Source organism: Hemicordylus capensis, chromosome 2, assembly GCF_027244095.1.
Source record: "Hemicordylus capensis ecotype Gifberg chromosome 2, rHemCap1.1.pri, whole genome shotgun sequence".
NCBI classification, from domain to species: domain Eukaryota; kingdom Metazoa; phylum Chordata; class Lepidosauria; order Squamata; family Cordylidae; genus Hemicordylus; species Hemicordylus capensis.
In genome coordinates, this window is record NC_069658.1 from 427,038,718 (window position 1) to 427,096,971 (window position 58,254).

The window sequence follows — 58,254 nt, forward strand, 5'->3', positions numbered from 1 at the left end:
CTTTGCAGCTGTCTTCACAGCAGAAGATACTGACCATATAACCGCTCTGGAACTGAGCTTCTCAGGCTTGGAGGCTGAAGAATTGGACCAATTTGAGGTGACAAGAGAGGATGTTCCAAACTGTCCTAAAAAACTAAAAATTAACAAATTGCCAGGGCTAGATGGCATCTACCCAGGAGTTCTGAGGTAATTCAAATGTGAAATTGTTGATCAACTAACAAAAATATGTAACTGTGATCAGGCTCTGTAAAAGAGTGGAAAGTAGTTAATGTAACACTGATTTTCAAAAAGGGATCCATGCCAGTTAGCTTAACTCCTGTGCCAGGTAAATTGATGAAAAGCATAAGGACAAAATTGTTAAAGATATAGAAGAACAGGCCTTGCTGAAGGAGAACCAGCATGACTTCTGTAAGGGCAAGTCTTGCCTTGTGAACTTTTCGAAGTTCTTTGGGAGTGTCACAGGCATGTGGATAAAGGTGATCTGGTTGACATAGTATACTTGGATTTCCAAAAAGCTTTTGACAAAGTTCCCCACCAAAGGCTCTTGAGTAAATTTAGCAGTCATGGGATAAGGGGACAGGCTTATGTGTTGATTGGTAACTGGTTGAAGGACAGGAAACAAAGGGTAGGAATAATGTAGGGAAGTAAGAAGTAGGGTCCCCCAGAGATCTGTACTGGGACCAGTGCTCTTTAACTTGTTCATAAATGATCTAGAAGTTGGGGTAAGCAGAAAAGTGGCCAAATTTGCAGATAACACAACTATTTAGAGTAGTGAAATCCACAACAGATTGTGAGGAGCTCCAAAAGGATCTCTCCAAATTGGGTGACAAAAGACAAATGCGGTTCAGTGTAAGCAAGTGAAAAGTGATGCATATTGGGGCAAACAACCCCAACTTCTCTCTCTCACACACACAGAGGTCTGAGCTGTCAGTGACTGACCAGGAGAGAGATCTTGGGGTTGTAGTGGACAGCTTGTTGAAAGTGTCGACTCAGTATGCAACCAAGATGTTCAAGTTCCTGGAGCACCTTCTTTATGAGGCAAGGCTACAGTATCTGGGACTCTTTAGTTTGGAAAAGAGGCGACTAAGGCGAGACCTGGTCGAGGTCTGTAAAATTATGCATGGAGTAGAGAGAGTTGACTGAGTTAAATTTTTCGCCCTCTCTCAAAACACTAGAAAGGGGTCATCCCATGAAACTGAAGGTTGGGAAATTTAGGACTGACAAGAGGAAGTACTTTTCCACACAGCACATAATTAATCTATGGAATTCTCTGCCACAGTATGTAGTGATGGCCACCAGCTTGGATGGCTTTAAAAGGCACTTGGACAAATTCATGGAGGACAGGTCTATCAATGGCTACTAGTCTGGTGTCCATAGGCCACTTCCAGCCTCAGAGGCAAGATGCCTCTAAATACTAGTTGCAGGGAACAACAGCAGAAGAGAGGGCATGCCCTCACCTCTTGCCTGTGGGCTTCTCAGATGCATTTGGTGGGCCACTGTGTGAAACAGGATGCTGGACTAGATAGGCCTTGGGCCGGATCCAGCAGGGCTGTTCTTATGTTCTAACCAACTTGCATCAATGACATGTCATTTAAAAAGCTTGTGGCTTAGAGGCAATATTTTCATGGTTTAATTTTTGAAAGTCACAGCTGCTTTATGTGATGGAAATGAGTAACAGTCATTCTTTGGAACCTCAGTGACAAGCACCTCCTCAATAGCTCTGTATATTCCATTCCATTTAGTTTTTCCCACGAAAGTAAGCAGTTTTCATGGACTTCAGTGGCACAGAATACAGAACGCCATTCACGCTGACAGATGGCTTCCTAGTTCCCCCACTCTCCCAATATTTTCACTTATTTAATCAATGCTGACATTTACTATTTCAAATACATAAACAACACTTATGAAAAAGTTTCTTTATTGTTACAGTGTTGCAATAAAAAGAAGCAAGGATCATAAAATTTTACTATATGTTAAATTGACATGTAATGTAAACCCTTCTGCAGTCTAACAAAGAAGATTGTGTTCCATTGCACTCTCCTCCCATTTGCCAATGCAAAAGTAAAGAATACTCTTGGATGTTTTAATTTTAATCTTGTGAGTAATTTATGTCCGTTCCGTTTTTCACTTGGGCTCTGTATTCACTTGGTGGCACCTGCAGAACCTAACACCTGCTAATCCTGCTTTTATCCCCCTCTCCTTTGGAAAGAAAAGCTAGTTTGGGCTGCTTCTCAAAATGAAGCGGGTTGGTTACAGCAAAAATATGACCAAGTCACCAGAAATGCCCCACTGTAATTGCTCACAACTGCCTGGTTCTGAATAGGAATGGTAAATCCACAACACTACAGGTTCAAGGACTTCAGAAATCCATCTGCATATCTGTGTGTGAGAGAGAGAGAGAGAGAGCATACACATTTAAACTCTATTCATGCATCATTTGAAGGTATCATATATGTTGTGTGACAGGTTTATGTGGCTGCTAATATAGGAGAGGATGGGTGGGGTGGGGAGTAAAGCCTAAATTCTACAGTTTGAAAACCCAAATAATCTGGCACTAAGTAAGATTTCTGGATAATGGGCAATAAGTGGGCTAGAAGCAGCAGCCCATTCTGAATGGAAGTGTGTGTGTGTGTGCTCTTGCCGATTCTGTGATAGCTGCAGGCCACGATATTTCAATTCGAGCCAAACAGTATATAGTGCAGAATTTCAAGGAGCTTGACTGAAAGAGTAGAACTATGTAGTATAAAAAACGGGGCTGCTACCAAAACAACCCTGTGTCGAATTCTCCTGATCCATTAACATGCAGTGCAGCTTTCCACGTGTCCTGACATCACTACACTATGTTGCTTCCTCTCCTACCCCTCGCCCCCAATAGCAGCAGAGAAACGGCGAGTGAGGCAGAGAAATGCAGTGTAATGACAGTGAGACATTGGGGAATCTCTTCTACATGTTACAAAGGGGCAGGGGGAGAGGGGGAGACTCAGGGCTGCTGTTTTGGCAGAAGGTATACATTTTTCATATGCAGCTCCTTAATAAAAACAAGCTTGCTTCCAGTTGATACATATTAGAATTATCTCCCTTCATATGGATCTCAGAAAAGCACTTTTGAATACATAGCTGGATAAAATGGCTGGCTTGGCGTGCAAAGTTTAATTATTTGGTTAGAGAGACTGACAAGCATAACCCTTGTCTAAAGTACCAAGGTTAATGAGTAAGATTTATTCACAAATTTATGTGCAACCAATATTGCACACTGGGGATCTGTTTGGTCATCTCAGATATATTGCAAGGTTGTATTTTTGTTACGTAATAAAGACTAATTTTGATTTATTAGAATAGCCAGATCAAAACAAGGAACAACAGAGTTGAGGTAAGTCTGTTCTGTAAAACGGAAGTGTTTTGCAACAAAACCTTAAAACAAACACAAACTCACTCAAGGTATTTGTGGTAGCCCTGTTGGACTGATTCCACACAGGGGAATCCAGAGCAAAAACAGAAAGCAAAAGTTAAATGCTCTACTTCCATCTCAGCTCTTACCACTAGCTGCAAGACGTTCCTTTTTGTGGGATTTTTCAAATTCCTCCAGAAACTGTTCAAAGACTTTCACGTATGAAGCCAGACTGGTTTTCTTATAACCTATAATACAGGAGAAAACAACAAAAGCATTGCCCATTCAGTGTGTAAAGCAGACAGTCTACATTATTATAAACAAAAGGTAAAAGTGTGCATCTTACGTATCTCCAAGGGAGTCCCTGGAGATACATACAGGATGTCTTCACAAGACATCCTTTTGAAAATGCTGTTTCTGAAGGCTGAGGTATACTTTGGGGACTGAGCAACTTACATAGCTATAGGTGGTTGTATCCTTTGTCCTTATTGGATAATAAGTGTTTCTTCTGTTTACAAAAACTTGGTCACTCATCTTTCCAGAAAGAATCTGCCTCACTGAGCTACTAAAATAAGTTGCAAGATTATGGAACATTTTATTTCTATATTGCCTATTACAATGTGTTCAAGGCTGTTTACAAAGTGAATGGTAATGAATAAAATGAATACCTTCTTCTGTTGACCAGAGACATTCTTAGGATGGTACTAGCTGTTTCCCCCACAAGATGCATTCTTAGAACAGGTGGGCAGTTCCCACTGTTCCTCACTGCAGTTCCACCCCCTTTCCACAGGAAAGTGAGTATCTCATTAAAAAGGTATTCACTTCCCCTGCAATGCAATATCTGGATAGACACAGCAGGGAAGATACCCCCTTTTCCTCCAGAAAACAGATCCTGAATAAATCCGTTAGTGGAGCAGTCTGACTTTTTGCATAGTGGGACGTAATCCTTCCTGGCAAGTGCTGGCAATGGTGAATGTAATTGTTCCTGGCAAGTGTCAGGAATGGGTGCAACCTGTGTGGTGAAGAGACATACTGGAGATCTTCACTTTCTCGGCTGGTGTAGGAGGTCACCCAAGCTTGGGATTACATCCCCCCCACATGCTCCAAAAGGCAGGAAGTAGTCATACTTGAAGATCCTTAACCCAGTGCATGTGGGCGGATCTCCTCAGTTCTACTTCCTGCCTTTGCTCCAGAAGGCTCGCATTACAGCTCGCTGGCTTTGGCCTTGTTAACTAGGCCTCTTCTTTTCTTCTGCTTATTTTCCTATTGTTTTTGACTATTTCCAATCTATTCTTCACCTGGTATTCTACTACTATTAGTTCTCTCTAGTTACTAAAGAAAAAAGAAAAAAAATTATTTTAATTTTTTTAAAAAAAATTCATATCTGTTCTTCTACTGTCCTTTCTGTTATTCGTTACCTCTCCTCACCTCTTGCCGACCTTTTGGCCGATGTCCGCTAAAAAGACCTTCGGACTCCTGGCTATTAGGGAGAGATCCGCCCATCAGCGCCTGTTCCCACCAAAAACTCGGGACTGCGCAAATCCTGTAAGGAAAATGGCGGATGTATCAGATGACCTTGCTGGCGCCTGTAGGCCACAGCGGTCCTCTCTGTCGCCAGATACCGGTGAGGAGACTGGGCGCAATTCATGCCACCAGCAATCCACCGAAGCAGGACGCAGGTGGCGGCACCAGAATCGGAGGCTAAGAGCCTTCACGCCCTTGGTAAAGGGAAGGAATATCTTAATGTGTACAGAACAACTTAATATCCATTCTGGACCATCATGTAAACGGAATTTCCAATGTTCGGGCAGATTGGCTAAAACGGCAGGAGATCCAGCCGGCAGAATGGGGCCTGCATCCTCAAGTATTTAGGTGGCTGACAGAGCGGCTGGGGTGTCCCCAGATAGACTTGTTTGCATATCCTCAGAATGCCAAGATTCAGAGGTTTTACTCACGTTTCCCGATGTTGGGGGCAGAAGAGACGGATACGCTATCGGTGCCATGGCCTCCGTGTCTGCTGAATGCATTTCCTCCAGTGCCGCTGCTCTCCCATTGCCTCAGGAAGCTGCGGGGTTCCCGGGCATCCCTGATATTGATTGCGTCTTTTTGACCCAGAGGGCCTTGGTTTTCCGAGATCGTCGACTTGACCGTAGGTCATCCACTCAGTTTGCCAGACCATCCAGTTCTGCTGTGTCAAGGTCCGATTTACCATCCTTGCATCTAGAAAGTGTTCAGCCAACAAGATTTACCAATCGACTTGGCGTAGTTTTCTGCGCTGGACAGCAAAGCTCTCCCTGCAGCTGGACAAGTGCAGGTCGAGGGGATTACTAGGTTTTCTTCAGGATGGCATTGCGCTTGGTCTGAAACCCAACACGTTTAAACACCAGGCGGCGTGCTTGATCCAGATGTTGTTTCCTCATCAGCGTTTGTTCAGGCGTGGCACCCTCTTCTACGCAAGTTCTTGAGGGGGGCAGCTTTGTTGTCTCCTCTGGTCTGCCATCGTTTTCCGTCATGGGATTTGCATATTGTGTTGTGGGGTCTGCAGTTTCCGCCATTTGAACCACTTTGATCTGTATCATTGCAGATGCTGTCCTGGAAGGTGGCCTTTTTAGTAGCTGTAACATCAGCCAGGAGGGTTTCTGAATCGCAGGCTCTGTCAGTTAAGAGTAATTTGTGTAATTTCTCTAAGGACTCTGTGAGACTTATCCCGGATCCTTCGTTTATCCCTAAGGTAAAGTCTCAGTTTAATTGTGAGGCGGTCATTTAATTACCTTCTTTTTGTCCGGATGCTCGTCACCCTGCAGAGAAGGAGTGCAACCGGACGCAGGCTTTTCGTAAGTCAGATGCTCTTTTTGTGGCCTTTAAGGCTTCTAAGATGGGATGCAAGGTCTCTTCAGCCATTATTGCTCAATGGGTTCATTCATGCATTACGATGTTGTATGAAGCCCAGAAACTTTCGGTGCCTGGTCAGATTACAGTGCACTCAACTACATCAGCAGCCACTTCCACTGTGTTATCTTCACCGGTGTCCCATGAAGAGATTTGTAAGGCGGCTACTTGGTCGTCGCCTTTTACATTTTCAAGGCATTACAAGTTGGATGAACATGGAGCTGCCAGAGCAGCATTTGGTCGGAGGGTCCTGCAACAGGTTCTTCCGGGTCAGTAGCTCCAGCTTGGGTATTTTCCCTCCCGTGGTTGGTGCTGTGGTATGTCCCAAGCTTGGGTGACCTCCTACACCAGCCGAGAAAGGTACATTGGTACTCACCATGAAGGTGTCTTCTGGCTGGTGTAGAAGAGGTCACCCAAGGCCCGCCCGGGTTGTGTTAGGCTGGAGCTGATGATCTGGTTGTAGGGGGACAGTTTTTCTGTCTTTCTCTGCATTATTGTTTGTATATTGTTGTATATTCTCTGTTGTGTTCTGTGGTTTTCATTCCGTAGCTTGAGCTGTTTTAAGCACTGAGGAGATCCGCCCACATGCACTGGGTTAAGGATCTTCAAGTATGACTACTTCCTGCCTTTTGGAGCATGTGGGGGGGATGTAATCCCAAGCTTGGGTGACCTCTTCTACACCAGCCAGAAGACACCTTCACGGTGAGTACCAATGTACCTGTATATGGAAGTACTTAAGAGTACTTCCTGTATTGTTCTTTTAAATGCTGACTGCACACACTGAAAGATTAGCACAGGATCTTACAGGGGTGAGGAAGAGTCAATCTGAAAGTTACAAAATGGGCTGCTGTGATGAGGCAGGAAAGCACTTTAGTGCAATCAGGTGTGTGTGGGAAGATAATAAAGTCAGTTGATGTCAGAGAATTCGACCTCAAAAACCTAATAATAGTCTAAAAATAGTGTTTGGTTATGTTCATTCATTCATTCAATGTATATACTGCACTTCCTAAAGTGGCTCAGGGCAGTTTACATTAAAACAACAATGAAAAAAAACACCCTATTTAAACCAGATTAAAATTAAAACTAGATATCATTAAAAGCCAGGCTAAAAAGATGGGTCTCTAAGGCTCTTCTGGAGGCCTCCAAGGAAGATAATAATCTTATATCTATGGGTGACTCCACAACCCAGGGGTGACAACTGAGAAAGCTCGATCCTAGATTGCCAACTGGTGGCACCCTAAGACGGACCCCTTCTGATGATCTTAATGAGTGGTGGGGATCTTGTAGAGAAAGGCATTCTCTCAGGTAACCCAGACCTAAGCCATTCAGGGCTTTAAAAGGTAATAACCAGCACTTTGTACCTTGCCTGGAAACATAACGGCAACCAGTGCAACTGTTTAAGAACAGTCATAATGGGGTCTCTCCGGGATACCCCAGAGACCAATCTGGCTGCTGCATTGTGAACCTATGACTGAAAAATAAAGTAAGAGAAGGAGCAGAAGAAAAAGCACAGAAAATTTAAGAAGGCCGTGTTTCAATTAAATAGTGGCATTGGGAACTTTTCTCCAGGTTTGCAGTTGTTTCTTTAAGTCATAGAGACTGCATTGCCTCCCCTCTATTCAAGTCCCTAGGCTCAGGGGCATAACTACCATTAGGCAAGGGGAGGCAGTTGTCTTGGGGCCCCACTGCCTCGAGGGGCCCCCAGAGGCACATCACATGACTCTCCACCCATCCGTGTTGCACCCCCTGTGAATTATGTTGCATTTCTTGGAGATCGGCACGAGCAGAGAGTAAAAGAAACTCAATTCAATGTGAACTACCCTGAAAATAAGACAGTGTCTTATATTAATTTTAGCCCAAAAAATGCACTAGGGCAATTAGCGGTACATCAGAAATTACTGCTAGGTCTTACTTTCGGGGAAACAGGGTAGATATTCACCGTATTCATAATGGGGATGTGAGTGTGAGTGCACTATATATTGTGAAGTGTGTTTGTGTGTGTATATCAGCGGGGGCCCATTTTAAAATCTTGTCTCTGGGCCCACTCCAACCTTGCTACGTCCCTGCCTAGGTTCAACAACCACCTAGAGAGAGAGTGTGTGTGTGTGTGTTAGGGATGCGCACAGAACCGGTTCAGAGGCCCTTTATGGGCCTCTGAACTGGTTCGGGAAGGCGGCGGGGGTGCTGCTTTAAGAGCAGGGGAGGGTGCACTTATCCCTCCCGCCACTTTCCCCCTGCCGGCATCCTTTGTTAAGAAACCTGATCGGGGTGGCAGCATACCTCCCTGCTGCCTGGAAGACCCGATGCGCCTGCATGCGCTGGCGACGTGCGGGCATGTGTGCTGGGGACTTCCGGCCATATCCAGCCAATGGGGGCAACAGGTGGCAGGGAGGTACGCTTCTGCCCCGATCAGGTTTCTTAACAAAGGACGCCAGTGGCGGGGGGGGGGGGAGTGCACCGTCCCCCACTCTTAAAGCGGCACCCCTGCCACCTTCGAACCGCCCCCCCGTGGTGCCGTGCACATCCCGTGTGTGTGCGTGTGTGTGTGAAGTCAGAGCTTTTTCTTCATTAAAAACAAAACAAAACCAAAGTTCTAGCCCTTATGGCTGAAATGAAATGCTTCAGGGCATGTGATCTGCTGAATTCTCAGAAGCCAGAGGTACAGGATCCAGCAACTGGGACAGGGACTTTAGTGTCTTGCTTTGCTTCTTCTCATAACATGCAAAACTAGCATAGATCATAACAGTAGAATTATGCAAAAGCAAAAGATGCAATTATGCAATTATTAATTATTATTATTATTATTAATTATTAATTTTGCAATTATGCAAAAGCAAAAGATCCAGATGAATTATGCAGATGCGCATCCTTTATCTAGGTGGCAGAATTCCCCCCCCCAGTGTGCTGTACACACAATTCTGACAAAGATCAGACTTTTGCCATCAACAATCAACCAATTGAACCTTTAAGTGGATTATCTTACTGAATAAACTGAGCAAAGATTTCTCATGATCTTTTTGCTCTAACACTCACCTCTACTCCTACGAGGGCATTCTGGCTCCCCTTCACTTTCCTTTCCATCCCCCTCATCATTGCTAATAGAGTCCAGTTCTTGACAGAGGCGGCTAAAAAACAAGACAAACATTGGGAATTCTATGAAACCTGGGGAAGAGATCATGAATTGTCATTGATTCATGTCATTCAGCATACTCCATCTTTTGAAAGCATGGGTAAAAATTCACATTTGCAGTGGTAGCAGCAGCCTAAAGTAAGTGATTATCAGTTTTTGCAACAGATAAGCAGTTGCCCAGAGGGAGCATAGAAGGCATGCTTTTCCATATCAGATAGTAAATATGGCATTAGAGCTTTTGTGCAGGGCGACTGTAAACGGGCTCTCCATCAGTGTTGTCAATTGCACTAGGGAAGTTGCCCAGCTGCAGTGCAGCTGACAACACTGATGGAGAGCCAGAATTGCAGAGGTAAAGATGAAGGAGCTGTATTGCAGAGACAGATACTTTACACTTTTGTTCTAGGAAACCTTTAGGAGCAGTATCTATGCTAGACTATCTCAAGCCACACTATCCTTTGCTTTGGAAGTTCAATTTGTTGTTCAAGCCTTCTTTCCAGAAAGTGAGAACAGAAACCACAAGTTTCCTTTACCTAGCTTAACTTGATTCCAAGAGCCCAGGGAACAGCAATTCTCCCTCAGAAGAGGAGTCTATTTGAAGGATGGGTTGCTCCGATCTCCTGCTCTGAGACACGGCCAATTGCAAGCTTTTCACATGAACGTGGGAGGAGCTATCCCTCCAGTTTTCACCCCGTCTCGCACCAAGGCAGATGTGATTCTTCAGCTCCATGCCTAACATTTTCTCAGGCTTTGGCCATTTGTCTCCTGCCCTGCCTTTCCTGTTGTGGACTAGAGAGAGTTAAGTGGCAAGAGAGACAGAAGTGTGGTACTTACCAAGCCGGCAAATAGACCTGTTCACAATACCAAATTGCCCAGGTTTCTGTCACAGTATCAGATGGTGAGGGCAGAAATGTGGACACTGACAGCAGCATGGTCAGTGGGTCTAACATATGCATTTTCACCTACAGCCATCATTCCACAGACAGTTTTCAGAATCTGGGAATTGAAAGCAGAGACCATCCTGATCGCTCCACACTGGCACCAGCACCTATGGTTTTTTAACCTAGTGGAGCTCTCTCTGGAAGTGCCTCTGGCTCTGGGATCGGACCCTCAGCTTCTCCACCAGGGTCTGATATTTCATCTGGAACCAGGGTGGCTCAACCTCTTCACCTGGAAGCTGAATGGGGGTTTCTAGAGGCCTGCGGGTACTCACAAGGGGTTTTGAACACCATGTTGGAATCTCAACGACTATCTACCTGTTCCCCGTGGTGCAGATCGTGATAGCAGTGAAATGAATAAATCAAGCAAGCAAGCCTTGCCCATGTCTGCCTCAGTTAACCACACTGTTTCCTTCAAAAAGGTTTGGACGCTGGGCTCTGCCCCATTTTACTTAAAAGGCAGGTCGCTGCCCTGGGTTCACTTCTGGACACTCAGGGTGCCACATCTTTGACTGGCCACCTGCATATGTGGAGATTTTTAAAAGGGCGCCTCTCTACTTAAACCACCCGTTCACAGGTTCCCTACCTGGGACCTGAACACAGTATTGACAGCTCTTACCCCGGTTCTATTAGAGCCTCTTCGATCAGTCTCCCTAAATTTTTTGTCTCTTGAAGTTCTCTTCCTAGTCACCATAACTTCTGTTAGAAGGATATCAGAATTTGGAAGTTCAGAAGGAAGTGTGTTTAATTTTCCCCGACTGTGTTCTGCTTCGAACTGATCCTTCCTTTATTCCAAAGATTAATTCACTATTCCAAAGGTTGCAGGAGTTAATGTTGCTGTTGTTCTGCCCTCAACCAACTTTCCCTAAAGAAAACGAGTGGCACATCCTTGATGTATGCAGAGCGATTAAGATGTATTCGAGACGTACCAAAGGTTTCAGAGTCCCTTTGGGCTTCATTTTGAGACTGTTCACTTGAGCAGACTGTTCAGCCTAGCTAGATGGATATGTTGGTGCATTGCATTGGTTTACACTGCCAAGGGCCTCGTGCCATCAAGGGGCACTAAGGAGCGCTGCCTCTTCTGCGGCCTTCTCTCCCCTAGCGCCTCTTAGTAGACCTTTGCACTGCCGCTACCCGGAAGTCCTTGTCTACATTTGTTAAGCATTATAAGCACCAGACTGAGCATCGGCTGATGCTGGATTTGGCAGGAGGGTTCTGCAGCAAGTGGTTTCACCATAGGCACCAGACTCTCTGTTTTCCACCCATGAGACATTTTTAGAAGCGCGGTATAGAAATCAAATAAATACATCTAGGTCAGGCGCGGCTCGTGAACGCTCCTCCGGGGGAGGCGGGGCGGCGGCTTCTTTAAGTGTAAACGGAGCCAGTGCTCCGTGCCGCCCAGCAGCCCCTGCGGCAGGGAATCGCCTCCGCCACTCACCTGGCTCCCACAGAGGCAAGCCCCCCGCAAGCAGCCAGATGAGTGGCGAAGGCGATTCCCCGCCACGGGGGCTGCTGGGTGGCACGGAGCACTGGCTCCGTTTACCTTAAAGAAGCCACCCGCCCCTCCCGGAGGAGAGTTCACGAGCTGCGTCTGATCTAGGTTATAGGGACTCTAGTACCTCCCATCCTTTGGATACCCTCCTCTTCTGAGGGAGAATGAGTCCTTGGCACTCGCCTGAAAGATCATTCCCCTCAGAAGCACGGAGTGTGTCCTCCTCACCCTAGCTAGTCTGGTTCTTGCTTCTCTTCTGTCATTTAGTTTGGACAGTTTCCATTCCTGGGGTGGTTTGTTCTCCCTGGGATGTTGTGCTAGTGCTAAGTATGATTCCTCAGGGTTTTTCCCCAATCTTGCAACTGTTCTGTTGGTGTTTACTCTGTGTTTTCACATTTTGTGTTTTAATGGCACTGGTGCATTGATTAGCTGGCTCCAAACTGGGGCCGAGGGGATAGCTCCTCCCACACGGCCATGTGAAAAGCTTGCAATTGGCTCTGTCTTGCAGCAAACCATCCTTTGGATACACTTCATACTTCTGAGGAGAATAATCTTTCAGCTGAATGCCAATGACTCATTTTTCAATTTTATGGACAGTTGTAGCTATCACCCTGAGCCTCAATACAGTGACCTGAGGGTTTAACCATGCCATGGAACTGAAGAACTTGCTGCTTGCTTCAAAGGATTGTAATAAAGAGGTACCCATGGGCTGCACCTCCCATGGATTACAATGACATTGTTCCAAAGCCAGTTGTCCATACCTTATAGTGGGAACAGCCAACGGATTAAATTCATCCAGTTTCTTTAAGTCAATTGGAACTGAAATACGACCTAAGAGAGGCAAAAAGGAAGCATCATTCTGTTGACTTCCCATGTCAGAGAACATTAGTACTCAAGAACAAGCTAAGGAACATAACGTTTAGGAGATATGGCAGTCTGCATGTGCTATTTATAGAAAAAGGAACACATCATTTGTAGAAAAGTTACAGTAAGTGTCATTCCAGTTCCTGCCATCTCAGGACTGTTGTGCATCCTAAAGGGTGTGTGTGTGTGTGTGTGTGTGTGTGCGCGCGTGTATCTCCAGCACACTATGCTTTGCTAGAGTCTCTCATTTCTTACCTAATTTCTCCCCATTTTTGATCCATTTTTTGTATTTAAAAAACCCCAAAAGTGACACATTTCTACCTACCCCACCACCATTTTTTAAAAAACAAATCCAGTCATTATTGGCTGATAAATTATTTGGCTTTTATCCAAGCAAGCAAGCAAAATAAATTTGAACCTTTCCGAGACTCAGAGGCCTTTTGAGGACATTGAAGGAAATGAGGGATATTTACAATTTTATCAACAAAAGCTGCAATTTATCTATTAGGAAAAAAGGCCATTGTTAATACTTCCTTTTTCATTCCTTGTTACAGTAACACACCAGGGCCAAAATGGCTTCCAAAAAAAATCAAGGGTAGCCCTTAGTCTCTGCCCCAAGAATGTAAGATTTTCTCCACAAAAACTTGCCATCAGCAATCAACCAACTAAATCTTTAGTGAATTTAATCAGCAAGTTAATAAAGATTGCAGTCCAAATGAAGGTACAAACCGCTTCCCCTACAATAACTTAAACATATGAAATATTTATGAGTTCTAAAGTATTGCTTACTACAAAACAAGCCTCATCGCTAGCTCACTTGATACTATGTCCACAATATGAGCCAAAAGTTAACTGAAATTCAATACATATTCCAAAAAGTCACAAATCCTATTTCTTCCCAAAGTGCTAATTCTGGGTATCAGGCACACACCTAAGCATTCCAACATTATGACAATTCTAGCCTTCTACCACACTTTTCTCTGCGTCTATACACATGACTAAAGACACCTCTAGGGAGAACCAAGATGTCAAGAGTTTAGACTCCTTTTGAGGGCCAAAAAGATAACTCTGTGTGTTTTTGAGAACATCACCTTAATGTAGTTTTTGTATCCCACCTTTCCTCCAAGAGAGAATGCCTCCAAGAATGGCATTATCTCATGCTGTTCTCACAACAACCCTGTGGGGTAGGTTAAGCTAAGGATAGGTTAAGCTAAGAGACAGCAACTGGGTCATGGTCACCCAGTGAGCTTCATGACTGAGGGGGTTATTTCAACTCCCTGACACAAGTCTTACTTGCTATCCACTGCATCACACTGGATCTCCCTCTTCACTGAAGGAAGGTAAGGTGAAGTATCATATAACTGACCTGTTTTGGGGTGGACACTGAAGGGGCTCTTCAATAAGTGGTTGATGCCTTTGCTAACATTAATATCTAGGCGGGGAAAGCAGTACTGCAACATGATCTCCCATTCGGTGTGTGCCATTTTCTTGATTGAGTTCTTGGAAGAGAAAAAGAGAGATTGGAAACCCTATGGGCTTTAAGACCTTTTGTATGCACATATATAGAACAGCTTTACTCTACTATTACAAAGTCAGTGCCAACTCTTTTACAGAAGAATCAGCAGAAGGGATCTGCATGCTTTTACTAAAGGGATCAACTACTGTAAAGATGACCAACCGGCTGTCTGTGGGCCAAATCTGGCTTCCAAGATGGCTTTGTCTGGTCCTCGAGAGCCTGGGCGTTCTGGGACGCATTCCTGTTCAAGTGTTCACTTACTATGGATCCTGCACTCAGGTCCAGCATCTACAGAAGCACACCTGTAAGGCTTGCTCCCCATGCCGATGTGTCCCCCACCCCCACCCACTGGCATCCCTCGTCACAGGCAGGATCTCTCTCAGAGTACAGCATTTGTCTCTTTAGACAAACACTGTCCGCAGGGGGAACAGAGTTTTGGGACCCATCAGGGCAGGAAGTGAAGTTACAGGTTCACTTCCACGGATGCTGTAGCTAGGTGTACAGCATCCATGGTAAGTAAACATGTCAACAGGGCTCACAGTAGGCCTTTATTAGGGAAGCCACTTCCTTCTGCAACAGCAATCTGGTCTGTACATTTGGGTGGCTGGCCCCCACACCACAGATCTAGGCTCTTAAGTGTGAAGATAATGGCCACAGCAAGGCTGGCTGCAGGGAGTGGTGAGGTCGCCCCTCCATCCCCTCCCTGCAAATGGCAAACACCTCAAAGCACTGCCATTGTTACTTTGTGCAGATCAACTAAGCAGAGTGAGAAAGGTCTTGCTTTGCATGTGCTATCTCCCCAGGTTAAGAGGTGCCTTGCCTGAGATCTTGGAGCTGGCTCTGTTCTCCTGTATGTCACAAAGGTCCTCCCTCGAAACTGGCCATTCCAGCACCAGTAAACCAGTTCTTTAGAACCCAGCTGTCAATTTCAACTTTTGGCCAGGAAGTGAAAGTTGTTAGGTTCTTCTTGCATTGTCCCCATCACCTAGTGCTGGCACCCGTGAAAAATAATCTTATGACTCCCATGGGTTCCCTTTGCTCATCTACTTACATTGTACCTTTCCAACTTTTTTTTCAAAAGCTGCCAGCGCTGGACTGAATCTTGCTTCTTTTTACAGAATTCATGCTGAAGTTCCTCTTGAACTGGTAGTCAAGCTGTTAAGGAGCTTCAAGGCCAAGATATTTTGGTGCCTGAGGCAAAACACAGACATGACATACTCTCCCCCCACTCCTATGAGGGCAAAGCTCTCATTAATTTCAAGTAAGCTTCACAGAAGTTCCAAGTGGATCAATTCCTGTATATCAGATCTGTTTACCACCCAAGCTACTTTGCCCCAAAAGTGCTCAAACTCTGCTGCTTGAGGCAGCTCCTAATGTTGCCTCATGGTAGGGATGCCTCTCAGGAATTTAATACAGTGAAGCAGGCCACTGGCAAATTGGTCTAACCAAAAAACAAAGGCCTTGTTGTTCTGGAGGATACAAATATACCTTGATTTAATTAGGTCATTTTCAGTGGGGCTTACCTGCAGATAAGTAGGCTCAAGGTGGGAGCTGCATTTCCCCCCAGAAAACTCCTTGCAATACGAAATTGTTTATATCAATTTACAGCCCAGGTTGTTTCCTGGTCACAACTGAGGCCTGGTCTACTTAGGGTATGGGGCTGTAGCTCACTGGCAGAGTATCTGCTTAGCATGCATAAGGTCCCAGGTTCCCGCCCTGGCATCTCCCGGTAGGTCTGGAAAAAAACTCCTGCCCAAAACCTTAGAGAGCCACTGCCAGCCAGTGTAGACAATACTGACCTAGCTGGACCAGCAGTCTGACAGTATACTCAGTATCCAGATTCCAGGAGAGGCATCCTCTTATGCAAAACCCTCTCCACAAAGAGAAGACTAGCACAGCAACGAGGACTGGCCTAGGAGCTTTCCCCCCAATGTACTGTACTAGGATTTTGTTTTTAAAATCTCTATGTGGAGGAGCATTTTTTAAAAAAAGGGTCTGTCACCAGCAGCCTGAAGTGGCACAGTCTACTTGTACCAACCACCTCAGAATGGCCTGGGATCAGGCTCTCTCAAGGACCACCTTCTTTCACAGGAATTTGCCCATATGCTGTACTCAACACAGCTGAATCCTTGCTATTAGTCTTCCCACCATCTCCAAGTACAGCAGGTGGGAACATGGGACAGGCTTGTTTAGTTGTGACACCTACATTACAAAAGGTCTTCCCCAGAGAAGCCTATCTGGTCCTCTTGCTCCTTGTCTTCAGTGAGCAGCAAAACCATGATTATGGTGGTTTTTATCTTGTTGCTGTTCGCTACCTTGAGGATCTCCTGATGAAAAGGTGGAATATTAAATGCGGTTATTAGTAAAATAAGTATGTAGACCAGGCCTCAGACACTGAGGAGCCCTGAGCCTTGACCGGAAGTGTGTATCCCATGACTCTTCGACTGTCCAGAGCTGCCAAAAGGATATTCTCTGGGACCAGAGCCAGCACCTTTTCATAGCTCTCTTTGCTTCCAAGAATATCCTGACCAACCAGGGCATACTCTTCAAAGTAATCTGTCACCACCTCTACTGATTTTCTAGAACAGAAGAGGAAAAACATTAAGGATCCACATAAGACTTCTGAACATTTAATATTTTGTGGGGTTGGGCAGGTGCTGTTTGCCAGGAAGCGGTGAGAAAAGCTGCACCCACTGACATTTCCTCAGTGGCATTTTTATTGGCTTCTGCTTGGGACTGGGGAAGTCTGTGCCTATTTCGGACAGCTGCAATGTAGCACGGCATGATTTTGCAGCAACACTACATCCAACCGTATGCTTTCCTGTGTGTATGCAGTATTGCCATCTGTGGAGCTCCTGTTCTGGGTAGGCTTGTGCATCAGAATGCTGGGAGGATGCATGAGGGTATCTGGAAACTCTCATTCCTCCCAGTGCTTTCCCCATGGGAGGAACTACAGTTCCCAGACACCTTCACGAGGCTGCCTGGTGTTCCCTTTGGCATCCTCCCAGTCAAGATCAGGCATTCTCGATAGGGATGCGCATGAACCATTCGACGTAGAACCAGCTTGCATCAAACTGGGCCAGTTCAGCGGTCCGATCATGAACCGGCCCAAGGCTGGTTCGGTCTGTGATCGAACTGGACTAAGCCCAGTTCGATGTGAACCAGTGCTATGTTGGGGAGAAACGAGAATGATTGCTAAGTCTTTTACTCTGTTCCCCACAGCTTGCTGCCCCCATTGCTAGCTGAATTGCCGGCCAGATTGCTCTTAAAACATAGGCTGCCCATGCATCTGCCCGTGGTGGCCTGGGTTTTAAGAGTGATCTGGCCGGCTGGGGATGGGAGCGGCAAGCCAGGTAAGAGGCTTTAACAACCTCTCTCACCGCTCCCGCTCCTCCACCCCTTTACTCATAAAGAGGAATCCTCACCAGATTCCCCTTTACAAGTATTGCTGCCCAAACTGCCAAACCAGTTTGACTTAATGGATCGGACCAGCTGGTTAGTTCGAATGAACCAATTCGGCGCAACGCAGTTCAGTTCAAATTGATTTGAATTTGAACAAACCACATTTTTTGGTTCCGTGCACACTCCTAATTTTTTGTTCTGGTGAAAAGGCAACCCCCACCCCATGCCAGAAACATAAGCTTTCAGGGGAGGGCTGCAAGGGTGCTGGAAACAGAAGGCACACATTCATTGGAACATCTGATGCTCCGGCTAGTTCTGGGGCTCCCTGCTACCTGAGGTTTGGCAGACATTTACCAGGAAGCAGAAACTTTTGAGTAGTGGCACTGTCCTTGTGGAATGCACAGAGGCCTAACTGTACTTTTTAAACTCCCAAATAAAGGTCCCAAGCAGGGTGGGGTTTTCCCTCCCGCAACAAGCTTTTGGGATTTGCTAAGGGTTTTGTGCTTAAGAGGATGTTCTTATTTACTTGGATCTGGCTCCACCTACTTTTTCTCAGTTGACCACCCCCCCACACCACTGTAACATTTTGTTGTTGTTTGTTTATATTCTGTTGTAAGTTGCCTCAGGTTGCACTTGAAGGAAAAGCAGGATATGAGCTTTAAAAAAACCATCACACAGCACAAGCATTAAATGAGCAAGTGTCTGCTCTGCACAGTTAGGCTGTGTATCAACATGTATTCATTTCAGCAGTCACCTAGGGGGAGCACAAATACAGCCCTTGCCTTGCAATCAGAAGTAGAAATCTAAAGAGGACCTTTTCTTTTTGGTTATCCCATTTCAGTATGGTAAGAATGGGAAAGGCTTTTAACTAGCACATGCCTTATTACCCAGCGGCTTTCCCCAGAGCTGCATGGACCACAGTCCTCCTTTTTCTCAGTGTCAGGAGCAGCCAAAGGGTTCTTCTGAGGTTAACAATGTTTTCTGTGAGAAGCAGAGGCTGTTCAAAACTCAACAGGGAACAGGATGCCTCTGACGAAGACTTATCTTTTAGCCTCACTGGGAGATGCATCAATTGTTCTAACTCATGTTCTCTTCACCAGACAAACACAATCCGGTATGTTTTAGGTCACACCTCCTTATGCCATGTTAGTTCTAGTCTCAATTCAAAGAGCAGTTCAGAACGAAATTTTGCTAAACAGCAATTGCTTTGCAGGGTAGAATTCAGAACGTACAGCCTCACTTGTGTCGATACATGCCACGAAATTCTCTGGCTCCAACATTAACTGACCTGATGAAAGGATGAATGTGAATGTTTTCAGGGAGGGTCACCTTCTTGATGGTTTCTTCACCACCCTATAAAATATCAAGAATATTTTGCTTAGTGAACCTAGCTTTTAGTGAAAGCTAGGGTTATCCTGGCTTTCTCCATGTAAAGCGGCAAGTCTCCTGACACTACAGCAGTAATTCCAAAGGGCAGGAAACTACGCTGGGTATTCACTCATAGTTATAATAGACTTTGCTACAAAAGACAGGATAATTTATATGACACAGGAGAGAAAAAGAGGCAAACAAACATTTATGGACAACCTTTTATGTTTCGCAGAAGATATTTTTCAAAATGTAATTGCGTTAGTTTGTGAGCAAATTGTGTGTAAGCATATATCCACCCTATGGATTTGTGCAAATACACAGACAGCAATTTCAAAGCCTTGCAGCTCTTCTCGGCAAAGTTTTCAACCAACTTCTTAGAAGTTCGGATAGTTGTCTCACTATCACAGTGAGTTCAGCTCCTGCTTCAATCCACTGTTTCCCTAGTAATCTACCTAAAGATCACCTTCAGTCACAGAACTCTGTGCTCTGCCCATCCTCTTTCCTGATGGATGCTCCAATATGACGAGCCAGTTATGTGGCCTGTGGGCCCCCCATCCTCCAGCGTCAAACTCCAGCTCCTTTCTTCCCAAAGATACCTTCACTAAGGTGAGATATTCCACTGCGGCAGAGCGCAGAGTTGAGGACCACTTCCTGACAGACTCGTCACACACCCAGCAATGCACACCTCTGCGTCCTGAGTACACCCAGAGGCGGTGCTTGATTCCAAAGTCCTCTGGAGGTGCAAGAGGGAGAGTAGAAAGCACAAAGTTAGCATGCAGTTTTTACTGCGATCAGTAAACAAAACTCAGCATTTATATGACACTTTATGAGGGTTCACAGCACTTCACATGCATTGTCTCAGCAACATAGGCCAGCACTGTCACCCTCGTATTGTAGACGAGAGCAGAAACTGATAGCAGAAACTGATAGAACAGTGGCTTGCAGTAGCCATGAAGTTATTAGTGACTTTGTGGCTAAAGTGCGGTTTGAAAAGCAACTTCTTAGCTCACAGCTCACTCTTAGTTACTATACCACAGTAGCTCCCTCATAACAAAAATATACGTACACATAAATCTTACCCCTGGCAACTGAGCAAAGAGGCACATTTCAAAGTGGTGATTCTCTAATATTTAGCAGGGGGAGAGCAATCGGCCCTATCCAACCTCAGTAAAACATCCCTCTAGCGGTTGTTGCTGGTGTCCACCTTATGTTTCTTTTTAGATTGTGAGCCCTTTGAGGACAGAGAACCATTTTATTTATTTATTCTCATTTGTGGGGGGGGGGGAAGAGGCTTTGAGCACTTTCATTGAAAAGCATTATATAAATATTTGTAAGCATTAGTATCACTAACAAATACAGCCACATAAAATAAACATTCCACCCATACATTGTTAATTGGTACAAAATATACTGGAGGATAGGGAGGTGAGAGTGCCACTGCTTACAAACAAACAGAAAATACTCTCCTGCTGCAGAAAGGGGTTAATGTCATATGGCCCAACAGTAGTATCACTCCAGAGAGAGCTACTACTACTACAATACTACAACCAATATTTATATTCCACTTTTCAACCAAAGTTGTCAAAGCGGTTTACATAGAAAAAATAAAGAGATTGCTAAGATAGCTGCAAAGAGGAAAAAAATAATGGGGAGCCTAGAATTGGGAAGCTTATAAAAAACAGGCTAGCGATGGGACTCGATTCAGGCCATGGTAAGGCCTGTTTGGGAGAGGTGGCAGAGCATAGCAGACCACAGCCAGGAAACCCAGCATTAAGGAGACCCCACAGCCCCTGCCTCTCCTGCCCACACCCCTTTGGAGGAACCTGGAAACACAGGGCTTGCTCAGGAGGCCAGCTCAGGCACTTTCTAGGTACCAGGACTGATTGGAGCTTGAGGAAGAAGCAGGGCTCCTGGCTCCTCTATCCGCAGCCAGACTTTCACTGGTGCAACAGCTCTACATTGGGAGCTCCTCTTAGAGCTAGCTTCCTGTGATCTTTGCTCCAGCTCCTGTTGGCCAAATCCCTTCCCTTGTTTTCACCGTTCCTGGATTCATCCACCTTTCCTGGCCTTGTACTCCAGCCTCGACTCTGTTCCTGGGTTCTGACCTGGCCTTGACATTAATATAGACCCACCTGCCTTGGCTTCCTAAGCCTAGGCACAGTCAGCAGGATACACACGAATATATGAAGCTGCTTTATACCAAGTCAGACCCTACATCCATCTGGCACAGTGCTATCCATGCTAACAGGCAACAATTCAGGGGGTCCCAGGCAGGGGTCTCTCTCATAACTTGCAACCTGGAATGCCAGGGATATGAATGTTCTGCATGCAAAGCACATGTTCTATAATCAAGCTATGGCTCCTCCCACAAAATTTTCAGAGAAGCCAGGACCACCCATTGTAGTGACATGGCAGGGAAAGATCAAGAACATTGTATTACGAGCAGAGGTGCATCTATGTAATTCTTGAGCCGGGACCTAAAGGCCTTTGGAGCCCCCGCTGCAAGTTAAGCATCATTCCCTATTCTTATCCCACATATTTCTTTCCCCACGCTGTCTTTAAAGCACCCGGCACAGGTCATAATTACACTCGGCTGCCCAGCACAGTGCAGGCCAGCGCTGACCACACCACCCAGGACAAACTAAAGAGGATCTGGGGCCCCCCAGGGGGTGTGGAGGCCCTGGACTTTGGCCCCGAGGTCCAAGGGTAGGAGCACCACTGATTACCAGGAGGGAAAGTTGCAGTGTCTGTGTTAGGAACTCAGCCATGAAATTTAGTGTAATGCATGTGCCAGCCTCTGTGTGCAAGGCACAGGGCAGGCTCCCACCCTGCTTGAGAAAACCTTGGATCATTATGTGAATTCACTGTCTCTCTCTCATCTTTGTTGAGCTCTTTGTTCTGGTGAGTAATATAATTATCACAGCTGCATTGCCTTATCAGCGTTACCATGGAACTGCTGTGTGAGAAATGTGATCATTATACCGTCTCTCTCCGTACACCTGCATTTGCCAGCAAGCAGAACTGACCTGTAATCAACTCTAAAAGGCAGCCCCTTTTGGAGTGCTAATTGGATCTCTCTGTGGACCAGTGCACAGGTGCCATGGCCCGCCGTCAGAGCCACATCCCCTGCCGTGACGGGATCCCTGGTCGTTTGTGTTTCGAGGGATGTCTTTTACTCCTTTATCCTTCTCTGATTAAAATGACATCTATTCACCTTCCACCTGTGTGCGTCTTTCTTTCTCCCTCCCAGGAAAGAACTGTGCCCCTGGTACAACACCTGTCTCCTAGCATGGACCAAAGGAAGCTTGGACTGGGCTTTATGGACAGAAAGCCTCAACTGACAAGCAAAGCCATACAGAAAACCGGAAAGGAAGCAAAACAAACCCTTCCTTGTGGCAGAGCTGGATTAGGTGTTCTCTAATAAAACCATTCCAGCCTCATTATCTGGTGACTATGCAAAGTGAGCCAGAGGCTGGCATTTACACCTCCTTGTGGTTGCTGCTGATGTCTGCATTATGTTTCTTTTTAGACTGTAAGCCCTTTTGGGACATGGAACCACCTTATTTCTTTTTCTGTGTACGCTACTTTGAGAACTATTTGGTTGAAAAGCAGTATAATAATAATAATAATAATAATAATAATAATAATATTATTATTATTATTATTATAAAGCAGCAAGTCTTCAGAAACAATTAAGCAACATCAACACAGCAATGAGTGATCTCTAAGTCTTTCATACCGGCCAAGACCCAACTTGAATCACCACCACAATATGGGCCCACTTTTAACTTTTTACCATATATGTCCATATATTGCCTTCTCTCTCTCGACTGTATGTTTCCTGGGGTATGGATCTGTTGCTGTTGCTGCTTACGCTTCCTTTGTAAAGCACCACAAACACTGATGGTGCTGGATAAATTAGCACAACTTACTCTACTTCTGCGAGATGCTCAGACTCCAATGAGTCTTCATGGAAAGATCAGACAAAACGAACAGCTTGAAAACAGTGATGGCATGCCATAAGTAACTCACCTACAAGTGCCCGGTCTATTATGTGAATGGCAATGGTCATGAGCGTCCAGCACTTGGAGCAGATCTCTGCAGAGCTGAAGAGAAAGCAGTATAGCCCCACTTCATGTACACATTATTTCTATCCCATTTCTCCCACCATTCAAGGCAGATTACAAAATATAAAAACCACAATAAAACAGCACAATCTTAAAAACAATAAAAAGCAACCCATACAGAGCAGTAAACTCAGCAGAGAAGAAACACATTATACAGAGCAAGTTAAAAATAATAAACAACTTCTTCTTCCACTCCATTTTCAGCCACTATATGCTTGTGACATAAGATGGGGAGTATATTTAATGAAAAACTAACAGGTGCTGAACCACCTCATTCCTATGGCCTCAAGGCTATCAGGGAAAAGACCCTGCCAACCACAGTTCTTGACTCTCCAGAAGATGCCAACAACAGTGTATGGAGGCCACTTGAAACTGCATCCACACCACAGATACATGCTCTTGTGGCTTGTTTTGTGCCACTATCAAATATTTTTGAAAGCAGATTCTGGTGCCCTGGAGACAAGTGGTACTGTATAGCCTGGACCTAGTTGTATGGCACACAGATGTGACTAGAAGCAGACTCCAGCATGTTACTGTACTTCTTTGCTGTGTGAAGCAGACAAAGGTGAGCACCAGAGGCAAACTGCAGAGTCATCTTCTCTGGCAGGATAAGCAAAATCGGAGGCCAGTGGAGCTCAAGGCCATCCAGTTAAATTACATTGCTGAAGATGCTTTTGCCATGTAGTTCTTCATGCAATACTAATTTATGCACTCCAGGCTGCAATTCCAGGCACGCTCAGAAGGAAGGTCCACTGAAGACAACATGGTTTACTCCCAAGTAAACTTGAATAGAATTGAGCTGCATGTGGCCACTAAGCTGCCTTAAACAAGGGATTAGATAAGGGAGGAAGGATAGGTCCATCCAATCACTATTATTTATTCTGTATTTATTACTCTTCTATACTGCCCGGCCCAAATGGCTCTAGGTAGTAAAATCAGTAACAAACAAAAACAATTAAAACAATCAATTGCAAGAGGTAAGACAATTTAAAAACTACTATAGGTCCAACTTTAAAAACAAGTTTTTAATGGCCTCTTTTGAAGGATATTAAAGATGTTAGGCCTCAAATTTCTATAGGGCGCACATCCCAGTTCAGCTGTGGAGAAGACCTGACAGAGTTGCTGCCAGACAGACTGGCAGTAGCTGGAGAAGGGCCTCTTCTGATGACCTTAATACTCAGTGGGGATCGTGCCAAAGGCAGCACTCTCTTAGCATCATAATTATTGTGATAATACGATGCTATGGAATTTTTTAAAAATTGTGAGCTGCCTTGAATTCTGTATGTGACCCCGAGATTATAAAAATAAATTAGTGTTAGCTAGGAATGGAAGTTCCACATTCAGAGCTGACATATCTCCAATTACTAGATGCTAGAGAGAGAAAAAATAGGGGATGGCTTTCATCATCTTGTTCATTCGCAGTTTCCCCTGCAGTACCATATTCTGCACTGTCAGAGACAGAGCCGACGAGGGGACAAACCTTTGGTACAGCTCAGCAGGGAAATCCCTACCTTCTTCCAAGCTGCAGGAAATTTCTCTACTGCAAAGAGATTTTTTTATCAGGCAGTATATAAATGTAATAAATAAATTAAATTGGCTCCATGAGCAGCAAAGAGTCCTCCAGACTGCCATGTGAAGTATTAAGATTCAAAACTACCTACACTGGGCTGTAAAGGTAAAGTGTGCCGTCAAGTCGATTTCGACTCCTGGTGCCCACAGAGCCCTGTGGTTTTCTTTTGGTAGAATACAGGAGGGGTTTACCATTGCCTCCTCCCGCGCAGTATGAGATGAGGCCTTTCAGCATCTTCCTGTATTGCTGCTGCCTGATATAGTACCAGCGGGGATTCGAACCGGCAACCTTCTGCTTGTTAGTCAAGCATTTCCCCGCTGCGCCCCTTAAGGTGGTACACAGGGCTGTAAGGTACCACAATAAATAAATTAAAATACAAAGCAAATTTCTAATTGTGGCAAACAACTTTTTAAAAAAGCCTAATTGTGGGTAGTGTCTTCTGAGGCTCAGTGGGACTGAGAGTGATCAGTGGGCACAGGCAACCCCCTTCCCAGACAAGTAGCTCACCCTTCCCCCCCCCCGCCATTGCTGGATCGCTGTGGAAACCTGAAGAAAAGGTTCTTTTCACATACTAGATGCTCTTGCTTGTTATACTGTAATCAACCTACATATAATAGGTCCCCATGGGGTAATTTTTTTAAATGTTTGGGATGGGAGTATTAATATGAAATACACTGTGCAGCATCCAGACCACTTAGTCACAACTAAGCACCATTGAAATATGTGAGGTAGGTTAGTCATGACTAACTTGTCCCATAATTTCTATGGGACTACCTTGGTCTGGATCGTGCCCACCTTTATTTCTCATGTGGGATAAAGCTCGCTCCTCATGCACTTTGCTCCTTCTGTGTCACCCTAATATTTCTGCTCTGGTGCCACCGCCATTAGTGGGTGGAGAACCAATGTTCCGCACATCTCTCTGTTCTTGCCCATAGCTATAGTATCCTCTCCACTACTGAACTGACTACCTAACTCAAATTCACTGTCCCAGAAGGGTAATAAAAATACCTGCAGCATCGTCTGACATCATCGTAATCCGTCATGTCAATGTCAAACACCAGTTCTTTCTCCTGTGCCTGGAAGGCACCCAAGTGTACAGTGTTGTGCTGAATGGGCTGCAGAGGAGAGAAGCTGAATAAATACAACTCAAAATAACAACTGCTTGCAATAATTTAGACTATAACATAATTACTACATAAAGTATAATTTCTACTAAAATAATGCTTGACTATTATATGACCATATTTAAATTGTTAATGGACAAGGTATTTGTTTAGCTAGACACATGGTCAACATTTCACGAGCAACCCAAAGTCTTTCCTTGATGAATTTGTCATTTTAAGCTGGAAAAGTCCATGCAGACCAGCATATTGAACGTTCTCTTCTTAACTACTAATTCTGTTCTTAGACTCTATTGAGCTGTAAAATGGGAATAATAAGTCAGTGTAATTAATAAGTTTCAAGAATGTATAAGATAATTTACTTTCAAGTGCTCTGCACATTTCTGAATTAGTGCTATTAGAATTACTGACTGGAGTACTTCTAGATATCAAATTTGTCTATCATAGCATTTTTGCAAGTTGCCAGCACACTTATGTACTGGCTACAAACAGGCAGAGTAGTTGACCTGACTATCTGTCATTAATCGAAGCATACTAGCATGACCACCAATGGAAGAAGGCAGCAACTGTCACACAAAAGCAGTGATGCAATTCCCAGGCCCTTGTGACAACAGGAAGCTTTCCTATACGGTATTACTTATTCAAGTTATAGATTTGTGGCTGGGGAAATAGACACCTTGAAAGGACTGTATAAGCTCCTGAGAAGAGGGACCTGTCTGTCGTTTTGTTGTTCTTCATGAAACTCTCTAAAGTATCAAATACATCATCATCATCATCATAGTAATCATCATAGTATACATTAAAAGGTAGATTTTAAAAAACAAGCTGGAAACCAAGAGTTATCTGTGCCTGCTGATGGAGACTGAAGAGGGAATGGGGTGAAGGGAGTTAGGTTACATTTGTAAAAAGTATGTTTTAACCAGAAAGGTCATGAGGAAATGGAACAAGATATAGTGAAACTCCAGTTTTATAGTACATTTGCATGAAAAGATTCATTTAGAATGGTTGTAAAACAGCACTGAGTCACTCAAAGAGGATGGTTTCAAAAATACTTTCCAACTCAGTGGTTCTATTGCTCTGTAGCATTCCATACCCTGTGAGAATAGACGGCCCCAATATCAATTTTGTAAGGACACATTTTCTGGATCTCTTTCTCCAGTTCCTGGGGTGTGTTGAAAGACTGGTACCGCACATAGATGTCATCACGCAGAGTGAATGAGAACTCTCGCCGCTGGAAGTAATTCTTTGACACTGCAAAAGAAAAAAAGAAGATAGGTCTTCAGCCAACCCAGACTAGCTCAGTACTGTCTACACAGACTGGCAGTGGCATCTCCAAGATTACAGGCAGGGGTCTCCCTCAGCCCCATATGGAGATGCTAGAGAGGGAACTTGGAACCTTCTGCATGCAAGAATGAAGATGCTCTTCCCAGAACGACCTCATCCTGTAAGGGCAATATCTTACTTTGTTCACATAGTCTCCTATTCAAATGCAAATCAGGGTGGGCCATGCTTAGCAAAGGGGGGAATTCATTAATAATGATAACGATGATGATGATGATGATGATAATAATAATAATAATAATAATAATAATAATTATATACCAACCTTCCAAAAATGGCTCAGGGCAGTTTACATCAAAATAAAACACTTAAAATCAATTAACAGTTAAAAACAAAACTATAAAAACAGCATAAAACTAATTAACTATTAAAACATTTAAACAGTTAAAAACCCTGGGGAACCAGGCTAAACATTTACAGCAATTAAAAACAATTTACAAGAAATTAAGAACCCTGGAAGGCCAGGCCAAACAAATAGGTTTTAAGGGCTCTCCTGAAGGCCAGCAATGAATTCTGGTTACGGATTTCTGCTGGAAGTGCGTTCTACAGCCCCGGGGCAGCTACAGAGACGGCCCGCCTCTGAGTTGCCACCAGATGAACCGGCGGTAACTGGAGATGGACCTCCTCAGATGACCTGAATTCATGCTTGCTATCTAAAGACCAGCTCCCCTCTATCATATCCCTAATTAGAGGAGATACTTGGAGACTGAGCTCTGAATCAAGAATTCCGGGGTTTGAATCTTGCTCCTGCCGTGCACTTGCTAGTTGACCATAGACAAGCTACTCTCAGTCTCAACCTTAATGAAAGGCGGTATAGAAATGTATAAATAAATAAATAAGAGGATAATAATGCTGACCTACCTCACAAGGTTGCTAAAAGGATTACAGGATAAAATATGTGAACATAATAGTAGAATTTGAAGCATGTTTATTCAGAAATAAATCCCACTGCATTCAGTAGGACCTCCTCCATAGTAGGGAGTATACTTGCTTAAGATTACATACTAGAAGTGCCATAAAAATGTTAAGAGTTAAAGGTTTTCCTTTGTTAACCTGATCAATAGTTAAGAGCATAGGAAGTGCCCGGAGAAGACAAAAATCTAAGATTCCGTTTCTAACACTGACTGGCCAACCAGATCCTTTGTGAAGTTTGCGACAAGGAATGAAGATGACAACCCCTCCCTAGTTTTTATCCCCGGCACCCGGTTCTCAAGTATATGCTCCTCTGAACATACCAGATCACTTTAGCTAACATGGTTAATAGAGGCTGATAGATCCATGGAGGAAAACCCATTTCATTTTTTAAAAAGCCATTGCAGAAGGAACTCTGCAAGTTAGACAGACTTCTTTATGCAATGTTGTTAACTGTCACACTCTGCCTACAGCACAATCATATGCATGTTTACTAGAAGTAAGTCTCACTATGTTCAATATGGATTACTCCCAGGTACGTGTGCATATAGGGGTATAGCTAAGAGATAGGGGACCATGTTCACCCCTCTCCCCAGAGGCTCTTCAGAGTGAGGGAGATAATGAAGAAAATTATACTTTGAACCCATCATCTCAATTATAGCTACACCCCTGTGTGCACAGGAGTGCAGCCTTTGTGCCTAAAAGGTAAAGCACTAGAGCTCCTGACAGTCACACCCTCTGCCTTAAACGCCCTCCCACCACCAGGAGTCAGGTGGCCGGTTGCACTTTCTCCACTTCTACCTATCGAATTCTGCATATGCTCAGAGGCAATATCGCCTTTTAAATGGCCTTTTTAATAGCATGGTACCACATTCCAAGGCTGAGGGGTGGTAATGAAAACCGGTTCAAGGGTTTAGCTCCTGCACTAGTCCGTTCCATCTGTCAACGACCCCCTCCTCCGCACACTCTAACACTGCCCCCCACCCCGCACCTGCCCTTCTGCTTCCCCTATGGCTTTGTCTTTCCCATGCACTGGGTTCCTCACCGTCACCATAGCGCAACCACCGCCCATAAGGACCGAAGGGGAAGATGCGACGATAATAAAGAGGCAGCAGGTCGGGCAGAGAGCCCGGATCAAAGTCTGCCATAGCCAAAGCAAGAGGAAAGCGCGGGAGAAAACAGGCTCCGACTTCCAGCAGCTCTCTACAAACCAATCATACCAGACCAAGCTCAGGAATTGTGGGAGTTGTAGTCCAGGCAAAAGCTCCGTAGGCTTCAAAGTGTCCTGTCCTCTGAGGACCTCTAGTGGTTTATTTGTTAATTTCTGAAATGAGACCTCTCGAAGCTCAAGCTTGCCTGTAAACTATGCCTTGTGGACTGGGAGGGCATGTTCCAAGATGAGCTGTGAGATTGCTCAGTGTGGGAATAACTAAGGTATTCTGTACATGGTTAGAAACATTCTTCTCTGTTATGTTCTTCTTCCATAACCCTGGTAGGCCATCCCCCAAAGAAAACCTGCTCCTCCATTTGGTATTAGTATTCCTATGCCCTTTACTGGTATATGCTTCTTCCCTCCGGCCACAATAAAAGTCCACAACTCTGTGGCATATGGCTTCCTCCAGGTCCAGAACAGTGTGAGGGAATTTGAGATTATATCTTTGTCTTGTGAGGATCCACATAGTTCTCCTTGTTAAGTGTGTTAAATAAAAAAGGCTTTTGTCACAAGCTGCTACCATGGCTACATCTGCTCCAAGATCATAGTGGAAAGGGACTGCTAAGGTGATCCACAAGGAAGCGTGCCCATGATGAGGCCCACATCCATAAGAGGACATCAGATGTCAGAAATAGCTGCAGCTGTGTCAGTCGTTAATGAAACTGTTCCAGAGTGATTGGTAAATACCCCTAAATTTCCATTCAGGCTCGCGTGGGGAAATTAGCTCAGAGAGAACAGTTCCACATCAGATTAAATTTGTGCAAAGTTGTGGACCCAGGAAATGATTGGACTGAGACAAGATTTAAGTTTCAAAATCAAAAGCAAGTTTTTTTTATTGGAGGGAGGGGTATAGCAGAAATAAATGTGTGTTTAAAGCAATATTACTATTAAAAATATGTTTAACTGCAAGGAAGCATTTTAGCTTAAAGTCCTAATTGTATATATTCCCAGGCGGGCAAGAGGAAGAGGCTTTTTAGAGAAAGAGGCAGCTGAATTTAAGAAAAGGAATAGGGATAGAGATGGGCCAAGCGAGGGGCAAAGGTTAATATCACTTGATCTGGACGAAGAAACCTCAGGGTTCCTGAAACAACTGAAGGACCTCATTCCTCAGGGACAGCTTGTTCAGAGGCAGGGGCGAGAAGTCCAGAGGGATTAGTTGATAGAGATGAATCCAAGAGGGTGCTTCCTCCATGGAACCAGCTTCCTATGTTAGCAAGGAAGACTGGGCAGATCAGGCTAGGTAAGACAGCTGATCTGGAGAGTGGTAAGAACGGAACACAGCCTGGCACGGTGGCCTGTGAACAGTAAATCACCCAAGCAGCTGGTTACTCCAAGGTAGATGGTTCGCAAAGAGCTCACTGGATCATGAAACTGAGATTTGATATACCCCAAAACATGTCCTGGGGGGACATTCCAATTGACCTTTTTTGTTGAATAGGTGTGTTGGGTGGAACCAGCAAGGATTTTGTTGTTGCTGATCATTCTTCCTGGGTGTAACAATGAGCCACCCACATGTAATCTGGAAAACACCCAAATGTGGAAGCAAAATGCATTATTTGAGAAGGTATACTGAATTTTGTTTCCGTGGTCTATGACCATGAATTTCCCAGAAATTGAAAGCTCTATAATCTTTTTTATTTACAATCAAGAATATATTTTTTTCCAGTGTATGGGGAGGGCATCCGTGACGTAATGGGTTGTTCAGCTCTGCATGCTCCAAGACAGGGCCAATGAGAATTCTGCAGGCAGCCTACTCTCTCTGATCCGCCCCTTCTTGCCCAGTTCTGGTCCTGTCTTTGCTCCAGGACAGTTCGTTGTTGCTGGACCTCGCTGTTTTTCTCCTGTGTGCAAGGGGGGGAAAGGAGTTGCTGCTTGTTCATTGTGGATCCCTTGTTGTTTCTGCCCTTCGTTGTGCCTGTCTTCGTTGTGCCTGTAGTAGTATTTATGTCTCCCTCGTGAGTAAACTGCCCGTCCCGGTTCTTCCGCCCCCCTGAGCTCCTCTATCGCACCTATTTCTGCTGAGCGGGCTGAGAGTATGGAAATCGCTCATACCGGCGATATGCTTAGAGGCTCCCTGTCAGAGGGACCTCTATCCGATGCCCCTATTCAAGCCCCAATAACTCCTTCGGGAGTTGGGGAGGGAAGTGCCGACATCGCCGTAGCTCCTACAAAGCCGCCCGACGGGGATAAAGGGGAACAGCCACTAGCTGAGAAGCCGGCCAAGGTGCTTAAGAAATCCAAGCACTTGGAAGGCGTTGATGGCAGAAAGTTAAGAAAGAAAAAGAAGGCAAAGAAACAATCATTGTCTAAGGCACCTCTGAGTGAACAGCTTCAACTACGAGCCGTTAACAAGCAGCAGCGGGAAATAGCGCAAACGGCCTTTCCCGCCGAAATCGTGCCCGCCATCTTATCGAGTGCCGCGCCCGCCATTTTATCGAGTGCCGAGCCGTTTCCAGCCCTGCCGCAGCTAGGCGCATTGTCGGGGGTTGATCGCGGTTCCGGGGAGAACTCGGGGGTTACCCACGCAGAGACTTCTCAAGCTCAAAGGGCGACAGGACAGCCCGGGGGCACTGATGGCACTGATGTGGTTATGGCTATGGGCACTGTATTGGGTCCAAGTGGGGAGTTGCTTTCGGAAAAGGAATTGTCTTGGTTGAGCAATTTTGTACAGAAACAGTGTATGGCAGTTATCTCCCCTTTACTTCCCCAAACTGACAAGCGGGCATCGATTCCAGCCCCTGTGGTTATGGCTAATACTCAAGCCCCTGGGGGAGGGCAAGAAACATCGGGACCCTTAGCAACTCAGCGCAGGGGAGGTTGCCCTTCCTTTTCTTCTTCCCCGGGGTCCAGTCCTGTTAGGCAATCTATCCCGTTAGGGGAACGTATCTGGATGGCCAGACGACACAGGTAGCGTCGTCAGCAGGGGATGTATGCGGGGTTCTCTTCAGGAGACCTTTCAGCGATCCTCTATTCCATTGTCAAAAGGTGGTCGCTGGGGAACAGAGGGTAACTCCCTGAAGCCGGTTCCTCAAGTCTCCACAATCACTAGCCTAATTGCCCCTAATACCATGGGGAATGATGTTAATGGGGTCCAAGTGACCGGGGCTGGTACTTCTCAGTCTAACATGTTAGTGGAAAGGGGGGAAGGGCCCCCTGGTGCGTCACGTTCAGTAGTTGTCCCACGGGACTCAGAATCTAATTCGGAAGACTCCAAAAAAGAGGAGGGGGAGCTCTCTGATGAGCAGACCCCGATGGACAAACCTACAACTGTCAGACTTTTTTCTGTGGCAGAATATGAGATTCTGTTAGCTAAGGCTAAAAGGGCTATAAAGGATGTTGCTGGGGAGTCCGGTTCCACTCCTGTTACGGGTTTGGATCAAGAAGTATTTCCATCCACTTCAGTTTCCCCTGTTACGGTTCCCTTTCCCAACCTCTTCAAAGAAGTGATGTTGACGGAGTGGGGGGTACCATGGGCATCCAAGCCGGCCCTCCATTACCCAAAAAAGCTGTATAATTTACCTCCTGACATTACGTCGTTGTTAGCAGTTCCTGTCGTGGACGCCCCGGTGGCCCAATTGGTGACTGGCGCCTTGGTCAGCAAAGAAGGCGAGGAGTTCCTCAAGTCACCTGAGGAAAAGAAAACGGATCACCTTTTGCGAAAGAGCCACGAGGCTTCAGCAACGGTGATAAGAGCGGCAACTACCAACTCGGTCTTCGCCAGGGCAACTATTTTATGGACTAAGGAACTAGCTAAACGAGTTCCTACAGAGAATACCAAGCTGAGACAAGGTCTAAATAAAATAGCTAGGGCATGTGCCCTGATGGCAGACTCGAGCTTGGATTGCTTGCAGCACGCATCCCGCGCTATGGCAGCTAGCATGGCAGTCAGAAGGGGATTATGGCTCAGACACTGGAGGGCTGATTCGAAGTCTAAATCAGCTCTGGCATCCACCCCCTTTCGGGGAGCAAAGCTTTTTGGGGAGGCTCTCGAGCCTGTATTAGTTGAAACACATGACAAAAAGAAAGCGATGCCTGTGGGACGGGGGGACAGGAGACAGTTTAGAGCCAGTTCTGGCTATCAGAGTTCCTTTCGTCCCTACAGGTCGTTCAGCCGGATGGGAGCATCCAGATACCGAGAGGGATTTAGAGACAGAGACTTCAGAGGACCCCAGGGCAGACAATGGCGCCAACCTTGGAACACCAGACCAAGGGGAACAGGCAGAAAAGCCGGATCTTTCGGTTTCCAGCAAGACCGTCGGAACCGTAAGCAATGACGCCTACCCAGTTGGAGGCAGGTTACAGATTTTTTCTCATGTCTGGGGGGAAAGTTCAACAGATCGTTGGGTTTTGCAGACGGTTACACACGGTTACCTCATAGACTTATTCGCCAATCCCCCAGATTTCTTTTTCAGAACCCCTGTTTCGGGAGACCCAGAAAAGCATTCATTGATGCAGGAGGCCATACAACACCTCTTGGAAATTCGGGCCATAGAACCTGTTCGGGCATTCCCAAGCCCAGGGGGAGTTTCCTCCCGTTTGTTTCTCATTCCAAAAAAGGACGATTCATGGAGGGCTGTCCTCGACTTGAAAAGGCTGAACCGGTACGTGCGAAAGAAGCCTTTTTGTATGGAATCTTTCCGAACCATCAAATCAGCTATCCTCCCGGGGGACTGGTTGGCATCGCTAGACTTATCGGAAGCATATCTGCACGTACTGGTTCACCCTTCTTCTCGGCCCTTCCTCAGGTTCACCTACAAGCACCAGTGCTTTCAATACAGAGCTCTCCCATTCGGCCTATCATCGGCCCCTCGGGTATTTACGAAATTGATGGTGGCAGTCATTGCGCACCTGAGGGTGCAAGGTATCCACACGTATCCTTATCTCGACAACGTCTTGATAAGATCAGGGTCGGAGAGACAAGCGAGAAGGGATGTGGAGAAGTCAGTTCGAATCTTAGAAGCACATGGCTTTATAATCAATCACATCAAGAGCCATCTACAACCGGCGCAACGGTTGGTGCACCTGGGAGCTCTGTTCGATACAGAACGAGCTCTGGTGAGTTTGCCAAAGGAGAGAAGATTGAAAATTCAATGCGCACTCTTTCTTTACTCAAAAAGGTCAAAGGCGCCACTGATGCACCTGGCGCATATTCTGGGCCTGATGATCTCATGCCTAGACTGTGTCCCATGGGCACGCTGGCACCTGAGGCCCCTACAATGGCACCTACTACCATATCAAGTGGCCATTATGGAAAAGAAAAGGATGTGGGTTCCACTTGCGGCCAAAATCAAGAGCTCCTTCCTTTGGTGGACTTCGTCGGCGATCAAAAAGGGTCTTCCTCTGGCTATCCCAGAGAAGATCATAGTGACCACAGATGCGAGTCTCTCCGGATGGGGAGCTCCACGTGCCAGGCCCAAGGAAAATGGTCTCAGATCGACCTACGCCACAATATAAACTGGCTGGAGCTGAGGGCAGTTCGATTGGCACTGGAGAGTTTTGTACAGATAGTGGAAGGACAACACATTTTGATCCGGACAGACAATACCACTGTAAAAGCCCACATAAATCGTCAGGGCGGGACAAGGTCTCACTCCCTGATGAGAGAGACGGACCTTCTTTTTTCCTGGGCGGAAAGGCACCTACGGTCAATTACAGCAGAACACCTCGCCGGCATCCTCAATGTTCAAGCAGATTGGCTGAGTCGGCAGGAGATAGACCCGGCAGAGTGGGGGCTGCACCCGGAGGTGTTCAACCAACTGACTTACCGGTGGGGTCTACCGGCAGTGGACTTGTTCGCCTCCCCCACAAACCACAAACTCCTGAGATTTTATTCAAGGTTCCTATGTCATCAAGGGGAGGGGACGGATTCCCTGGTCTCAAAGTGGCTGCGGGGCCTTCTTTACGTCTTTCCACCATTGGCGATTCTGGGGGCAGTGGTCAGAAAACTGATCGTCAAGGAGGCCGAGGTTGTCCTGATAGCCCCTTACTGGCCGAGGAGACCATGGTTTTCGGACCTGGTGACCCTGTCTATTCGGGATCCTTGGCCACTCTCCCTGAGAAGAGACTTACTGTGCCAAGGTCCAGTAGTGCATCTGAATCCAGTGTGGCTCCACCTTCACGCCTGGAGGTTGAGCGCACTGCTTTGATTACCAAGGGTTACTCGACCAGTGTGCAGGAGACCATCTTGGCAGCTAGGCGGCCCTCTACCACTAGGATTTATCAAACTACATGGTCTACCTTTTGCTCATGGGCGAGGAAGTTTGACAAAGACCCTTTACAGGCAGGCGTTCCAGAGGTACTTGCATTCTTGCAAGCAGGGATCGACAAAGGTCTCCGCCCCAATACTGTAAGGCATCAGACCTCTGCATTGGCATCTGTAATAAATATTTCGGCGAAAGATTCCTCACACCTCCATCCTGATGTTCACCGTTTTTTGAGGGGGGCAATCAATTTACACCCTCCTCCGGTTCAAAGGTTCCCCACGTGGAATCTAAATAAGGTTTTGAACGCTCTGACTGCGGCCCCATTCGAGCCTCTACGCGAAGTGTCATTACGCTTACTATCGTTCAAAGTCTTGTTTCTCGTCGCTATAACATCTTCAAGACGGATTTCTGAGTTAGCAGCCCTTTCTACAAGGGATGAACTGTGCATTTTCCAGAGGGACTCAGTAGTCTTGAAATTGGACCCTACCTTTATTCCAAAAATCAATACGATTTTCCACAGAACTCAAGAGATAGTGTTACCCTCATTCTGCCCCAAGCCCAAACACCAGAAAGAACGGGTTTGGCACACCTTGGATGTCAGGAGGGCTCTACGGATTTATATTAAGAGAACTAGCGTATTCAGAAAGTCAGACTCCCTATTTGTTTCTTTCCTGCCTGCCTCCCTGGGGACCAAGGTGTCTAAGGACACGTTGTCTCGATGGTTAAGGGCTACTATCTCCCTGGCCTACGAGTCTCTGCACTTGGAGGTGCCCCCTAACATAACGGCTAATTCAACTAGAAGCATAGCAGCATCAGCTGCCTTTTCGGCGAGGGTGTCGCTGGAAGAAATATGTAAGGCTGCAACATGGTCCTCTCTGTCTCCGTTCGTCAAGCATTATAAAATTCCTTCCTTTTACGAACCTCAGGCAGCTGCAGCGCATACGGTCTTGCAGAAGGTGGTCTGATTCAGTATTCATCCGCTCCCACCCTAAGTAGTTGGCTTGGATACGTCCCATTACGTCACGGATGCCCTCCCCATACACTGGGAAAAGAAACATTGGTAGACTTACCGTGAAGGGTTCTTTTTCAGGTATGGGGAGGGCATCCAGCCCACCCGCGGATGTGGAGGTGGTTTTTCTATGGGGTGGTGGAGAAACTCCTGGGGTATCAGTAGTTTACCTATCACTGCCTCTCTCCATTCTGTACTCCTCTACTATCTCTTTCAATGAGGTCCAGCGCATTACAGTTAAGTTATGTCAGCTGTGTCAGCAGGTTCGCCGTGTTTCCTCTACTGTCGCTCCACAAGACCAGAACTGGGCAAGAAGGGGCAGATCAGAGAGAGTAGGCTGCCTGCAGAATTCTCATTGGCCCTGTCTTGGAGCATGTAGAGCTGAACAACCCATTACGTCACGGATGCCCTCCCCATACCTGAAAAAGAACCCTTCACGGTGAGTCTACCAATGTTTCTTTCTCATGTCAAGTATGTGTATATGTCCTAATCTGTTCTGAGAAATTAAGGAAAAAATGAAACAGGGAAGTAGGCCCATTGACTTAAATGATTTTTTATTGTGAAGGAACATTTTGATCAGCTCCTCGCTGTGCACTCTGATTGTAGCAAGAGACAGTTTGTGGTATGAACAGACAGAAGAAAAACATCAATGGAGTGGTTCTGTCCCAAGGAGCAAATGAGAGCAATTTCCCTGCAGGTGGGACGAACTGTCAAGCAGCCAGCTGCAGACTTTCCATGGCTAAGGCCCTGTTGGATCCAGACCAGGGTAGTTGCCCATGCAAAGATCAAACCCAGTCCCTTGGACTTTCTCCTTTCCTTGATATCAACTTTCCAGCCTATCAAGAGCCTCTGTACAGCTTCTGGGTGGAACTGAATGACAGCATAGATTAATAAATCTACCTATCCACCTTCAGAGCACTGTTCTTTCAGACAAATTGGATGGTTAAAGTGCCAGCTGAATTCTGAGGTAAGGCAAAGCCTTTATTCTAAAGTATATATTTAACTATCTCTTTGGGGGAGAGTTACCTTTAAACTAAGCTAGTGTCTTAAATCCTCGCTAGACCTTTCTAACGCAACTTGAGTAAGCACATTGTGTCGTAGTAGAGTTAGCTGCTTTGTTTTTAAAAAGCAACCTTTGCTTCAAAACATCATTGTTTGTTGGAACAGGTAGCCGTAGGTCCATCAAATACTACTGTCGGTATTTCCCACCCTCCTCCTCCGTGAGACAGGGTTGTTTACCCAGTCAAATGGCAGGATGCTGGGAGAATCAGGGGGTTCCAGAGGTCAGGATAACCCCAGTAATTACCTTTCAGGAGTCAGGAAGGGCTCAGAGGGACATGCAACAGCTGCTGGGGGATGGGCGGGTGCAGCCCAAGAGGCAGCCAAATGGAGGAGGGGGAATAGCAATGCTATCAGCTTCACAGCTGCCAACGGGCACAGAAAGGCTCATGAAGGGGGTGGAGTTGGAGAACAAGTCCCCTTTGGAAGCCAGAGATGGGGTGGCCAATCCATTTGCCTGGCCAGGGAAGAAGGAGCAAGCTGGAAGTGGGGGAGGAGTGTCCTAAATGTAGGGCTTTATTTAAAGCAGGGGCTGCTGAAGATGAGAGGATCAGCAGGGATGAGGTTTGTTGGTTTGATGGACTCCTGGAAAGCAGCTCAGGGCTTTTTGCTCCCGCTGATAGAGGAAGGAGTGGACTGAATATATGTTCTTACTTCCCCAACTCTGAGGAAAATGCCTGTCCCTGTAATTTAGGGTGGGAGGGTGGAAAGTTTATCTAGAGAATTCCTCCTCCCTAAACATGGACAACTGCAAAGAGACACTATGGGAAAAGACTTTTTCTATGGCTTCATGGAGCAGGAGAACCAAGGGCTGGGGTACTTTGGCGGCTCAGAGGTTCTAATTCCAAGAAGCATCAGCAAAGCTCAGCAATAGTAGAGGGACAGGGCAGGAGTATGGAAAACAGTCCAGAACCAAGGTGAACAGATGCAGAGGTCTCTTAAAATTGTTGAATAGAAGAGTGACTTTTGGTAGGTGCAGCTTGTAAGGTAGGGGTGAAAAAAGCTTTCCCTCATACATTCCCTCTTCTGTGTAACTATTTAAGGTTCAGAAGCTCTGTCCTCTGTTGCACCTGGTTCCTGCTTTGGAAAATTGGCAAAGCTGCTTGGGTTTTTGGATGTTCTAGCCCTTGCAGCTGCTTGGTGTCTGCATCTAGGGATGTGCACGAAACGGATCTTGCATTTTGTTTCAAGCTTGAAACAAAACACAGATGGCCAAAAAACGTTTTGTTAAAACAATGGTCGAACTGGTTGTTTCAATTGAACAAAATTTGAAATGACTTGAGTGTTTCAGCCATAGGGCACAATGGGGAAACTTGAAACACCCCATTATTCTCCATGGGTAGCTCCTAGGGACACCAAAGTGGGTAGTATGGTGGGGCATGATGGGTGCTACCGACCCATAGGTTAGACCGATAGGATAGCCAAAACACCCTTAGGATCTTATGGGAGTTTTGGGGAAGGGTTAAACATTTTTTTAAAACATCCCACTTGCCTATTTCTTTTGTGGGTTGTGTGGTAGGTAGCACCCATCATGCCCTACCACACAACCCACTCTGGTGTCCGTAGGAGCTACCCATAGGGAACTATGGGGTGTTTTGCATTTCCCCATTGTTCCCTATGGCCAGAACATGCTGCACTCACAGAGTACACAGTACACACATGCAATCCTGCCTTGAAAAACAATGCAGAAGCACACAGTAAAAGAGAATCTGTCCCTCCCAACACAGAACACACATTTCAAGGACAGTTCAAAAATGGCCAAACAAGAATCACTGACCCAGAATCCACTGCCAGCCACAGTGCCTGTGCTGCAGTAACATCATTGGCAGAAGTTGCTATCTCTCACACAATTATTACTTCCTAACATTGCCACAGTTGCCACAGCAGCACCCTTAGCAGCAAGCATAGCCATAAACTCAACTAAAGCAACTTCCTCCTTTGGATTACCCCCTCCCTTTCCCCAACCAATGGGGGTATAGCTGCCCATGATGACAAAACTTGATTTGTATAACAGACCAATCAAGAAGCAAGGAGATCACTATTCGCAAGCCAACTGGAAGCCAGTGCCAGAAAACCAAACAGCAAGGGAAAAACAGGCCTCCAAAATGGTGCTTGCAACATCGGAATGCTCCTAAGAATAACCTTTTTAGCTATCATTTTACGGCAGCCAAAACTACACTCTCTGAAAACAAAGATTTCATGTGTCTACCTACTTGTATTTATTTAAATAATGCCTGAGTCATAAGCTAAAGATATTTATTAATTTCTACACAACATTGCTAGTTTATTCCAGCCTATATTAGGGGTAAATTGACCACATTATGCAAAGTGCCAACCACCCAGGAAAGGGTGCAATGGACTGCAGGGTACACAGGATAAGCAGGACTTTGTTCTATTCTTAACCCTTTGGATGCTGCAAGGCATTCTCTTAAGTGTGTGTGTGTGTGTGTGTGTTAAATCTGCAGTTCATGGGCATCAAATAAACTGCAAATTAATTTTTAAAACTGTGTAGGACTTATGGAACAAGAGGATGCAGAATGCCTAGTATACAGAAATATACAGCCAAAAATCATGGTTAACAGATTGGCTTAATAATGGGAGAGACTGCAAAAATACAGCAGAAGAAGCTTTTTCTAAGACAAGCCTTGACAAATTTTCTTTGGATCTAGGAGCCAGCCCCAAAATTTAGGAGCCAGACAATTAGGGCTGCCATATTCAAGCATTCCAAATTTGGGCACCCTAATGTGCATGGTATGCAAATTAGCTTATTAGCAAAAATAACTGATGTGCTGTCCAGTTGACTTGTATTTGCTCTGGATATCTACCAACAAATGTTGGGGATGATCTTTTTACCAGACTATATACCTGAGCATTAAACACCCAGACTTTATATCCCAACACTTTCTAATATACAAGTTCAGTTTTTAACTTTGTCTAAGCTGTGTGTACTGCTGTCATGGATTTCTCAGCAACTGCAGACTACCACCCTACTCCATTTTCCAATACCGGAATTTGCTATTTATTGGTGAATAAATATGCTATTCATTGAAGGTGAAGATACCAGATAAGATTGGTGAAGATACCAAATCAAAGCTCACACTTAGGAGCAGTATGGAGGGCATTTTCATCTCCACTAAATTCTACAATTGACCCTACAAATCTGGTGCTTGGGATTAAAGCTTTGAATGCTTGAGTCTTGTCATGGTCACCATTTACATCCTGAGATAAGTACATAAAATTACCCCTGCTAACTTGGCAAAGAGGCACCTTTTTAACGTGGTGATTCTCTTTGTTAGCAGGGGAGAGTAACTGGCCCACAGCACAGTACTTTCAGTGACTGTTGCTGGTGTCTGTCTTAGGTTTCTGTTTAGATTGTGAGCCCTTTGGGGACAGAGATCCATCTTTGTTTGTTTGTTTTCTCTCTGTGTAAACCGCCCTGATCCATTTTTGGAAGGACGGTATAGAAATCGAATAAATGAATAAAAACCAATAAAACGTAACACCAAAATGACTCCTTTTGATTTAGAATACTGGTGTAGTATTTTAAAGAATTATTAAATTAACTACATATCTTATCTAACATATTTTAATGAAATGAATGAAGTACAGGCAATGTGCAATGTTTGCAGACTTGTGCAATGTTTACAGACTTGTGCAATGTTTACAGACTTGTGCAATGTTTACAGACTGTCCTTCCCGTTGCTCCAGATGAATAGCCATATTTAGCATAAAATTGAACTTATAAATGAGTAATTTATGTGTCTCTGGGTTGGCTGTTATTAATGTTTGTATAAAATTAGCTAGCTTTGAATTCATTATGAATGATAATTTTTATAAATGCCTTATACTATTTTTGAGGGGTGTGTGAATAGTTAACATTTAAATATAATTCTGAAAGAGAGAAAAAACTGGAATTCTGAGCAAAAAAACCCTGAATTTGGCTTTGTCTTATTTGTACAGCAAGCATGTGGCTGTACCTGGCTGCCCTGGTGGGCCTTTACTTCCTTCGCCGATGGTACCGGGAGAGACAGACTGTGGACAACCTGACAGAGAAATATGTCTTCATCACTGGCTGTGACTCTGGCTTTGGGAATCAGCTGGCCAGGCAGTTGGATGCCCGGGGCCTGAGAGTGTTGGCAGCTTGTCTCACCTCAAAAGGGGCAGAACAACTGGAGAGGGTCTCATCAGAGCGCTTGAGAACCACTATTCTGGATGTCAGCTGCATGGAGAGTGTGGCGGCGGCAACCGAATGGGTGAAAGGATGTGTGGGGAACAAAGGTACAATTCCTAACTTTCCCCGGTCTTTCAGTTCTGGGCTGGAAGGGTAAGCCATGTTGTGTAAGGCAGTGTTTCTTCGGGGCTTGCTAGATCCTCTGTCCTCAGAACCTCATGGGGTATGCCTGCTGCCTCCTCTGTTTCTGCACTGGAGGACCAGTCAAGCCACTAGCTTGTCTCCTAAGGTTGCTAGCTGGCCAGAAAATGCAGCCAGGCCTGGTCTTGTGCCTTTAACAGTGGCTTGGTATGCACAAATCAGCAAGGTTTTCACAGCCTGGAATAAAAATGATAATGTGTTAACATCTGCACACAAGCTGTTGATAAAGGTGAATGGCACACACGCATACATAAATATAAGCTGTTGTAACCTAGACGAATGAGCCTGCCTGGCTCACCTGCACTGTGTCAGCTCCTCATACAAATCAGCTATCAAATTCAGGCCTTACTTGTCCTTTTCTGGTCACATGGCGACTTGTTGGAAGTCAGGGATTCTCCCTGCATTCGTTCCTTGGTTGGGTAATTTACACCAGGCACCAGTATCACACTTTTAAACAGAGCTTTTTAAAAGTTTTCTAGCAATCAAAGCTCACTGGGTGCGGCCGTGCACTCTAGCAGTTTCCGTGTCTCTTTTATATTGCGATAACAGTACATTCCACACTTGCACATTGCATACAAGCCAATACATCCCCTTTTAACTCAAAAGATCCCAGATACTTTCATGTATGACTTCTCTCACCCACACTTCTCAAAGGATAGGCTTGTTTGGCCCAATCTATTTCTACGCTCCCCACACATAGAGCCGGGTCTCACGATCAGTGAGACCCGGGTTTTGCGAGTGTGCGGGGAGAGTGGGCTAAGCCAGCTCTCCCCGCACACGAGCAGGGAGGGAGCCCTGGGCGGCCGGATTGGCCGCCCACACGATTTCCGGCTCCGTGACGGAGCCGGCAGGGGCTGGGGGAAGCGGGGGCTGATCGGCCCCCGGAAGCTCCAGCATGCCCTGCATGAGCGCGCAGGGCTTGCTGGCGAGACTCCGGGAGCTAGGAGATGGCTTTTTGCCTCCCCTCCGGGGGCCTCCTCGTGAGTAGCTGCAGTGTGGAGCCATGCCGCAGCTACTCACGATCGGGAACCCTGGGTTTGTGGAGCGCTTGCTCTGCAAACCCGGGCTAAAGGGAGGGCTACAAAAGTGGGCTAGCCACTTGTAAGCCACCGGGCTCGCCTGAGAGCCCGGTGTTTTACACGATCAGCAAAAATCGGGCAAGGCTCTCCTAGCCTGATTTTGGCTGATTGTGAAAATAACCCCAGAGTCAAGTAACTTCAAGGCAAGGAACAGAATGTACTAGATACGAAAAGTGCCATCTATCTCAGCTAGCTTGCTACTTATTCAAACTAATCTTTTTCACTGCTCAAGCACATTTTCAAATATCTCCCCACACACTCCAAGGGTTTCTTCGGTGCTCATCTGAGCATAGGCACCGGTGTCCTAGCTCAGTTGCAGAGGGACAGCTGTGTTAAGTCTATTGCAGCACAAATAACAGAGTCTTGTGACATCTTAAAGATGATATAACATCTAAGTCTTTGTGGAGGTCCGTGAAAGCTGATGCTGCAATAAATATGTTGATCTTTAAGGTGTCACAAGACTCTGTTATTTTTGCTATCTCAGTTCAAGGAGCCTGAAACTCTCAATCTCAAAGTCCTAGGTTTGTCCCCTACCAACACCAAAATATTTAAGTGCCAAAATGCCAAAGTGCTAAATTAAAAGCAATACTTGCAAATAACATGGCTGCCCTGTCATCATGTCTACATGACTGTTCCCTTTTAGCCAGGAAGGTTTCCCTTGGCCTACAAAGTTTTGCTAATACAAACATTTGGAAACTCCCAGCGCAACTAAGTGTACTCTTATGAGAACAACATATTCCTTTCCATACTAACTAGCTGTTGCTTCTTTTATGCTGGGTGTTCAATATTTGCTCTGTTTATATATTTATGCTTGTTTGCTACCTCTTTTCTGCAGGACTCTGGGGCTTGGTAAACAATGCAGGGATCGGGCATCCAGCGGTTCCTAATGAGTGGATGACTAAAGAGGACTTTGTGAAAGAGCTAAATGTCAACCTGATTGGTTTGATTGATGTGACACTGCATATGTTGCCCCTGGTGAAGAAGGCCAGGGGAAGGGTAGTCAACGTAGCCAGCATCCTGGGCCGAATATCTTTTTATGGAGGAGGATACTGTCCGTCTAAATATGGAGTGGAAGCTTTTTCTGACTCCCTCAGGTAATCTTCTACCTCTTCTAGCACCAAAATAATCAAGCTGCTGAGAAGCACTAAATATCTCTGGAGTTAAGATAAAGTCAGATCAAGAGAAAGAAAGTAATGATAAATTTGGGTTATGTTAATTTTAGGAGTGACCAACCTGAGTCTCTCAAACTGTTGCAGGCCCCACTTGTATCCACTGTTACTGAATATGAATACTGGATTCTCACACCAAACAAGCAATAATATCAACATTTTGAAAACCACAATCAGTAACAAGCGTGGACCCTAATCTCCAGAAACACCTCTTATAAAATGACAATTGTGTTGATTTCTTACAGCTGCCTGTCACTTATTGTTTCTTTCTAGGCGTGAGCTTCTCCCATTCGGGGTGAAAATAGCCATAGTAGAACCGGGGTATTTCAGAACATCCATGACCAATACCCAGTCCTGTCTTGACAATTTGGAGCAACTGTGGGTCATCACCCCACAAGAAGTCAAAGATAGTTATGGCCAGACCTATTTTGACAACCGTGAGTCCCTTCTGTGGTCTGAATGAGAAGAATGGGAGGGGTTTCCTGGTGGGCAGTTATGCTCGTAATCTGTTCAGCCAATGGGGTGAAAAGTATACATCTGCCTTCTACCTGCCAGCAAGGCCTCCCCATCCCTTTGAAGGATGGGGTGTTTGCCACCTCATCTTGGTCCAAAAGTGGAACCCAGCAACTTTCAGCTGGGTGGTCTGCCATTTTGACAAGTCTAGGTGACAGGCAAAAAGCACACTATAATTCCTAAGCAATGTAGGATGCAATCTCCAATCACCTCTAAATGGGGAAATTAAATAAAACAAACAAAACTGTGGGGGAGGTGTCAATACTGGAATAGTTTGGACGAGATGGAGCACAACAGGCTCAGATTGGCCCACAGGGCATATTCTCGGTGTATCCCACCCACGGTGCACCCCTGCGCCCCGCTGCACTCGGCAGCAGTGAATACTTCCACCCTTAATTACCCATTCAGTTCAAAACCTGGCGCCCTCCCCACATACATTCCACCGCCCTCAGAGTGCCCCCAGTCTGGCCCTGGAACACAAAGGGGCATAAATGAACCCAGTTCAAGGTATACTTTTCTACCAGAAAAGTTGTATTTTCCTCCCTCTTCCCCCACACTATTACTACCCCAACTTAAAAAGGAACATTGGTCTTACCATGAAGGGTTCTTTTTCCTTGCAGTAGGAGATCCTCAGATAGGGTGATGCACTGCACATGCTCGAGACAGAACTGAAATCACGTGGTTTGATTGTAGGCGTGGTTACCTCCTAACCCCAGTTCCAGGGATGATGAGCGAGGAATAGGTACGTGACTGGAGATAGCTCAAAGCTAAATGATATGAGAAGACTCAGAGGACAGAGAGCAAAAAAGGTCAGTAAAGCATAGGGATAGATAGAATATTACTGTTGCCCTGAAAGCAGCCTCAGACATAACAACCCCCGAGGAGAGCCCCAACCCAAATACAGGAGGGAGAACAGGTGCCAGGTCTTCCCCAACCCAGAACTTTACATCCGGGCAGGGCTGAGGATCTCCTACTGCAAGGAAAAAGAACCCTTCATGGTAAGACCAATGTTCCTTTTTCCCTTGCATAGGAGATCCTCAGATAGGGACTTGCCCAAGCTATCGGACAGATCCCGGGATGGGAAGGATGTAACTAGACCACCTGCTGGAGAACTGTGCGACCAAATGCAGCCTGTTCTTGGGGAAAATCAGGAATTTTGTAGTGTCTGATAAAGGGCGTAGAAGAGGACCAGGTAGCTGCCCTGCATATCTCTGAGAGCGGGATGTGTGCAGAGAAGGCCATAGATGCCGCCGCACTTCTGGTGGAGTGTGTGGTCACCCACCCCAGAGGAGGAAGGTGTAGGGCTGTGTAGGCCAAGCGTATGCAAGATTTGATCCAGCTCGCTAAGGTGGATTTAGACACCCTCTTGCCGAGGTTAGACTGGTGGAAGGATACAAAGAGGGTGTCTGAACGGCAGATGTCCTTGGTGCGGTGGATATAAGTACGCAGTGCCCTGTGTACATCGAGTTTATGCCACAGTTTCTCCCTAGGATGTACTGGAGACGGACAGAAGGAAGGGAGAACAATGACCTGAGCTCTATGAAAGGTCAAGTTAACTTTGGGGAGAAAGGTCGGGTCTAGGCGCAGGACCGCTGAGTCGGAATGGAAGGTGCAGAGCTCTTTACGGGCTGAGAGGGCTCCCAACTCTGAGACTCTGTGAGCAGAAGTGATTGCTATCAGGAAACACAACTTAAAGGACAATATGCGCAGCGGAATTGTGCTTATTGGTTCGAATGGTTCCCTGGTGAGGGCGTTGAGTACCCGATTTAGATTCCATGAGGGGAAGCACCTAATCGGAGGAGGGACCAGGTTAGAGGCTCCCTGCAGGAATCTGGAGAGGTGGGGGTGTAAGGAGGACTGACCCGCTGTGTGGGAGGAGAGCTGGAGGCCTGATGCAAGGGCAGAGGCCTGGCGTTTGAGGGTACTGGGACGGAGGCCCATATCCAGGCCGGCTTGTAGGAAGTCCAGAACCTCTGATACACCCGAGGTAAGGGGATCCATGTCATGAGAGCGGGTCCACTTCACGAAAGCCGACCAAGTAGATTGGTAGACCCGGATGGTGGATGGCCGTCGAGATGCAAGAATGGTGTTTTTCACGCTAGTGGAGTACCCTTTGGCCGCTAGGAGCGCGCGTTCAGCCTCCAGGTGGCTAACTGTAACCAATGAGGGTCTGGGAATACTAGAGGTCCTTGACAGAGCAGGTCTGGCCGGATGGGAAGGCGCTAAGGGGAAGCTGTCGCCAGGCTGACTAGATCTGGAAACCACGGTCGGCGGGGCCAGAAGGGAGCTACCAGGATAAGTTCTGCTTTTTCGAGTCGTAACTTCTGGATGACCTTCATGATTATAGGAATTGGGGGGAAGGCGTACAGAAGAACTCTTGGCCACCGGGAGTGGAGCGCATCCGTGGCCTCTGCTAGAGGGTCATGGAACCTCGAGAAGAACTGAGGAAGTTGGTTGTTGCCTCGAGCCGCGAAGAGGTCCACCTGAGGCATGCCCAGGGCTCTCGTGAGCTGGAGGAAGACTTCTGGATGTAAGGTCCACTCGCCCGGGTCTATCGACTCTCTGCTTAGCCAGTCTGCTATTTGGTTGTCATCTCCCTTGAGATGCTTGGCCAGAATGGATAGAAGATTGCGTTCTGCCCAATGGAAAAGGTCGGCCTCCTGCATCAGAATTGCTGACCTGGTGCCCTCTTGGCGATTGATGTGCGCCTTGACTGTGACGTTGTCCATCCGAAGAAGGACGTGGTGACCCTGAAGAATGTGCTGAAAGTGAAGGAGGGCGAGACGGGCCGCTCGTAACTCCAGTCAGTTAATGGGTGAGGAGGCCTCAGTGACTGACCAGACGCCTTGAATTACCTGTCCCTGACAGTGTGCTCCCCAGCCCGCTAGGCTGGCATCTGTTGTAAGCAAGATCCTTTGGGGTTCCGTCAGTTGGAGGCCCCGTTGAAGCGCTGGCGATAGCCACCACTGGATGGATTCTCTGACCGACTTGGGAACGCGTATCTGATGACTTTGGGCTGCCATGATCTGGTCCTGCCACAGAAGGAGGAGCCATTGAAGCGGACGAGAATGTCATCTCGCCCATGGAGTGCAGTCCAAGCAAGCTATCATCGAACCCAGAGATTGAGCAAGTTTCATGACGTCCTCCTGGGGCTTGGATAGAAGAGGGCGGAGCTGTTTGACGATCTTCTCCCTGCGTTCTGGAGGGAGGGATACTGTGTTTCACTCGGTGTCTAAGAGGACTCCCAGGTGGACCAGTTGTTGAGACGGGTTCAGATGACTCTTTGCCACATATACTACGAATCAGTGATCCCTCAGGGCAGAAAGAGTGGTGTGGACACTCTTGATCGCCTGAGATTTGGAAGGTGCTCTGAGAAGAATGTCGTCCAGGTACGGGTGAAGTCCCACCCCTGAAGGTGGAGAAAGGCCACTAGCGACACCATCAGCTTTGTGAATACCCGTGGGGCTGATGCCAGACCGAATGGGAGGGCTCGATACTGAAAGTGACGACTGTCGTATGCGAAACGAAGAAACCTGCAGTCCTCGGGTCAGATGGGAACATGTAAGTAGGCCTCCGATAGGTCCACCGAGGTCAGGAAGTCTCCCTCTCGCACACCTCCTTTATGGTGCGCAGAGACTCCATGCGAAACTTTTTCTTCTGGACAAATTGGTTGAAAGCCTTGAGATCCAGAACGGCCCTCCAAGAACCGTCCTTCTTGGGGACCAGGAAGAGAATAGAATAGGTCCCCTGAAATCTCTGGGATGGGGGAACCAATTCTATTGCCTTGATCTGAAGAAGATGCTGCACTGCTAGTTGCATTCGACAATGTTTCCGATGCATAGAAGATCTTGGTGTGGGGATGAAGCAGGAACAAGGTGGAGATATCAATTCTATGGAGTCTCCCTTGGTTACAGTCTGTATGAACCCATTTGTCCGTTGTTGTCGACATCCAGGTGAGGGCGAAGTGTGACAATCGGCCCCCCACTGGGCTAGCGTCATTGCTTCCGGTGTTTGTAGTAGGGGTTGAAAGAGCGGGTTGCTCGGGACTGGCCTCTAGATCGCTGTTTCCACTGTGATCTTCCGAAGCCTCTGTGAGATGACGGCCGGAAGTCTCTAGATTGAAAGGGCTGAGAGAAGTTACTGAACTGTTGTCGAAAGGGGCGAAAGGAGCTGTGTCCACCTCTGGATGAAGGTCTGAAGTCTTTCCAAGTGGACGGCATAACTTTTTTCTTATCCTTAGTATCAACTAGGATGGGGTCCAGGGCGGGCCCGAAAAGAGAGGCCCCTACGAAGGGGGCAGAGGTCAGAGCCAATTTTGATTTGCATCGACGTTCCAAGGCTTATGCCACAGCGTCCTGCGGGCTGCTACTCCGGCCGCTAGGGCTCTAGAAGAATGTTGAATGATGTCGAGGCTGGAGTCAGCGGTTAATGCTGCTGCTTTGGCCATCTTGTTGATTCCCTGGCAAAGTCTTGGCAGTTCGGGAGGAACAAGCTTAACCAATTCTTTGGCTCATAGGACCGAGGCTCACGCAAAGATGGAGTTAGTCGTGGCCATCTTGATGGTGGCGGCGGAGGCGTCGTGTGCCTTCTTCAGGAGTACATCACAGCGTCTGTCCTCCTGATCTCTTAGTTGTTCCTGATGTTCGGAATGGACCACGGCCCCCGAAACCATTTGGACTACTGGGGGATCCACCCTGGGGGTCGAGAGAAGCTTGGATACCTCTGCAGTTAGATGGTAGTGTTTTTTCGGTAGACTGCCTATGGGTCTGGAAGAGGTGGGCCGATGCCACTCCACACTCATCACACGCTGGAAAAGAGTGGGGAACGGAACCATTGGAGTGGTAGGCTCTGAAGGAGGAAAAACCTGTTGGTCAAAGGTATTGGGTGCAGGAGAAACCTCTGTAGAAGAAACGTCATTAATGACACGTTTAGCCTTAGCCAGTAATACATCGAAATCTGAGGAGGAGAAAAGTCTAGTAGAGTTAGAAATTGGTGGGGCTATCTCCTCCTCTGAGAGCTCCCCTTCTTTCTTATCTGACTCTATGGGGTCCCTAGGTGCCACTGGAGTGGTGCTAGAGGAGCCCCCTTCCGAGGACGATGGAGGATCCACAGGAAGCGGGGGCATGACTGGGACTGGAACGGGGGTAGGGAGCGGGGCCGCCCGGGATGGGGGTGGAGGGTTAGGGGGAGCAGGTAACTTGGGGTGAGACGGTCTTTGCTTTCTGACAGGTGAAGCTGAGGAAGAGGAAGATTGATCCCCGTGTCTGGCTTTGGTTCTGTGAGCAGGGGGTCTAGGAAGAAACATACCCCGCTCCCAAAGTGGAATAGCCCTGTGCCGGGGGCTGGAATCAGGGGAGGAGGAGGAGAGGCGGTTGGCTCCCTGTTTCCTGGTTCGTTTACGCCCTCTGGGGTTAACAACTGGCAGGGGAGAAACTCCTCCTTGGGCAGGGGCTGTGCCCATGTTAACATTATGAGTAGCCCCCGTAGTCTGTGCAATGGGAACTGCTAGAGGCTGGTCCCCGTGAACGGTAATCGGAGCCGCAGGTGGCTCAACTTGGAATTCCCTGGCAAAGAATGCTCGGAGCCACTGGGTGGCTTGGGGTGAGAAGGGGTCCTTACTCACCGGCTGTGCGGGCGGTGTAGACGGTTCTGTGCGCTCGCAGACGTCTAGCGGGGGGGGGGACACAGCGCGGGCCAGCAGGTTCCCCCTCAACCACCGCGATCCCATCGGGGGGGGGGGAGCACTGAAGCCGGTAGGGTGCCCACCGGGCTCCGGACTACAGTCTCCGCTTTTTGGCGCCTAGTACTCTCTTTGTGGCGCACTTTCGATTTTGATCCGTTCTTTCCCACCTTTGCCTTAGAGCGACGGCAGACCGCTTGGATTAGTAACCTCTCGCTGAGCTGTTTGCGCCCGTCGGCTAGGAGAGCTGATTCCTTAGCCTTCTTCCTCTTTTTTGGTGAGGAGGGCTGGTCACTCAAATGCCGCGTCTTTTGGGGGGCCTTAGTTGGGCACTGCCCCAAACAATCCGGCTTAGCACGCTCAGGCAGCGATGTTCCGGCTGCCGAAAATGGCGGCAGCTGGGAGCGCTCGGGGCTTGGCGGAGAGCCAACAAGCTGAGCGGCGTTTTTAGATAAGGCTCGCGAGCGGGTAGGTGACGCCGATTGGGGTGATTCGCTGCCCAGAGGCTGCGGCACCTGTGCGGATCCCGAAAGGGAAGCCAGCATGAACTCTTCGGCATGAGCCGATTCCATATTGGAACACAAACACAAGAAAAAGCAATTTAGAAGCCAATTGGAATTTAAAAGAAAAAGGCAGTTTTAATCAAGAAATTTGAAAGCCGAAAGGAGATCTGCTTTCCTCCCGCCCTTGCACACTAAAGAAGGTGAAGGAGGAAGAAGAAAAAATAGCTGTAATAGATAAAAGGCAAGATTGACAAGAGCTCTCTCCAAATAGATCCTATCTTGAGCGAGACAGAACTGGAACCGGGGTTAGGAGGTAACCACGCTTACAATCAAACCACGTGATTCCAGTTCTGTCTCGAGCATGCGCAGTGCATCACCCTATCTGAGGCTCTCCTATGTAAGGGAAAATAGAGATGTTGCACATGGGACTCCAATTCAGATATTAGATGCTCTCCCTGGATGTCCCAGTCATTTCCAGAAGAGCCCTACAGTTTCTGATAACTAAAACCTGCCCAATTCTTCTTTCTCCTGCTCTCACAGCCCCCAACTGCCCTTTTCACAGTCCGTCAAAGTCCTGTACATTGTCACCATCACAGCTCAATTTTTAACCTCCCCATTGCATTTTAATTTAATCATCGTCCCTCAAGATATAACCCTCCTCTTCGGCCTGTGTGGTTTGTGTGTTCCATTCCCACACATGCTGGTCCAAGTACCTTCACTCATCACAAACTAGTACAGGCAAGGAATGTATCTTCTGGTCATGTCTCTCCTCCTTCCTGTCGCAGACGTTACATGCAAGACATAGACAGACTAGGTGGGGGATATTTCAGGGTAAGAGAAGATGAGTTGGTTAACATTTGGCCAAGCATTCCATAAGTCAGGGGTGTCCAACTGAGGCCCTCCTGCTATTTTTGGCCTACAACTCCCATCATCCCTGGCTACTGGCCACTGTGACCAGGATGTGGGGATGATGGGAGTTGTAGGTCAAAAACAGCTGGAGGGCCACAGTTGAACACCCCCTCAAAAATTATCTCCAGATTAGACTTGTAAATAGTGACTGCTTGATTGCCTGTGGGCAGTAAGAAAAGCCAGCAAGCAACTAGTCTGGAAAAGTTTACAATTGTCAGTTCCTTTTTGTTCTGTCCTGCTTTCCACATGTGACTTGGCCAAGCTCCACCTGCTTATACATTTCTTGATTTTTAGCCTACTTTCCTTAAGAAAAGTAAGCTTATGAGATCACCCAGCATTCTCTGTGTGTGTCTGTGTGCCCATGTGTGTGTGTGCCCCCAACCATCAACTTTGCAATGCCTGGACCAAACTTGGTACAGTTGTAGGCACACATAGGGACACCTCAACAGCATAGTTTGTGATGATGTAATCCACCCCAATTCAATATGGCAGATGTGTGAATGTTTGAGATACAAGTGGGCTTTCCTATGATTCACTGCCTAATCAATCTGAACCAAATTTGATACAGTTATATTGAGTGACGAACAGGGACACCTCAAGGGCGTAGTTTGTGATGATCCACCCCAATTCAAGATGGCAGATTTGTAAACGTTTAAGATGCAAGTGGGCTAACCTATGGACTGTCTAACCGATTTGAACCAAATTTGCTATAGGTGTAGGGACACATAGGAACGGCTCAAGGGTGTAATTATTAAATAAGATCATAATGAAAGGAAAGTAGGCAGATTAGTTCTTACCAGAACAACTTGTTTTAAATGCTTGGAGAATAGGCAGACATTTTCCATATTCTAATTGTATCTCAAACAGAAGTATCTGAGAGATCTTTTCCAGCTGTTTCTGTTTATTTAATAGTTGAGTGTGTGTGTATATATTATATTATATTCATTCATTCATTCTTGTGATTACACCTAGGGCTATTTTATTTCTTGTTCTATAGTTTTGGATCACAAATAAAATGAATAAAACTCTTTCCCCCCCCTTTCTCCCCCACTTTCCTTTTTACGTACAGTTTACAAGACATTAAAGGAGACACTCACAACTAAATGCTGCACAGACCTCTTCTTAGTCACTGACTGCATGGAGCATGCCTTGATATCCCATTATCCCCGTACTCGCTATTCTGGAGGCTGGGACGCCCAGTTCTTCTACATTCCTCTCTCTTATCTGCCCACAGCATTAGTGGACTTGGTGCTCACATGGTCGTGTCCAAAACCTGCTCAGGCTGTGTGAAGAAGGTCAGGGGCAGGCAGGGAGGCATAAGAGTAGGATTGCAACCTCCCTCACTGAACACCAAACACTCATATTTAAATATCACGAGGCAGATTTGTGTCCAGTGCAGCCCAAGGTAGGGACATCAATTTAGGCTTCATTGGATGGCAAAGATTCACAGCAGGGTTCAAAATTAAATTCTGAAACAATTTGTATTTTATGATCATTTCTTTCCAGTATTTCTTGCCACTGCCAGAATGCCACATAATAATCGACAATTGTGCATATCACATTAAAATATACTTCTTGTTTTCGTCTAAAATATACTTCTTGTTTTCTTCCGGCTATGTATGATTGCTGTGGGACTCCAGGGTTGGTACACAATCACACAGATGTAGAAGGGTTGCCAGGTTTCCAGCCAGACTCTCTAGCTTAAATGCTTCTTGATGAATTAGCAGATGAAGCTTTTATTAGCATGGAGATGCACTTTACTGCATATTAAAGCATAAGATCACATCCAGTGGAGTTGTCCAGGGTTGTGAGAGGACTAGTACATGCCCCTCCTCCTCTGAATCTGAACTTGGAACCAGCAGTGACCTGTTGTGAAGTTTTATATGAATTTTGTAATATCTTGTATTTGGGATGACCTGAACTCCACACTTATCACAGAGATGACCCGTGACTCCTCTTATAGGGTGAGCTTGGATCAGTTTCAGTCTTATGACTCCTGAGGATGTGGACAAGCTGCTTGGAGTGGTGCAGCCTACCACGTGTTCTCTTGACTCTTGTCCAACATGACTTTTACTCTCCATTCGAGAGGTTATTGGAGGGGGCATACTAGATACCATAAATGCTTCTGAGGGAGTGCAGAATGCCTTCCTGTCTTAAGGAGGCAGTTATTAGACCTCTTTTGTAGAAGCCTACATTGGCCCCAGAGAATTAAACAATTATAGGCCCATCTAAAATCTTCCATGTTTTGGCCAGGTAATTAAGAGAGTGGTGGCCTCTCAGTTCCAGACGGATCTGGATGAAATGGATTATCTAGATCCAATTAAAATTGGCTTTCAGGTGGGCTATGGGGTGGAGACTGCCTTGGTAGGCCTGATTGATGATCTCCTATTAGAAATTGACAGAGGGAGTGTGACTGTTGATCCTTTTGGATCTCTTGGTGGCTTTTGATACCATCAATCATGGTATACTTCTGGAGTGTCTGATGGGGTTGGGTGGGAGGCACTGCTTTGCAGTAGTTCTGTTTGTACCTCTCAGGCAGACTCCAGATGGTATTGCTTGGAGACTGTTGCTTTTCAAAACAAGAACTCCAGTATGGAGTCCCACAAGACTCCATACTGTCTCCAATGTTTTTTAACATCTACAGTATATGAATCAGGATATTTGCTGATGACACCCAAATCTATTTCTCCATGTCATAATCATCCGGGAAAGGCATAACCTTCCTGAATGCCTGCCTGGAGGTGGTGATGGGATGGATGAAGGATAACTAACTGAGATGAAATCCAAACAAGACAGAGGTACTGATTGTGCATGGTCAGAACTCAGGAGACAATGTTGATCTGACTATGCTGGATGGGGTTATACTCCCCCAGAAGGGAGTGATTCTGGATCCAAACTGCTCCCTAGTGTCTCAGGTTGAGGCAGTGTCCAGAGGTGCTTTCTATCAGCTTCGGCTGATATGCCAGCTGCGTCTGTTTCTTGAGATAAATTACCTCAGAACAGTAGTGCATATGCTGGTAAACTTCAGACTTGATTACTGTAATGCGCTCTATGTGGGACTGCCTTTGTACATAGTCCAGAAACTGTAATTGGTGCAAAATGAGGCAGCTTGTTTGGTCGTTGGTTCATACTGAAGAGACCTATGCTAAAAGAACTGCACTGGCTACCAATATGTTTCGGGGCAAAATACAAAGTGCAGGTTATCCTCTCTAATAAAACGCTTGGTGTCCGTCCGTGGACGGACACCAAGCGTGTGTCCGTGCCTCCCTGGCCTGTTCTGCGCATGCACGGAGCGCATGTGCAGAACAGGGCAAGGGAGACACGATGGCCGGCACCCGGTGGCCATCTTGGGCGGCCAGAAGCAGCTGCCCCGAAGAAGCTGGGTGAGCGGCGCCGGGGAACACTGGCCGCCGCCGCCTTGGCCAGAGGACACCCGCGGCGGCAAGGGAGAGGCCCCAGGGAGCGGAGGGCCCGGCCGGAGCTGCGGGCGGCGGCGGCGGGCCCGCTGGAGCCGCGGGCGGCGTCGGCGGTGGGTGGCGGGCCCGCCGGAGCCCTGGGTGGCCGCCCCGGCCGGAGACACGGGCCGCAGTGGGTGGCGGGAGGGTGAATGGCGGCAGAGGCCCAGACCGGCGCAGGGAGACGGAGGCCGGGACCGGGGGCCGAGCGAAGGCCGAAGAAAACTACAAGCAAAAATGCAGCCTCCGCCGCTGCCTCCGAAGTCCCACCCTCCCAACTTCCGAAACCACCTTACCCTGTCCCGTGACAGTTGAGCAAAGAAGGTAAATTGAGGAGGGAGAGAGGAGCTCGCAAGCAGTGCTCCTCCCTCTGCAAAGGCTCTGCCCGAACTGGCGCTTGGGGCGGAAAGGACGCCTCTTGCGTCCTTTCAGTCCCAAGCGCCAGTTCGGGCAGAGCCTTTGCAGAGGGAGGAGCACTGCTTGCGAGCTCCTCTCTCCCTCCTCAATTTAGGACTTTCTTTGCTCAACTGTCACGGGACAGGGTAAGGTGGTTTCGGAAGTTGGGAGGGAGGGAGGGTGGGACTTCGGAGGCAGCGGCGGAGGCAACCTTTAAAAAAAAAAACAGTAAAGGGGAGAGGAAAAGGCTAGCGCCTGTTATTATAACGGGCTTCAAAACACTAGTAACCTATAAAGCACTAAACAGCTTAGATCCAGGGTATTTTAGAGAATGCCTTCTTCACTATGACTCCTGCTACCGACATCTGCGAAGGTCTGTCTGCGGTTGCCACCAGCTCATCTGGTGACTACTCAGGGATAGGACTTCTCCATTGCTGCCCCGAGGCTTTGGAATGTGCTCCCTCTTGAAGTAAGAGCCTCCCCATCTCTGACAACTTTTAAAAAGGTGGTTAAAGTGCATTTATTCACCCAGGCTTTTAATTAGACTCATAGACTATAACATTGTTTTAATGTTTTGATTTCTGCCATTTTACTCTAAACCACCCAGAGACTTGAGTTTTGGGTGGTACATAATGGTCAAACAAATGCTTGATAGCTGCAGAACAAGCTGCTGCTGGAGGCACAGCTACTGTGGCTAGCTGAAGAACTGGCAATCCTGTGGATCTTTATCATGCAGGGCTGATGTTATCAGTAACAGCCTTGAGGCTCTTTATCATGCAGGGCTGAGGTTATTATGAAACCAAGGAAAGAGATAAAGTCACCAAAGAATCCATGCCATGCATCCCACAATGAACCACATATGAAAATAAGAACAGCCCTGCTGGATCAGGCCCAAGGTCCATCTAGTCCAGCATCTTGTTTCACACAGTGGCCCACCAGATGCCACTGGAAGCCTACAGGCAGGAGTTGAGGGCATGCCCTCTTTCCTGCTGTTACTCCCCTGCAACTGTTATTCAGAGCCATCCTCCCTTTGAGGCTGGAGCTGGCCTATAGCCCTCCGGCTAGTAGCCATTGATAGACCTCTCCTCCATGAAGTTATCCAAACCTCTCTTAAAGCCATCCAGGTTATTGGCTGTCACCACATCTTGAGGCAGAGAATTCCACAAGTTGATTATGTGTTGTGTGAAAAAGTACTTCTGTTTGTTGGACCTAAATTTCTTGGCAATCAATTTCATGGGATGACCCACGGTTCTAGTGTTATGGGAGAGGGAGAAACATTTCTCTCTACCCACTTTCTCCACACCATGCATGATTTTACAGACCTCTATCATCAGTCCCCGCAGCTGTCTTTCTAAACTAAAAAGCCCCAGGTGTTGTAGCCTTGCCTCGTAAGAAAGGTGCTCTAGGCCCCTGATCATCTTGGTTACCCTCAGGGGCGTAGCAAGGTTGGAGTGGGCCTGGAGATGAGATTTTAAAATGGGCCCCTCACTGCTGATTAACAAAGGAGACTTTCAGCCATCCAATGCGATCATAGGTATGTTTTCTCATAAGTCCTAACAAATTCAGTACCGTTTGCTTCCAGGTAAGTGTGTAGAGAACTAAAGCCTCAGGCAGCAAATCTAACCACATTTAGCTGGAAGTACATTTCACTGAAACCTAAAGGACTTTGTAATGTTATGTCACGAAACAAGTCAATTATATGCCTTTTTTGTTTGGATGGTTTTTAAATTTTAAAAATATTACCAACCATTTGTCCAATCCACTTCAGTTTAAATATACACATTCCTCTCACATCTCTCTGCTCAGAACCAAAGCCCTATGCCCAGTCATTCCAGGTGATCTGAAGGAGACTTTCAACCATCCAATGCAATCTTATGTATGTTTTCTCATAAGATCTAACAAATTCAGTACCGTTTGCAATATCTTATTGTGTTCACATAGTCTCCCATTCAAATGCAAATCAGGGTGGGCCCTGCTTAGCAAAGGGGTTAATTCATTAATAATAATAATAATAATAATAATAATAATAATAATAATAATAATAATAAATATGATGTATATACCAACCTTCCAAAAATGGCTCAGGGCGGTGTACATCAAAATAAAACAATTAAAATCAATTAACAGTTAAAAACAAAACTATAAACACAGCATAAAACTAATTAACTATTAAAACATTTAAACAGTTAAAAACCCTGGGGAACCAGGCTAAACATTTACAGCAATTAAAAACAATTTACAAGAAATTAAGAACCCTGGAAGGCCAGGCCAAACAAATAGGTTTTAAGGGCTCTCCTGAAGGCCAGCAATGAATTCTGGTTACGGATTTCTGCTGGAAGTGCGTTCTACAGCCCCGGGGCAGCTACAGAGACGGCCCGCCTCTGAGTTGCCACCAGATGAACCGGCGGTAACTGGAGATGGACCTCCTCAGATGACCTGAATTCATGCTTGCTATCTAAAGACCAGCTCCCCTCTATCATATCCCTAATCAGAGGAGATACTTGGAGACTGAGCTCTGAATCAAGAATTCCGGGGTTTGAATCTTGCCCCTGCCGTGCACTTGCTAGTTGACCATAGACAAGCTACTCTCAGTCTCAACCTTAATGAAAGGCGGTATAGAAATGTATAAATAAATA

General features: G+C 46.4%; 2 protein-coding genes across 2 annotated transcripts; one reads left to right on the top strand and one right to left on the bottom strand.

Annotated features, from left to right (window-relative positions):
• Positions 1-1,901: 1,901 nt before the first annotated feature.
• On the bottom strand, positions 1,902-29,287 carry PRIM1 (DNA primase subunit 1). Its single transcript, XM_053296841.1, has 13 exons — positions 29,104-29,287; positions 26,899-27,056; positions 25,693-25,799; positions 23,020-23,093; positions 19,584-19,720; positions 18,905-18,969; positions 16,684-16,793; positions 15,266-15,360; positions 14,065-14,197; positions 12,596-12,665; positions 9,311-9,402; positions 3,538-3,636; positions 1,902-2,379 (listed from the first exon to the last, which is right to left on the bottom strand). Exons 1-13 carry the CDS (start codon positions 29,204-29,206, stop codon positions 2,360-2,362), a joined length of 1,263 nt encoding a protein of 420 aa, XP_053152816.1. The 5' UTR covers positions 29,207-29,287; the 3' UTR covers positions 1,902-2,359.
• Positions 29,288-37,302: 8,015 nt separating this feature from the next.
• LOC128345225 (17-beta-hydroxysteroid dehydrogenase type 6-like) lies at positions 37,303-53,360 on the top strand. The gene is made up of 5 exons (XM_053296843.1): positions 37,303-37,450; positions 41,503-41,820; positions 43,829-44,087; positions 44,436-44,599; positions 52,837-53,360. The coding sequence occupies exons 2-5, from the start codon at positions 41,508-41,510 to the stop codon at positions 53,055-53,057; spliced, it is 957 nt and encodes a 318-aa protein (XP_053152818.1). The 5' UTR covers positions 37,303-37,450; positions 41,503-41,507; the 3' UTR covers positions 53,058-53,360.
• The last annotated feature ends 4,894 nt before the right edge of the window (positions 53,361-58,254 follow it).

What these genes read in the sequence shown, in the direction of transcription:
- PRIM1 (XM_053296841.1), bottom strand. Translation starts at nt 29,206, where the DNA reads ATGGCAGACTTTGATCCGGGCTCTCTGCCCGACCTGCTGCCTCTTTAT. An exon ending in GCTGGCTCTGGTCCCAGAGA is followed by an intron (nt 15,361 to 16,683) that starts ATATCCTTTTGG and finishes CAGCTTGACTAC; the next exon opens with CAGTTCAAGAGGAACTTCAG. An exon ending in ATGCCCTCGTAGGAGTAGAG is followed by an intron (nt 3,637 to 9,310) that starts GTGAGTGTTAGA and finishes CCTGTATTATAG; the next exon opens with GTTATAAGAAAACCAGTCTG.
- LOC128345225 (XM_053296843.1), top strand. Translation starts at nt 41,508, where the DNA reads ATGTGGCTGTACCTGGCTGCCCTGGTGGGCCTTTACTTCCTTCGCCGA. An exon ending in AGGATGTGTGGGGAACAAAG is followed by an intron (nt 41,821 to 43,828) that starts GTACAATTCCTA and finishes TCTTTTCTGCAG; the next exon opens with GACTCTGGGGCTTGGTAAAC. An exon ending in GCTTTTTCTGACTCCCTCAG is followed by an intron (nt 44,088 to 44,435) that starts GTAATCTTCTAC and finishes GTTTCTTTCTAG; the next exon opens with GCGTGAGCTTCTCCCATTCG.